The sequence below is a fragment of the Panicum virgatum genome, chromosome 3N, assembly GCF_016808335.1.
Source record: "Panicum virgatum strain AP13 chromosome 3N, P.virgatum_v5, whole genome shotgun sequence".
Taxonomy (NCBI): domain Eukaryota; kingdom Viridiplantae; phylum Streptophyta; class Magnoliopsida; order Poales; family Poaceae; genus Panicum; species Panicum virgatum.
The window spans coordinates 42,822,590-42,893,869 of NC_053147.1; the positions used below are offsets into that span (position 1 = coordinate 42,822,590).

At 46.7% G+C, this 71,280-nt stretch overlaps 3 protein-coding genes and 1 long non-coding RNA gene across 4 annotated transcripts; 2 read left to right on the plus strand and 2 right to left on the minus strand.

The window, feature by feature from the left end:
* Window positions 1-26,645: 26,645 nt before the first annotated feature.
* LOC120667811 lies at window positions 26,646-27,098 on the minus strand. The gene has a single exon (XM_039947805.1). The coding sequence runs from the start codon at window positions 27,096-27,098 to the stop codon at window positions 26,646-26,648; it is 453 nt and encodes a 150-aa protein (XP_039803739.1).
* A 7,291-nt stretch (window positions 27,099-34,389) lies between these two features.
* On the plus strand, window positions 34,390-44,560 carry LOC120665956 (E3 ubiquitin-protein ligase hel2-like). The gene is made up of 7 exons (XM_039945679.1): window positions 34,390-34,733; window positions 35,838-36,146; window positions 41,446-41,654; window positions 41,729-41,777; window positions 41,940-42,029; window positions 42,135-42,197; window positions 42,335-44,560. Exons 1-7 carry the CDS (start codon window positions 34,566-34,568, stop codon window positions 43,985-43,987), a joined length of 2,541 nt encoding a protein of 846 aa, XP_039801613.1. The 5' UTR covers window positions 34,390-34,565; the 3' UTR covers window positions 43,988-44,560.
* On the minus strand, window positions 37,156-38,615 carry LOC120665958. Its single transcript, XR_005671480.1, has 2 exons — window positions 37,881-38,615; window positions 37,156-37,510 (listed from the first exon to the last, which is right to left on the minus strand). It is a non-coding gene; the product is annotated as an uncharacterized LOC120665958 (long non-coding RNA).
* A 1,277-nt stretch (window positions 44,561-45,837) lies between the features above and the next one.
* Window positions 45,838-53,956, plus strand: LOC120665957 (E3 ubiquitin-protein ligase RNFT1-like). The gene is made up of 8 exons (XM_039945680.1): window positions 45,838-46,565; window positions 49,718-49,794; window positions 50,238-50,406; window positions 51,206-51,294; window positions 51,844-52,008; window positions 52,087-52,164; window positions 52,535-52,638; window positions 53,212-53,956. The coding sequence occupies exons 1-8, from the start codon at window positions 45,992-45,994 to the stop codon at window positions 53,315-53,317; spliced, it is 1,362 nt and encodes a 453-aa protein (XP_039801614.1). The 5' UTR covers window positions 45,838-45,991; the 3' UTR covers window positions 53,318-53,956.
* Window positions 53,957-71,280: the final 17,324 nt, after the last annotated feature.

Sequence of the window (71,280 nt, forward strand, 5' to 3'; positions counted from 1 at the left end):
GATACTGTAGGAAGTACACTGTGGGAAGGCGGCGAGCGTCGCAATCGTCCTGGATATCGTCCTCGGTCCTGTGAAGATTGCGCCGGTCGCCGTGCCAGCCCCTGCAGGCGGCGTGGTCGTCGCTGGTGCGTGGTCCTCTATATACGGCGCGATGGCGTTCGGTGGGCCCTGCGGACTAGGGTCCTGCATGCACCAGCGGTAGTGGTAGCGCGCAACGGCCCCGGACCCCCTGGTCGGAGTGCGGGTGTGCACACTAGGAGGTCCGGGGGACACGTGGAGGTCCCGGACTCCTAAAGGGGGGAGGTCCGGGACTCCGTCCTTGTGCCCTGAGCGCCCCTCTCGGAAGGACACGTGACGTCGCCGGACCCCTTCCCCAGTGGGAGGCGGATCCAGGCGGTTGGTGTAGGCAGAAAAGTAACGGGAGCAGTGCCGAGCCTGTCTTGTCTCGCGTCGCAGGTCCCACAGTGCTGCTACAGCATCCGAGATGGCGAAGCGGTGACCGGAGTCAGCAGATGGGACCCCGGTCACATCCACTGTGGGAATGGCGGCCCAACGCCGCCTGTCCTGGGTGCCGTGGCGGAGTGGCTGGCCTTTAATGTCTTCGTATGACGGGCGGGTGAGCAGCAGGGCCGTTTGTCCCTTATGCCGAGAGATGGCCTCGAGCGAGGCGGAGATGAGTTACTCCCTCGAGGGTAGGTTTGCTACCCTCGAGCGAGGCGGAGATGTTTTGCCCGCTCTAGGGTAGGTGCGCTACCCTCGAGCGAGTCGGAGATGTGGGGCACAGTCGAGGGGTCTCGACGGGGACCCTCGAGCGAGGCTGTGAACGTCCCGCGGGTTCGAGGGGGATGCGAATGGGCCGCACGCTGGGCTTCTTTGAGTCCTTTCCTTTCTTCCGGATGGGAAGCAGGCCGTGGGCCTTCGTGGGCTCAGTCGCTTAACATGTGTTTGCGTTTTTCAGAGTAATCTTAGTGCCCCGATTAGGGTGTCCCTAATCGTGGTACCCGACAGTAGCCCCCGAGGCTTTGGTCGAGTCAAAGGATTCGGCCAAAGGGTGATTCGGCGATTTCCCCCTTGACGTGATTAGTCAAAGCTGAGCACCTGCCAGACGCGCCTGAGCGCCAGCCCGGCGGATGTGACAACACGCCAGTCGGGGTAGTGCACCTGCGGGGGGAGAGCTTCGAGGCGCGCGCCTCTTTGTTTGTTTGTTCTGGGGACAAGACGTGTCCGCGTGCTGAGGGGGGCCAGGGTGACAACGGCGCCTGCTGCTCAGCAGTTGGTGCTTTCATCGCGCTGTCCCGCACTCAGGGCCTTGGCCCTGCCTTCCCTGGTTGCCTTGCGGCGCGCCGTTCAAGGGCGGTCGGCCTGAGCCGATGCTGTGCCGTCTAGCGTCTAGGGGCTCAGCTTCGCTTTATTTTGTTCAGTTGCATCTTGGCACGGTGACCGAGGGCATCCTTTGCTTGTGGATTGCCGCGCCGTCACGGGCGATCCAATCCTCCGCCTTTCGACAGGCTTGAAGCTTGGTGCCTGGCGCAGCTATAAATAGGGGTCGTGGGGTTCCCTTTCCTCTCCAACCTCCTAGCTCTTTCTTCCAGCATCGCCTAAATCTTGTAATGTTTCATTTGCCTTTTTGTGACCGGCCCCCAGATGGGGTGGCCTGGCTTTTTTAAGCTTTTGGTGCTAGAAGAATGCTTGCAAGCGGTAGGGGAAGACCGAAGCGGGCGTGCGCTCCATCCCTCAGCTTAAGTGGGATCAGCAGAAGAGCATTGGGCCCGTGGGGTCCTGCTCCTGCGATGTCCCCTAGCCTGAGGGGGGATGGAGACGCCTGACCGTGGCGCTGGCGCCAGATCTGGTGGCTGTTTTTTGCATCGTCCCCCCCCCCCCCCGGCGACAAGGTTGCTCTCGGGGAGACGGTGCGGAGGGCGCTGTCCGCCAGCTCGCCCCCCCGCGTTGTCTTCGGTGGAGGAGACGCTAGAAGAAGGCTTGCGAGGAGAGCATTCCGCTGGACCCGTGCGGCCTGGGGGCTACTCCTCGCATCCCTAGCAGCCTGGCCATCGCGTCAGCCAGGGGCTCGGTGCCTTTCTTCGTCACTCGTTCCTCCCCAAGACAGGGAAAATTGCCACGTAGGTGGCAATGTGTTTGTATCTTTCGACGGCCTCGCACTGGTAACCCTTTGTAATCTTTATTTGCATTGAGCAATAAAGTCCCCTTTCTTTCTTACGGGGAGTATGATCGAGGGTATAGGGGCATACAGAGGGTTACAGGCCTCGAATATGTGTGAAGTCTCCTTCGCGGGGGCGCGTCAGCGCACTCGCGGGTGTAGCCCCCGAGGTCTTGGATGAGAGTTTGTGCTCGTCCAAAGGCTATGAACGTTGTCCCACTGGGTTGCCTCACTGGGATGGTCGTCCAGCATCTTTTTCAGCCGGCAACGGCACTCTTTCAGCCGCCCTCGGCAGTCTCCGTGCTGGAACGACGACCCGGCGTTCAGCATAACCATCGGGACAGCGCACGTAAATAGTGGAGGATTTGGTTACACACGTGGAGCTTCGTAGTTGAGAGTCGTCGACTCATTCGAGGGTGCGATCGAAACCGTGGTGTGCGAGGAGCCCCCGATCCCAGGCCCATGTGAAGGCGTTCAGGGGAACCCTCGACTTTGACTACGACCCTCGTCGCCCTTCCACAGGGAGGAGGGGTGAAGTGCACCATGCTACCCATGCCCGGGCCACGAGCAATGGCTGCTTCGGTGAGCTATTAGCAGGTAGTTCAAGCGGACGTCCGTGCCCCGTTCGATAGGGGTCGGCTCGTGGTCCATGGACACGTCTCATAAAGCGCTCGCGAGGGTTCGCTAGGCGGGGCTCGGACCCATTCGATAGGGTCCGAGGGCTCGATGCTCTCCCTCTATGGGATCCCCCTTCTAGGCACCCTCGACTGGCCTTGAACACTGTGCAGGATGTCTCGAACTCCGCGTTCGAGGGTGGCTTGTACGGCACATCCCTGCAGTCCCTAACTCTAGTGATCTGGGGTGCCTGTCGAACCTCCGAAGGGCCAGGCTTCGAACCCCTGATTAGTAAGGCCTCGAAATGCGATTCCTTCGAGGGTAAAGGGACCCCTGAAGGAATATTCCATCTTAATTCTAAAACAACGCAGAGTTACAAGTCACGCGCGTGGGTCTTCCGCTGGTGGTGGGCGACGTAGCCCGATTCGTGCGGTGCGGTGCGGGCGCGCCTTTTCAGGCGGCAGCCTCGGGCAGACGAAGCGGCATGGGCGGCGGCTAACGGATGGGATAGTGCAACAGTCGCGCTGCGCCCGCCGGTTACCGTGCCGCAGTTATTGCTGCGTGCGCACATGGGAGACTCCATGGTCGTGGGGCCCAGCCGTCAGCGACAGCGAACTTCTACCGCATTCAATGCGGTAGATTTGGGTCACGGTGGAAAGTCCGCCCATCGTGGTGAATAAAAGCGGAAAGGAGGGTGGTGTCTGGGCTCACCTAGCTGTTTGCCTTCATCTCACTTTGCCTTCTCCGCCTCCCCTGCATCCTGAGCCCGCAACCAAGAGCGAAAGGGAGGAAGAAGAAGGCGAGGAAGAGAGAGAGAGAGAGAGAGAGAGAGAGAGAGAGCACCTTAGCCATCCCGGAGCGTTCATTCCCCCGTCCCCCCTTGACTCGGAGAGATGTCGGATATCCAGGAGCCATTGCAGTGGGGGAAGTCCTCCGCCACCGTGGCGGTTCTGGAGCAGTTGGTGGCCGACCGGCTGCTGCCGCGGATCACCGACTCGGGGGCGCCGGCGTGGATTTAACAAAAGTACGGTGGAAGAACAATGATGGTGACTAGGAAGCAACAAGATGGGTGCAAACAACACAAGATAATCAGTACCAACAAAAGGCTATAGGATTTTTTGTATGGCTTTTCAGTGGACTATAGGATATGGCAAAACAAATATATGTGATGGATGAAAACAGTAATAGATGGTAAACAAATGATTGATAAGTGGATGATAAACAAACCTACCGTGACAACAATAGCTCTGATACCACATGATAGGTGCCGATATGAACCAGCACAAGGACGGGTTGATCTTCACGACAGTAGGTTCAAGAACAAGGATAAGTTTGCTGTGAATAGCGGGTAAATAGCTTTATACCTGCCAAGGTTGGATGCGACCAAGCAACGGGGAGAGAGGCACCGAAACCTTGAGGACTTCGACTCGATCTCCGAACGATCGCAGAACCACAAATCGGGACTAATCCATACAAAACGGCACAGCCGAACTGGAAACATTGAGCATGAAGTAGGGGACCTCAGAGAGATCTTCCTCACAAGTCCGAGAAGAACTCGCAAGAACAAAGGTGTAAGACACTCATCAGCAAATCAGCTGGAATACCATATCGGTTTATCAAATGATCAAAAGTTCTTTTCTGAGTACACATAGGGGATATTTATACTAGGAACAACCCTCCTAGATAGGTATGAACTGAAGTCTCCACATTGGAAGGTGGAAGGCCAACAGGTGAAACATTCACGAGATGGTCTCCAATTCCCGCGCGTCTCCTGGGCTTCTGCGTAGTCTTCAATAAAATGACCATTTCTCCCTACTCAGAAGTGGAAACAATAAGATGTTTATTGGGTGTGAATCTAGACTTGATAAGCTTTCTAGGCATGTGTGGAATGCACCATGAAACATTGTAGAATGGCACAGTCTTGCATACGAAGTTTGAGCAAGATAAATCCTCGGGCACACCTTTGACTTTCTGAGCAGTCTTCAATGTTTCGACCATAAATCCTTATTGGGAAGTCAAATAATGTTCCGAACTGGCTGGTCCGATCTGGTTGTTCCGATTTGGTTGTCCGAACGGGTTCGAACTGGTCCGAACTAGTTAACATGAATTGGTTGCCTAATTGCTTGATGTTCCAATCTTCTTTATATACATGCCTAAGTAGAATCAACATAGAACATTTAGGCAGTATAACATCCACAAATATATTGAAGTTAGTTTCAGATAGGAGTGAGTTCACCTCTTTTTGTAGTTGTGCACGGCTTCGTGTAATTGGTCCATCATAAACATGTTTATGTGTAACTTGAGTAGCCTCTGGGGGCATGTCCTCATCACAACGGTGCCAGAAATGCTTGTTTATGTTTCTTATGCTCGATTAGAATAGATATTCTGCAAGCGCACAGAATCACCGTTGCAGCACTTCACCTTGGAGTATTCCAGGGTATCGTATTTTTCCTCAGGGAAGCACTATGGTAAAGAGTACCGTAAATCGAATGATAGCCATACTAGCTTGATTGACCGACTGACTAGATGGGGGTAAGCCAGATAGATGAGTGAGATAAATGGACAGGCAATGACCGAATGACACACGGAGATTCTAATCCATAGAGTAGTAGAGCTGGGAGGACAACGAGCGAGATAAGACATCCGATACACTTTTGAACTATCGAGCTGGCCTCTCTAGATCAGACTAAACACCTAACTAGTTCTCGAGAAAGTAGAGCTTACTTCAGCGGCTGGAAGAGGAAGGACTTCAGAAAGGGATGAGAGGGGAGTCCAATGGCAACCTGCACTACTGCTATGAAAACACCCGAACGTGGTGGACTACAAAGGACGGATAGGGCTGTCACCACCTACCGACTACCACAACAGTTCCGTGGAGTAGAACACACTTTCTAGCTAACACTAAGGTCAGACACCACATCTACACTCGGTGTTAGGATTTCTCTCGAGGCCTTCGAGAGAAATCCCCCTCAACCTAGAGCACTAACTTGAGATACTCTAGTCCAGGCGAGAAAACCCGTAGGATAAGTTCCCGATCACTAAGAAAGATAACTTAGCCTAAGCTAAAGGACAACTTTCATGCTCAAGCTGAACCTCAGACTTGAGTAAATGAAAGACTACGGAAAGTAAAGCTGACTCAGAAAAGTAAAGAAGATAACTTATATTAATAATGGCAAAAAAAGATACAAGAGCTATACCTGACTTCTGACGACTCCGGAATCCCGAGCAAGCTCGACTCGACTCTAACTCCCAAGCTAGTAACCTACTCTAGAAAGTACAAGTGAAGAGAGAAGAGCTCCAATGGTGTGTGTTGAAGTGATGGATGGTGCCCTCTATTTATAGCCCTCACAAGGTCGGTTCTGGCGGTTACTGCCGTTGGCGTCAGTTGTAAGCAGGTAAGACAGTTGTGCTTTGCTTCCACGCCAAGACCTAGCCCGAGGGGCTTCCAAGTGGGGCTGGCTGGCCTCCCCTAGGCCGGCTGGCCTGGGGGTGCTGCCACGTGGCCACCGCCTTTCGGACAATGGCTCTGATCCCCTCCTGGAGTCTGTTGGCAGTTGGTTTCGCTTCACGGTTGCAAGTGCTGGGTTGGCCGGCCTAGGGGAGGCCGGCCGGCCTCCCTCTGGCCCGTCTCGGCCTCCGGTTTTGCCGAGGGTTCGCTCTGACCTTGTGCATTCTGCAGGGAAGTGGGTTACTGAATTCTTCTTGATCTTGGGCTGCTTTGTGGGTCTTTGGACCAATGTTGATGCCTTTCAGTGTATCCAATTGAACCGGGGCCTAACCCTCGACTCAGAGCCTCATGAATGTGTCTTATTGCCACTGGATCGAAGCTGAGGCAGTGTTTTTGTAGGTGCCAGGCCGGCCGGCCTAGGAGAGGCCGCCCGGCCTGGGTTTTTGCCCATTTCTGGTCATTTTTGGTACACCTGCTCCTGCAATCAGAACTCATCCAAAACTTGTGGAACTCGTTAGAGATAAACAAAACATGAATGGAACATAGTGTAGAGCTCATGTTATTTCCAAGAAGTTGACGGCTTAGAATGTGAAATTATGGCCGTCAACAACGGCACGGGGTAGATAACCCCGGCGTGTAGGAGTTTCAGGACCTACTTCTTAACGACTTCCCTCATCGCATTGTTCAACCTCCGTTGAGGTTCCCTAGATGGTGTGAAAGCTGGATCCAAGGGGATGCAATGGGTGCAAATAGTTTGGCTAATTCCCTTCAGATCTTGGAGGGAATATCCCAGAACGGTTCGGTGTTTCTCTAGGATGGTGATTAGTCTCACTGATTCTTCTTCCGAAAGTTTCTCACTAATGATCACGAGAGACTGAGAATCACCATGGAGGAAGGCATAATGGAGGCTTGCGGGTAAAGGTTTTAACTCGATTGGAGGTCTAGGGGGAGACTCGAACTCGGATATGTCTATGTGGTTAGTGGGATCATCGACCTCCTCGATGAACATTTCAGCATCTTTTTCAAGGAGGGGTTCTGGTAAGTCAAAGGGGAGAATTCCCGTCACCTCCATGATCAGTTCAGAGTCAAGGGAAGGTTCGGCCAAAGAGTTTGCTGCTTTGGAGATTTGGACCGAAAAGGTTTCCTTCCCTAGACGGACATCGAGTTTACCTTGAGTCGGGGCATCCATAAGCAATTTCTCAATGGAGTGCCCGATCATGAGATCGAAGTCTTGGACATCGAAAACATGAAAATCAAGGATCACATCAATGTTTTTGTGCTTGACTGTCATATTTTGCAAAATACCAATTCCTTCTAGAATTTTTTTAGAGTAAGTCTGGAAGGTTTTGTCAATTTGTACCAACAGCTCATCTCCCAAGAGTTGGAACGCACATTCACTGGAGATGATGTTGGCTCCAACAGTGGGACTGTAGAGGATGTCTACCGGGGTTCCTCTTATGGTGCAAGGAATGGTTGATGGAGGGGAGCTGATCCGGAGAACTTCTGGTGACAGCTCCGTCTCCCTTGACCATTCGCCGGCCATGATGGCCATTACCTTCTTGACGTTTTCCCTAAGGAATGTGGCTTCTATAGGATCTGTGGATGGGATGGGAACCGGCGGTTTCCTTGTGCAGAGATAGTTCGAGGTGTATCGGCTTCCTTCTCAATAAGAGAAAAGGGAAACAACTTCCGCTTGAGGGTATCGTGTGACATGCCTGCGATGGCGCGACATGATCACACTTGCTCAAACTCCCACAGATGATGGTAAGGATTTTCGCTATCTAACCCGGAGAAGGATAGTTTCTGAACCATAGCAATAAGGTCGGGGCGGAGCTCATAGCTAGATGCAAGAATTGGGTGCTCGGATTGCGGAGGCTCTAGGAGCTCGCCCTTAGTAGCAGAGAAGCTAAGGATAGATGGCTACTCCATGATATCGGGGATGAGGATAGAAGAAAGAGATAATGAATAGTTCTTTTTAAAAGATAAGATACGAGGACCAACTAGGTTCGAAGAGAGATACAGCAACCATTCCCCGGCAACGGCGCCAGAAAGCGTGTTGGGTATTTTAACGACTGCGAATAAATCCGCAAGTGCACGGATACCGTTGTAGCTTTCACTCGTGAGTATTCAAGGGTTATCGTATCCACAGGGAACGTGTGTGCACTAACTTCTAACTGAGTTAGTCCAAGGATACGCCAAGATAAGTGGCAAGGATAGAGAGGATTCCTGAGGTAGTACTATATGAGTTAAGGTCGATCTCTCGGGCTAGATATTCGCTTCGGGCACCGACTTACCCCTGAAATGGTCACGAGACTCCGGCCAACGGCTCTATGCTATATCCGAACATGGAGGGCTACTAAGGACCAACAGGGCTGTCACCATCTGTGGACTACCTCACAGACTGTGGGATATAAGGCAAACGAAGGTAACCCTTAGCCTAGACACCACATCTATGCTACTAATTACTACCGTAGTCTAACTATGTTTGGTACCCCGTAGCAAACTACGGCACTCTGTATAAATATAGAGTGATGCAAGTAAGAGAACTGATCTCACTCAAAAGATAAATACTATGCAAGAATAGGAAATCACAAATACCAACTTTACTATGAAAGAAGCCGATATCCATAAAGGTACAGCTTGGAGAAGAACACCGACAGGCCCGGTGCTTCCCCGGACTACTCCTCACTCTCCTCCTTTATTCTAGAACTAAAGAACTAGCGCGTCGCCTTTGCAATGTGACACTACTCCTAATCTTGAATGGTGTGTATGAGAGGGGGTGAGGGAGGCCCTTTATATAGTGCTAATAGGTCGGTTCCCACCCTCAATAAATATGGAAACATAGTGCACCGCCTTGGAGTGGATCAGATTGAGTTTCCTGCCAACACTGAGTCTTAACCGCCTCAGTAGGGGTTCGCCGAACCCGGTTTGAGGCGGTTTGGGCCCATCTTTAGCCGGTGCACTCCTTGTGGGCCCCTTGTTCAAGATTCGTGGTGCCCGGCCTTGGTTGGTCTGTTTGCTCTATCCAATGGGCCTCTTTTGGATGTGTAATGTAGGCAGCAATGTTCTGTGTATTTCTATGCTGCCTTCTGCGTGTTTTCATGTTATTCTCGACTTGTGTCCTTGCAATCAACAATTCACCAAAGCTCGTGGAATTTGTTAGAGTTAAGCCCTACAACTAAGTTTGGTGATTAAATAATACGAAAAGATGCAGGAGTTGACAGTTCCGTTTTTTGACTAAAGGACCGTCAACACCGTCCAGGTGCGGCCAAACCCTAGGGTCGGCCGGCCCCACACGTTAGGCGTTCGTCCTTATCTTCTTCTGAGATGCTGACTTGTGGCCCCTGATCTTATCCACGGGGTGCATTCGCCTTGGCCCGCCCATTTCCTCTGATTTGTGGGCTCTCCTTGTAAGTGAGTGACGCCGATTGCGATCTTCTGTGTAGTTGCACGGCATCTTCGTCGTGTTTTCTTCTTATTTCGCTCTTGCTCATCTGAAATCGTACAAACTCCAAAAATAACTGTGGAACTATGTTCGTGAAACATAAATGTGAGTAAGGTGTATAGTTTTCATTTATTATTGAGTCTAGTTGATGGTCAAAAATGATACTTAACGACCATCAAAATGCGCCCAGGGGTGCATCCCATTCGAGATCTACTGCAGCTACTGAAATCAACAAAGAGCACTGAAAGACTTTGTTCAGGACGCCAAGGTTTGACTCGGCCCTCCAGCGCTCGGGGGCTGTACGTGGAAAGGATCTTCAGCAGATCAGGATGAAAGGCCCGGATATCTAGGGATCTTAACCGATCTTCTTCCTTGTAAACAACCCGAGCATATCTAACGTGTACTCCGCAACTCCTGACCTATATAAAGGAGGCGTGGGTAGACCAATAGGCAGGACTTCTTCTTTGCATCATTCCACAAACCCTAATACAACACCGAACACAGGACGTAGGGTATTACGCACATTGCGGCCCGAACCTGTCCAAGTCCTTGTGTCTTTGTGTTACCATCGAGCTCTTGGTCCTGAGATCCCGATCCTAAAACTCTACCGCCAGGTACCCCCCTGGTGGACTGGCCGGAATAGCAATCTGACAATTTCCTTAGCGAACTCAGTCATCTCGGGGCCGACGAGCAATCCTCAGTCTCCGGTATGGCTTTGTATTCCGACTATCGTTATGCTATTCATTCAGAGTTCATTCATGGTTATCTTGCTATGTTCTTAGCTTGTTTTGCCATGATCGGTCTATCATCAAGTTATATTAGTTGCTTGCTTAGACCAGATAATCTAGGTAAGGATATCGGTTCATTGTGCTTTCGGGCTTGCCTTAGTGTCTTACCTGTCCATTGTTGGCGCCTACCAATGTCACCTAGCGATGACGCCCGCAGACGCCAATTTGGGATGGCAGTATTTCATAAACCACGAATAGATCCGCAAGCGCACGGAATACCGCTGTAGCATTTTACCCGGGAGTATACCAGGGTGTCATTTATATTTCCGCAGGGAAGGCGATGAGTGAGAGAATATATACATCAGTTTGTGAGCTCTATCTAGATTGGATATTCTCATGCACAAATAGGGGTAAGATAATAACATGGTAGGAGGTAGTGTGACACACACACAAACTACTCTCTTGGATAAAAGAATAAAGGTTACTTTAGGCCGGGAGCAAGGTAAAAGTCAGAGCTCGAGTCAGCTGTGCTAGGCTAGCTATATCTACACTTTCTCATTAGTTAGCTTGTCAGAGATTAAACTACACAACAGGGAGATCGCTATCGAAGTAACGGGAGGAGCCCGTACACCCTGGCAACTTTATGTACCTCCTACCCCCCATACCGAATGTGGAGGATTACTAAAAGGCACAGACAGGGCTGTCACCACCTGCTGGCTACCTCTACAAACCGTGGGTATAGTTGACATCCAGCAACTCTTTGCTAATCTAGACACCGTGTCTACACTAGTAAGGGATACTCTAGTGTTCCGCACGGAGCCCCCACCCTCCGGATGGACAGACATCACACTAGAACAATCATACGAATACTAGAGCAGTTGATAGAGTTCTAAGAACAAAAGACTAACCATCTCCAGCACAGGGCAATCATGCAATGCAAGCATTGAATAATAATGCAACCATGACAAGAAGCATATACTCGATAACTTAGAATATACTTCAAGCAGATATCGGTAACCATAGTCTAATTCTATTACAAACGGCCAAATATTACAAGAGAGAGCTAGAGATGAACTCATACCAGACTCTCGAGCAACTCCACCGACTCGATGACTCCTAGACTTCTCCTAAACTCCACTAAAGCTAAAGACTATGAAAGGAATGCAAGAGAGGAAGAGGTGTGTGTGGGGGGTGTGTGTGTGTGTGTGTGTGTGTTCTATTCTCTACCCCCCTTCTATTTATAGCAGGGAGCCACCAGCCGCAGCACCCCAAACCGATGTTGTGAGCCAACAGGGAAGCGCCACGTGCCTTGGTTGAGGCGGTGGGGCCCACGGGCCTGGCCGGCCGACCAGGTAGGTCGGTCGTTCGGCCTGCCCGGGCCGCCAACCGCCCCCAACTTTCTGGAGTGGGCTTGTCTTGGTCTCCCCTTGTCCTAAAGTTGAGGCACGGCCTGCCCCAGCTAGGTTTGCTTCAGTTCTTGGGCTTCACTTGGTCCATTTGAGCCTGAATCGGTACTCTAATATTTTCTATGATTTTGTGTCGGGCCAAAGTGTGCTTGTAACCTGCATATTAGCTTGAAAGCACAACTTGTATATTCTAAAAGGTAAAGTGTGATTTAGGAACTTTATTGGATAAGGATGCATGTAAGAAATGCAAACTCTCATGATTTTCTGATCAAGTTGACGCTTGGAAATGGTCATTAGTGAGCGTCAACATCCATCCTAAGGGTGGGGGACTCGGGGGCGCTAGGGTAGTGACCTCATATGCGGGCATGGTGCCTGGGTATGCATGATCCCTCGGATATGACGGTGCTCCACGGCTTGACTGGGGTAGACCGCGAGTGGTGACAGCCCCGTCGGTCTGCCGGAAAGCTGTTTCTCGGTTAGTGTACTCCCAGACGTCCGGGTATCGTATAGGGGTTCATGGAAAGATGAAACGGGATTGGATGTTCTCCAGTGCGGGTCATTCTCCTCGATGTCCCTAATTTCTCGGCACCTGCAGCTTTAAGCATGTGATAACCTCTTTGCTACATGAATAGTATACTAGGATCTTGTTTGCCTATGCTCCCACTAACCTAAGGTGTATTCGTTTATCCTTTATTCATGAGAGTTGGCTGATCTGTGTGTGTCGCATTACACTCGATTATCATTTATTATCCTTTACACCGTATAATCAGTAGTCTGCACCTTATCTCATACTATTATGGTTATGTATCTAGTAAACACCTTTACACACCTTTACCTTCTCGCCCGTAGCAATGCTTAAATCTATTCGGATTATTCTAGCTATTGCTGCATATTTCGATTATGAAATATGGCAGATGGATGTCAAAACAGCTTTCCTTAATGGAAATCTAAACGAGGACGTGTATATGATGTAGCCCGAAGGTTTTGTCAATCTGACCAATGCTGGAAAGATAAGCAAGCTTCAAAAATCCATTTATGGATTAAAGCAAGTATCTCGGAGTTGGAATATTCGTTTTGATGAAGTAGTCAAAGGGTTTGGCTTCATTAAGAACGAAGAAGCTTGTGTTTACAAGAAGGAAAGTGGGAGCTCTATTACATTTCTAATTATATGTAGATGACATACTGCTGATTAGAAATAATATTCCTATGCTTGAGTCCATAAAGACTTCACTAAAAAATAGTTTTTCAATGAAGGATTTAGGAGAAGCAGCATACATACTAGGCATCGAGATCTATAGAGATAGATCAAAGAGTCTTATAGGATTAAGCCAAGATACTTACATTGACAAAGTGTTGAAGCGGTTCAACATGGAAGAGGAAAAGAAAGGGTTCTTGCCTATGTCACATGGCATACATCTTAGCGAGACTCAATGTCCTACGACGACTGATGAGCGAGAGTGCATGAGCAAAGTTCCATATGCCTCAGCAATTGGATCTATCGTGTATGCAATGATAAGTACACACCCAGATGTTTCTTATGCTCTAAGTGTTACGAGCAGGTACCAGTCAGATCCAGGTGAGAGTCACTGGATAGCAGTGAAAAACATCCTCAAGTACTTGAGAAGAACTAAGGATGTGTTCCTAGTCTATGAAAGTGAGGAGCAGCTCGTTGTAAGCGGTTACACTAATGCTAGCTTCCAAACCGACAAATACGATTCAAAGTCTCAGTCCAGTTTCATGTTCATTGTAAATGGTGGTGTGGTTAGCTGGAAGAGTTTCAATCAAGAGACGGTGGCTGATTCTACGACAGAAGCCGAGTACATCGCAGCTTCGGAAGCTGCGAAGGAAGGTGTTTGGATAAGGAAGTTCCTTATTGAGCTTGGTGTGTTCCCTAATGCCTCTAGCCAATTGGATCTCTACTATGACAACAGTGGAGTTATTGCGCAAGCTAAGGAGCTAAGGAATCACCAGAAGAGCAAACACGTTATGCGGCGATTTCATCTCATTTGAGAGTTCATCGATCGGGGTGAGATCAAGATATGCAAAATAAACACGGGCATGAACATTTCAGATCTATAGTCAAAACCCCTTCCACAACCCAAACATGAGAGGCACACAAGAGCAATGGGTATTAGACACATTCTAGATTGACTCTAGTGCAAGTGGGAGACTGTTGAAAATATGCCCTAGAGGCAATCATATTTCCTTGTATTCATGATTAATAAAGTGTTCCTTGAATATCCATGGATGACAACTTGTATTGATTAATGCTTATGTGAAGTATTTGTGAAACTCTTTACTTGTTAGGATATTCTAAAATATTCCTAGTCGGAGTTCCTGTGAGGACACACATGAATATTGGACTAGCACATGTTAGTTGATTGACTACGTTTCACAAGTCATGGACATGGGGATGTCAAACTAATAATGTGGGCTCATGTGAGACATGAGACTAAACTCACTTAACACGAGATGATGACTTCTCATTACACAATATGTACGCTGTGTCCTAAGACCTGAGATCGTCGTATGTACTCAAGATGTGAACCGACTTACTTAGGAGCCATCAAACGCTACACCGTAACTGGATAGTCATAAAGATGGCTTTCAGGTCTATCAAGAAGCATGCTGTGAGATATAGTCGGTCAAGATGGGATTTGCCCCTCTCTGCAAGAGAGAGAGATATTGTTGACACAGAATCGCGCCAACACACTTGAGTGCGCTAGAATGCGCGATCGATCATCAAAACGATCAACACCAGCAGATCCTTGGGCGAACCGGTCTGACCGGTCAGGTGCAAAGAACCACGACGAACCTAGAAACACGAACTCGGGAGGGACCCCATCGGAGCTCGTGCACTAGGGTTGCTCTGAGATCGGCAGGCCACTCAGAACGCCTTCAAACGCCATCGAGACGCAGGAAGAACAGCAATTAGGGTTGGAAAAGCTAGGGTTTGAGAGAGCAAAAAGTAGATATAAATTGTATTGATTCGATTGGGAATAACCTCAATCGTCCTTAGCCTTTATATTTATACGCTGGGGAAGACGTACCCCTTTCCAAGTCGGTTTACACAAAGATTTACAAAATAAAACGAAGCCTACTCGGACTAGAACTGGATAGACCAGTCTGACCGGTCGGCCTCTGGGCCTACCAATTTTGCCCGTCAACATATGCCCCCGTGCTTTTTGGTGAGTTTCACAAGCCAAAAAGTAAGAACAAGCCTGATATACATGTTTACACAAATTACATCGGCCTAAAAAAATAAACTAAAGGCGATATCAAATACCGGCCATCTTTGTCCTCATGCACTTTGCCACACGCTGGGGTAGTATTTCTTCAAGTATCTCCCATTGATAGCTCTTGGTAGATGCTCACCTTGCAACGTCTCCATCATATATGAATTCCCAGAGATAACCTTGGTGATCTTGTATGGGTCCTTCCAACTTGGCGACCATTTGCCAAACTTGTTGCTTTTCATCCCAAGAGGCAAAATTGTCTTCCAAACCAGATCTCCAACCTGAAAAGATTTAATTTTTACCTTCTTGTTGTAAGCTCTGGCCACCCGAAGCTTGTCTTTCTCAATTTCCTTTAAAGCCTTCAACCACTTATCGGTCACCTCATCAATGTTATCCATCATCAAGTCATGGTAATCAACAGCGGAGAGGTCATTTTGTTTTGCTAATCTATAAGCGTCCAGATTTACCTCAACTGGTAAAATGGCATCTTGACCATACACAAGCTCAAAAGGAGTAACCTTAGTAGGACCATATCGAGATATGTGATGAGTGCATAATGCTTCGGATAACACTTCATGCTACCTTCTAGGATTTTCTTCTATCTTCTTCTTGACAAGTTTAATCAAAATCTTATTACTAGACTCCGCTTGTCCATTGGCCTGAGCATAGTATGGAGATGAATTAAGAAACTTAATCTTGTAAGATTCAGCAAAGGAACGCACTTTCTTTGATATAAATGAAGAACCTTGATCCATCGTCAAAGTTTGTGGAATGCCGAATCTATGAATAATATGCTCAATAATAAACTCAATCACCTCCTTATGTGTCATATTTTTCATAGGAACTGCTTCGGTCCATTTAGTTAAATAATCCGTAGCAACTAACACGAAGAGATGCCCCTTTTAAGATTGAGGATTACTTTGTCCAATGAAATCCAACCCCCAACCTCGGAACGGTCATGGTTTAATAATAGGGTGCATCAATGCAGCAGGCACCAATTGCAAATCACCAAACCGCTAACATTCTTCACATCCTTTACAATACTTGAAACAATCAGACATCATGGTAGGCCAATAAAAACCGGCTCATCTAAGCAACCACTTCATCTTGGGAGCCGATTGATGAGTACCACAAATGCCTTCATGAAACTCACCCATAGCAACTTTGGCCTGATCCGAGTCCAAACACTTGAGATGCAAATCTTCGGCAGTTCGACGACAAAGTTCATCGTCAATCAAAACATATTTAAAAGCCAAACACCGAATAATTCGCTCTGCCCCATGACCAGGATCCCTCAAATAAGATATAAGAGGAACTCTCCAATCTTGACCTTCGGCTGTGACAATTAAATCATCTTTCAAGGACGAATTGGGATCAATAGTAGAATCACTGGTCAGACTGGTCTCTGGACCGGTAGAACCGGTCTGGGCGGTCAAACCAGTGTCACTGACCGGTCGGACCGGTGCATCCAGAACCAGAAACTCGGCTTTCATTTGCATCGGCTTGCGAATGTTAAAATATTTTTTTGTAACATTATAGCCAGATGCTTGCTGAGCCAGAGTATTTGTCTTTCCATTCTCCTCCCTCGGAATATGTTTTATAATAAATTCATCGAAGGAAGAAATAATATAAAGGCATTTATCAAGATATGCATTTAGAGTACTTTTATAATATTAGCATACCTTGGATACCTGCTGCACCACCAGAAGAGAATCTCAAAAGGCCTCAACATGTCTCACGCCCATGGATTGCAAGAATTCCAAGCCAAATAGAAGCGCCTCATACACAACTTGGTTATTTGTGCATTCTTCTTCCAAACGGTTTGAAAACTAAAAAACAGCACCATTCGGAGAAATAAGAACAGCACCAATTCCTTGACTATCATCACAAACCGATCCATCAAAGTACAACTTCCATGGTGTGCAAGTAATATAGCCGACGTCTAGATCATACTTGTCATTAATCCGAAGCTCAACAATAAAATCCGCTACAATTTGGCCTCTCATAGATTTCAAAGGTTCACAAGCCAAATCATATTCAACCATAGCATAAGCCCACTTACCGATAAGACCACTCAAAATCGGCTTTTGCAATATATGTTTGATCACATCAGTTTGACACACCACTATGCAAGTACTAGATAGTAGATAATGCATCAATTTGGTACAAGCATAATAGAGAGACAAACATAACTTTTCAATGAATGTATACCTTGTCTCCGTATCAATAAGTCGCCGGCTCAAGTATGTAATGATATACTCCTTTCCTTCGGTTTCTTGAGTCAAAATAGCACCAATAACCTTGTCTTCAGCAGCCACATAAAGTCTGAAAGGTACTCCTCTCCTAGGCACCTTGAGAATAGGGGGTGAAGACAAATAAACCTTGATCTTCCCAAATGCTTCTTGCTGTTTTGCCCCCCAAGTAAATTCGGTTTCATCTTTTAACCGAAGAATAGGAGTAAAAACATCGATCTTCCCAGACAAGTTGGATATGAACCTTCTCAAGAAATTTACCTTGCCCAAGAACTTCTACAAGTCCTTCTTGCAGGCAGGAGCTTCAACTTTCTTCATGGCTTCAATTCTCTTAGGATCAATCTCAATTCCCCTTTCATGAATAATGAAGCCAAGAAACTTCCCAGCCGATACATCAAAAGTATATTTGAGTGGATTCATTTTCAAACCATACCGACACATTGTTTCAGGAGCAAGTCTCAAATCAGCCAAATGATGATCCAAGCCAGCCGATTTAATGACAATATCATCAATGTGTACTTCCAAGATGACACCAAGCAAATCATGGAAGATTAAATTCATAGCTCTTTGATAAGTTGCACACGCATTCTTTAAACCAAAAGTCATGACAACCCACTCAAACAAGCCGACAAATCTAGGACATCTAAAGGCCGTTTTAGACGTATCTTCTTCGGCCATGAATATTTGATTGTAACCAGCGTTACCATCAAGAAAGCTAATGACACGATGTCTGAAAGTCTCATTAATCAACAGATCGGCTATGGGCATAGGATATTCATACTTGGGAGTAGCTTTATTAAGATCTCTAAAATCAATACACACTCTAATTTTCCCTGAATCCTTTTTCTCAATGGGCACAATATTAGAGATCCAATCAGCATAACGACAAGACCGAATAAATCCAGCATCAAGTAAATGATTAATTTTAGCTTTAACTCGGTCATACATAACGGGATTGAAACGCCTAGATGGCTGCTTATAAGGTCTAAAACCGGCTTTGATCGGTAAACAATGCTCAACAAGATTACGACTTAAACCAGGCATTTCATGATACTCCCAAGCAAAGCAATCAACATATTCTTTCAATAAATTAATCAAATCTGCTTTATATTCAGCCGATAAATTTTTGTTTGCAAAGGTCGGCCTAGGAATAGTTCCATCACCAATATCCACTTTTTCCAAAGGATCGGCCGATGTAAACCCTTGGCCCAGCTTATCCAGAACATCAAAATCTTCAATGGCTTCACACATATGGTTCGTATGCACCCGATACTGATCTAGCCTCTGCTGCAGCCATTCTGAGTTGGTCAGGTCTGACCGGTCAGGGTATTCGGTCTGACCAGTCGGCTCTGTGTGCCGGACTGGATTAGACCGGTCTGACCAGTCGCCTCTGGAGTTTCTGTTGAACTCATCTGATTTACATTAAATGATTTAGCCGATTGTCTGTCGACTTTAGTACAGCAAAAACAAAACCATCCTTAGCGCAACTGATCAAATCATAATTGGACAGATCCACGCCCGATAAACACTTGACGTTGTCATGTGCACAAATTGAATCGGAATCGAACAAAGCAACAAAAGATGAAGTATCTCCATGGACTACCTCAACCTCATCGCCGATCCACTAAACAAAAACTGATGCAAGGTAGAGGAACGCACTGATTTGCATAGATCCAATCCCTCCCAAGAATCAAATTGTAGTTACCTTGCACCTCCGAGACGAAGAAGGCCGTAGCAATCATCTTACTCCCAATGGTAAGCTCCATGGAAGCAACTTCTTTAGCGCTAATGGGCTCGCTCCCACCAACACCACTGACCATCATGTTCGTCTTGATCAAGTCTTCATCTTGGCCACCGAGCTTCTTGTACAATGAGTAGGGCATAAGATTTACAATGGCCCCACAATCCACTAGCATGCGAGTCACCGGCTTCCCGTTGATATGTCCCCTCGTGTAAAGAGCCTTTAGATGATTGTCTTTCTCGCTTGGCTTCAGGAACACAACTTCACGGGGCCCAAACTGAAGATGAGCCATATCCTCCTCTGGAACCAAAAGTAATCTGAAGACAAATGCACCACATTGATGTCCAAGTTGGTATATTCCAGAGACGCTTCATAGTCCACCAATTCCTCTTCTTCTGGTACTAGAGGAACTATTGGGGCTTCATCAATAGAAGAAATTGAAACAGGCACTGCTGATTCGGCTGTTGGCTCTGTACTGGGCTCAACCGATCTGGCTCACCGGTCTGACCGATCGGCGGCTGCGGTCCGACCGGTCCTGTTGGCTGACTAGCCATTTTGATCTGCTAAACCTTGACTTGAGGGATCATGGGTCTGTACTTGTTGAAGTGCTCATCCCTCATCTTCTCTACTTCATGTTCCATCTTCTCCTTGTTAAGATGGCGCTGCAGCTTCCTCTTTTGTGTATGAGTCAAGCCTGAAGGGCACCACCTATGTTGATGGTATTTGTCTGCCGTGCTCTTGCTGCTACAAGCTTCACGACCATTGGCCATAACCGCCTTTTGAACAGGAACATCAACCGATTTCTCAATGTCCATCGGCTCTTTGCCCGCATCCTTTATGGGCACTTCGATTTCGCCGATCTGAACAACAGCACCGGCTTTAAGCTTTTCTAGATCAGCAAAAGGTTTTTGCTCCTCCTCCTTCTCTTTAACGCGGTACTCGAACCTCGGAACAGGAGCCTTACCCGGCCTCTGATGAGACCGGTATGATTGGTCGGCATGGACCGGTCTGACCGGTGCAACTTGCTGCACCGGACCTGATTGGTGTGGCCCCAATCTAGGCCCCTGGTGTGTTTTGGTGGATTGACACCACGATTAAAGGACTAACCATCTTGTTGAGTATATGAGCAGGAATTGATTATCATATTCATTGTATATATATGATGAAACGTATCAATGTTCAAGACAAGGCTCATATGACAAGATGAATGCCATGACATGATCTAGTATGAGAATGATAACAAGCAATGAGTATTGTGTGAATTGGGATATGTGTTATTGATGAAGAATTTACTCTCATATCTAAATGAAGCTTGTTGAAGTATGTGGTACTCAAAATGACAAGTCAAGGTATTGTGAATGAGACAAGTACGCTTATGCATAGTCTCATATATTGGAAAGCTTGTCATAAGGAATGTATGAGATATTTGATGATCAAACAAATGTGAAAGGAATGGTTTTCATTATAATGGCAAAATCAATGTGAGTTCAAGAGGGCTCTTGAGAATAAATGGATGGGATCGAAAGGCGAGTTTCTAGAGGCTATGTAAGCGAAGGCTTGGCATGAGCAAGGAAACCAATAATGATCAAGTCCAAGAATTCTAAGGGACAAGGAGAATTTCACATCGAGAAGCATCATTCATTAGAGAAGAAAAATAGCTTGAGAATCAAAATGAATTTCATTGTGAGTTAAATGTGATACACGCCTACATGAAGCTATATGTGATGCAAGGATGAAGAGTTGGAATTCGGGAATGGGTTTTTAGGTACTAAGCTTGGAGACGGGAAATTGTGGTTGTGCCGAGGAACCTATGCTAGGGTGACGAAATGTTCTTTGGGTTCAACTTGAAGAATCTTGGTCATGTGTGGTGTTCATGTTGGCAAGTATCAATCTTTCTAGAATCTTATTATGAAGACAGTGACTTGAACTAAAAGTGAATTTCATTCAAGGATAAAGGTTCAAGGTCACTAGCTCAAGGAAGATGTGCTCAAAGTAAAGAAGCCAAGTTGGATGCAATCCTCAAATTGCGATTGATCAATGCACGACATAAGATGAAAATGAGAATCTCAAGAAGATGAAATGTAATTATCTTTGATCTTGAGTTTAGGTATGCCATACTATCAAGAGGGCTACATCACAATGGTCTTTAATTTAGTCTCAGTGCTCAAGTAACCTAAGTGAGTTGTGAGAGACACAAAAGGCCTCAAGTGCACATTTGACTATTCTGCCAGGCCAAATCTAGAAGTTCCGGGTTTACAATCCGGAAGTTCTGGATTTGTAATCCGAAAGTTTCGGATTTGGCACATGTGGCACTAACGGCTAGTTGGTTTGAAAACCCGGAGGTTCCGGGTTATAGAATCCAGAAGTTTCGGGTTCTAACTGTCACATAACGGCTAGTTTTATTGGGACTGACTATTTATACCCCTTAGCCCCCTCATTGGTGGGCTGCTATTCCAGGCTCTGTTCTATTGATTGTTGGTCGTCCCAAGAAGCTTGGTAGCCATAGTTGAGCTCTCCCCAACCTCTCTTTGTGAGATTGTGTGATTAGAGTATATCCTTGAGTTGGGTTGAGAGAGTGAAAGTTTGAGAGCACTAGAGAGCAGAGCAAACCTTGAGCACTTGAGCTTAGCCGAGATTTGTGTGACTCGCATTTGTTACTCTTGGAGGTGAAGCCTCCTAGACGGCTAGGCGTCACCGGCTAGCTCCCAAGTATTGTGGTGAGTAGCGGCAAGTTTGTTGCAGCACCGATCTTGTGCTACGAGGGCGCATGGTCATATAGTGGAAGGAGGAGATAGCCTAACCTTGGGGTCGATATAAGCTTTCTCAACGGAGACTAGGATTCACACGTGGGTGCACGGGGTGAATCTGAACTTTGGTAAAACAAATCCTTGTGTTCATTGCATTTACATTTGTTTTGTGGATTTGAGGAGCTCTCCATTAGACGCTTGTGTCTTGGAGAGATTTTTGTTTTGTGTGTGCACGATCTGTGTGAAACTGCTCAAGGAACTTCACTGAGCAGAATCTACAATTGGGGTTTGAATTTATATTCATTTACAAGCACTACTTTTATTGTATTCACTTAGTTCTGAGTGAACTCGGAAGTTCCAGATTGACAAACCCGGAAGTTCCGAGTTCACCTACTGTCTAGCCCAAATCCGAAAGTTCCAGATTTGAATCCCGAAAGTTCCGGGTTTGGCAGACAGTGAATTTTATCCGCTGCGTTTGAGTGAAAATTTGTAGGTGCGCCTATTCACCCCCTCTAGGCGACATCAAGGTCCTCTCAGGTGGAGGACCAGCGCGAGGCCCTGGAAGATGGCATGCTCACCGTCTTCCGTGTGGTGGAACCGCGGGCGCCCATGCGGGTGGATCAGCTCCACGCCCTCCCCGCGATCATCCGCTCGTCGGTGAGGCTAGGGATCCGTCGCGGTGGTGCCGCCGCATTGGCCTCCGTCCGGCTGCGCACCGGGATGCACCTCGGGGGGATTAACCCTGGCTTCCCGGAGACCTCTAGCGCGGCGATCCATCGGAGGGCCATGCTAGACTTCGCCGGGTTTGGGCGGTTCATCGCGGCGGAGATGGACATCGACGACCTCCTGCAACATGGCGCAGACCCAGACCTGGACGGCCCGTAGTGGCCCGGCGGGACGAAGGCAGAGCGCGGGGCCGGCCGGCGGCCATCTTTTTTATTTTGTTTAATTATGAAAAGTTTGTAAGTGCTGGGCCTCAAGCCGTTCATGTGGCTTGGGTGAACATCTGGGGTGTCTGTCATGTGTGCGGCACCGTGATTATGTTGATTATGTTTAATGTCTTGTTTGCTTCTTATGCTCTTGCCCGGTTTTTCGTCTTGCACGAGTTCATTTTTTTTTAAGTTTCACCATTTGCTTTTCGATTTGCTTGTGGAAGTTTCTATGTGTTGTGTGGCAAGAGAAATTGGTGTGAGTGTGCCGCACAGTCCGTCCTAGTGAGGCCCCCGAGCGCCTTGGCCTGGCAGTGCTTAGGTCAAGGGGCTGTAGAGGCGAAAAAAGCAACAGAAAGTAGGATGGTCGAAGACCATGGTCTGGCCCTCGAGCACTCCGAGCCAAATGTGGTTGCGTTGGGGCGCTGGAAACCAGAGAGCGTGTGTGCTGCGAAAAGATAAAATGTAGTTGTCTGGCCCCCGAGCGATTCCAAGCCGAGGGTGGCTGGGTTGGGACGCCGGGTGAGTGCACTGTGTTGTGCGGAGAGAGAAAAAATCGATACATGTCGGGCCCCTGAGTGCTCCAAGCCGGAAGTGGCCGGGTTGGGGCACTCGACTGAGCCGCTTGTGCTCTTACGGGAAGAAACGTCGTAACTGTTCTATGTTCCAGGAGTTGATCAGAATGTTACCGTCGGAGTCTTTTAGCTTGTAGGTGCCTGGCCGTATGACCTCTGCAATGATGTAGGGTCCTTCCCATGGCGGCGAGAGCTTATGCTTGTCCTTCGTCGACATGACTCGTCGCAAAACCAGATCTCCGACCTGCAGCGTCCTCTCCCGTATGCGCCTCTCATGGTACCTGCGTAAAGTTTGTTGGTAACGGGCTGATCGGTGTAATGTTGCTAACCTTGCTTCCTCTAAGACTTCCATAGCGTCCCTCTGGGCTTCGGCCGCTATTTCTGGGTCCAATGCTTTGACTCTCGGGGCACCGTAGTCCAGGTCAGAAGGGAGCACGACCCCGAAACCGTATGTTAGGAAGAAAGGTGTTAACACCGTTGACCGGTTGGGTGTGGTTCGCAAGCTCCAGAGCACTACCGGCAGTTCTTCCACCCAACGACCCGCGAATTTTTTGAGCATGTCAAAAATTCGCGGTTTGAGCCCTTGGAGGATTAGGCCGTTGGCTCTCTCGACTTGCCCATTTCTGCGTGGGTGTCCGACCGATGCCCAATCGATCTAGATCCCATAGCCTTCCGCAAATTCTTGGAAGTAGTGGCCCGTGAAGTTGGTTCCGTTGTCGGTAATGATGTAATTGGGCACGCCGAACCTATAAACGATGTCCAAAAAGAACTTGACGGCCTCCTTGGAGTCAATTGTGGTGATCGGCTTTGCCTCTATCCATTTGGTGAACTTGTCGATTGCGACAAGTAAGTGGGGGAATCCTCCTGGTGCCTTCTTCAGTGGCCCGACCATGTCTAAACCCCATACGGTGAATGGAAATGTTATGGGAATGGTCTGTAGGGCCTGAGCTGGCAGGTGGGTTTGTTTCATGTAGAACTGGCAACCTTTGCATGCGCGGACGATTTCCTCCGCGTTGCGCAGTGCTGTTGGCCAGTAGAATCCTTGTCGGAAAGCTTTTCGGACCAGGGAGCGTGGTGCAGTATGGTGTCCACAAATCCCGGCGTGTATCTCAAGAAGAAGTTCCTTGCCCTGGGCAATGAGAATGCACTTCATGAGAATGCCAGTTTCAGACAGGCTGTGTTTGTAGAGCTCGCTGTCGGTAACGGCGAATGTTTTGGCTCGTCGGGCTATGCGACGAGCTGCGTTGCGTTCCTCAGGGAGGACTTCATGGAGGAGATAAGTCAGTAGGTCAGCTCTCCAGTCTGTGTTGTCTGCCGGGCTTGGGTCGGATTGGCCTGTGGCTAAGTAGAGTGGGTCCCCGGGTGTCTGGCCGGGGGCTGGGTCGGAGGGAGCGTGCTCTGTTTTCTCCGCATGCTCTGTTTCCTCTGCCCGTGCCTTGTTTGTGGTCGACGGCTTTTCTTGCGCTGACGGTGTGATCAAGTCGTTGACGAAAATGCCACTGGGCGCTGGCTTGCGCTCGGCGGCCATCTTTGCGAGAGCATCTGCATCGGGGTTTTGCTTCTGTGGAATGTGGTGGAGCTCCAGACCTCGGAATTTTCCTTCTAGCTTGCGGACTTCCTGGCAGTATGCGTCCATGAGAGGGCTCTCGCAGTTGGAGTTCTTCATGACCTGGTCAATTACCAGCTTGGAGTCACCGTAGAGGTACAGGCGGGTTGCCCCGATGTCGATGGCTATGCGGAGGTCGCTGATGAGCGCCTCATATTCTGCGACATTGTTGGACGCGGGGAAGTGGAGGCGGACCACGTACTGGAACTTGCCTCCCTCTGGGGAGACCAGGACGACCCCGGCCCCCGCACCGGGTCCCATGATTGACCCATCGAAGTAGAGGGTCCAGTACTCGTGAGAGATTTCTAGGGTCGGAGCCTGAATTTCTGTCCACTCGGTGATGAAGTCGGCCAGGGCCTGAGATTTTATCGCCGTACGTGGTATGAACTTGACGTCATAGCCCATTAGCTCGACCGCCAATTTGGAAATCCGCCCCACAGCGTCGCGGTTGCGAACCACTTCACCGAGTGGAAATGAGGTGACGACTGAGACCTCATGCTCGGTGAAGTAGTGTTGTAGCTTCTTGGCCGCCATGATGATGGCGTAAAGAAGTTTCTGTGTCTGCGGGTATAGTGACTCGGTGTCGGTCAGTACTTCGCTGACAAAGTACACAGGGCGTTGGATTTTTAGGGCGTGACCCGGCTCCTCCCTTTCTACTACCAGAGCGGCGCTGACCACATGGTTGGTGGCTGCTAGGTAAAGCAGAAGGGGTTCGCACGGATCTGGTGCGACGAGCACCGGGGGAGAGGACAAGAAGGTCTTGAGGCGGTCGAGGGACACCTGAGCCTCCTCTATCCAAATAAAGGTGTCGGACTTCTTGAGGAGTTTGTATAGCGGCAGGCCTCGCTCTCCCAGTCGGGCAATGAACCGACTGAGCGCCGCTAAGCACCCGGTTAGCCTCTGGACACCCTTAATGCCACGGATGGGGGCCCATGTTGGTGATGGCCGCGATTTTTTTGCGGTTGGCCTCGATGCCACGCTCGGACACCATGTACCCGAGGAGTTTGCCCTTAGGCACAACGAATGTGCATTTCTCATGGTATAATTTGAGGTTGAACCTCTTGAGGTTTGCAAACGTGGCGCTCAGGGTGGCGACTAGGTCGTCCACGCGCGGCGTCTTGACGACGATGTCATCAACGTAGACTGCGACCGTCGCCCGAGGCGGATCCGGCCGGTCGGGGTCGGCCAGCGGATCAATCTGGTCGGAGAAGCAGGCTTGCATGCATCGCTGGTATGTTGATCCTGCGTTCTTGAGTCCGAACGGCATCGACACGTAGCAGTACGAGCCGAACGGCGTGATGAAGGATGTCGCGAGCTGGTCGGATTCCTTCATCGCTATCTGGTGATAGCCCGAGTAAGCGTCCATAAAAGATAAGATCTCACATCCAGAGGTGGAGTCGATTATCTTATCTATTCTAGACAAAGGAAAAGGGTCCTTGGGGCAAGCCTTGTTCAGGCTAGTGTAATCAACACACATCCTCCATTGACTAGTTTTCTTCTTTACAAGGACTGGGTTAGAGAGCCAGTCGGAGTGATAGACTTCTTTTATGAAGCCAGCATCTAACAGTTTAGCTATTTCTTCTCCTATGGCCCTACGCCTCTTGTCGTCAAAGCGGCGTAGGCGTTGCTAGACGGGCTTGGATCCCGGCAAAATGCGGAGCTCGTGCTCGGCGACCTCCCTTGGGATGCCCGGCATGTCGGACGGCTTCCAGGCAAAAGTGTCCTTATTGGCGCCGAGGAAGTCGACGAGCATGATTTCCTATTTGACCGACAGCTGGGAGCTGACCCGCACCGTCTTGGTTGAATCGGCCTCATTGACCACGACCGATTTGGTCTCATCGGTGGAGATGAAGGCCGGTGCCTGGCTAGGCTTGCCAGGGTCAAGGCGGCACTCGGGGGTGACGGCGCGAAGTTGGTCAAGCTCTGTCGAGTTCGCCGCTGTGGTGGCGAGGTTGAAGCACTCGCGGCTGCTGACGTAGGCCTGCTCGAAGGAGCCGCTCACTGTGATGGCTCCGTTTGGGCCCGGCAGCTTGAGCTTGAGGTAGGTGTAGTTGGGCATCGCCATGAACTTAGCGTAGGCGGGGCGCTCGAGAATGGCGTGGTACGCCCCCTTCCAATCTACCACCTTGAACGTGAGGATCTCGGTGCAGTAGTTGGCTCTATTGCCGAACGTGACCGGCAAGTCGATGTTGCCGGCCGGGTACGCCTTCATGCCCGGCAAGATGCCGTAGAAGGAGAAGAGAGAGGCCCGCAAGCAGGCTCACGGAATCCCCATGGCTTCCAAGGTGTCGATGTATAGGATGTTGAGGATGCTGCCCCCGTCCATCAGCACCTTGGACAGGCGCATGTTGCTGACGACGGGGTCGACGACGAGTGGGTAGTTCTCGGGTCGAGGGATGCTGGCCGGGTGGTCATCCTGATCGAAAATGATGGGCGTGGATGCCCGCTTCATCTTTCTAGGAATAGAGCTCGCGGCGGCACATACCTCACGAAGCCGCACCTTCTGCTGTCGCCTGGAGCATTCGTCCTCCAGGCCGCCGATGATGACCAGGCACCGGTTGATCTCCGGGAACGACCCTTCCGCCGGCTTCTCCTTGTCCTGTTCGGCGTCGGGTTGCTTGTCGCGGCCATCTTCATCAGACTTGGCTGTCCTATGAAGGAGGTGCTTCATCATGTCACAATCCTTGAACTTGTGATTCACCGGATAGCCATGGTTGGTGCATGGCTTCTCCAGGAGCTGGTTGAAGTGATTGTTTCTGGGAGGGCGCTTATCTTGGCGGTCGGTCGCCGCGACCTCGCCGGCAGCGGGAGGGCGGCGATTCTTCTTGCTCTTCCTATCGTCGCAACTCGAGGAAGGCCTGTTGGGGTTGTGTCGTTTCTCCTTCGACGTATGCTGGTCCCGCTCGAAGATGGCTCCGACCGCCTCCTCGTCGGAGGCGTGGTTGATGGTGATGTCCAAGAGCTCGTGCGTGGTGCGCGGCTTCTGGCACCCCAGTTTGTGGACCAGGGTTTTGTAGTGCGTCCCGCTAAGGAATGAGCTGATGAGGTCGGCATCGATGATGCCAGGGAGCGAGTTGCATTGCTTGGAGAAGCGCCGGATGTAGTCGTGAAGGGACTCGACGGGCTCCTCCTGGCAGTTCTTGAGGTCCCAAGAATTGCCAGGGCGCACATATGGGCCCTGAAAGTTGCCGACGAACACCTTCTGGAGGTCTGCCCAGTCGCCGATGGAGTTGGCGGGCAAGAACTCCAGCCAGGCGCGGACGTTCTCTCCCAGGCAGATTGGGAGATACAGGATGATGAAGCGGTCATCGTTCGCTCCTCCGGCCCGGCATACGAGCCGGTAATCTTCCAGCGACACGGTGGGGTTCGTGTCCCCGGTATACTTCACGACATTCGCTGGCGGCCGGAAACGCAAGGGGAAAGGTGCCCCACGGATCGCCTTGGAGAAGGCGCTCGGTCCGGCGGGATCTGGGCTCGGACTCCGGTCGCGATCCATGTCGGGGTCGCAGGGGCATCCCCCACGCTGGAGCGGTGAGTGCTATGGATTGGGAGCGTATGCCCGCGCGTCTTCTGTTCGAGCGGCCGCACGGTCGACGTTGGCGTGGTGCCTCGCCTACTGCCGACATTGGATCACGTTGCAGGCGTCATAGTTGGGGCCAACGCGGTCGTGGATTGGAGGCCTCGGCGGGAGAGGAGCGGATGCCGCCGCTGGGGGTGGCGCACCGCCCGCATTAGCCTGCTATGCCGGTGGGGGGAGCTGTACTTTGGACAGTCCCCGCCTGCGGTGACTCACGCCGTCGGCAGGGCACGAGGCGGCGGCCTGTCAGCGGTGCAGTGAGGAGCTCTCCGCCAGCTGAACAGCGGTGAGTTCCACCAGGTTTCTTACTTGGTGGTGAAGATCCCTCTAGGCCGGATCCTTCGGCTCAGGCAGTGTTTGCAGGAGGATTGCGGCCACGGCGATGTTCTGGCCCGCGCGAAACTCTTGTGGGAGTTGCATGCGGGCGTCATTTATGATGTCGCGGTTGACCCCGCGCGCGCTGACATGCGGAGCCTGCGGGATTCACCCCTTTTGACCCAGAGGGAGCCTACGGAAGCAGGTCCACGGGTGGAGGCGTGTGCTGCCACCGAAGACGAAGATCCTCGCCGTGTGCCTGCGCGTTGGCGAGTGCTCATTCGCGGTGGTCCGAGGGAGTGCGCGTCTGCTGGGACGACGCCACCTCCGGCGATGGGTCGACGACGGGGGTGTTGGCCATGGCGCACAGGCGAGGCAGCGCGGATGTCCCCTCCAGGTTGTTGTCTCCCATGCTGGAGGAATCGCTCAGATGATTCTCGTAGCACAAGAGGTCGCGGACGGAGACAGGGTAGCTTCCCATCATGCCCACGAACTGGGTCATGGGCCGGCGCCCTTGGGCATCTCCTGAGTTGCACAAGCCGAACGGGAGCCGCTCCAAGAATGAGCGGGGTGTCGGGAGCGGAGGCCCGCCCGCGAGCTGCCGAGAGACGTTGACCAGGGAGAAAAGGACCAAGTTGACGTCCTCGACAGCGGGGGTGGAGGCCATCATGAGCGCGATGTACCGGAGCACAGCACGGGTTGGCTGTGATGGCTTGCGCTTCCTGATGCGCCAGCGAATTGATCGCCGGTGCTTCAGTTTGTGAAGCTTAGGAGGAGGAGCGGACTCCTCTGCGGTCGCCGCGGTGACTTCCTCCTCGTAGAGGCGTAGCGCACCGAGCTAGTCGGTGACGAACTTCAGACTCCCGAAGCGGAAGGTCTGGGAAGGTGGGAATGGTGGAGGCACCCATGATCCGTCACGGGGGATCGCGGGAAACTCCAGGGAGCCGAAGTAGATCGTCTCGCTGCGGCTCGCCACTGGGGCGGCAAATGGAGTGATCGAAACCATCCGATCGCCGAAGCAGTGAACGCACAAAGCGCTCCCCACGGACGGCGCCAAACTGTCGCTGCGGGAAATGGGCGACTACTAAACTACTCAATTGCTCGTTTGTTGTCCACTTGATCGGATATGGTCTAGCACGCAAAGACTCGAGGATGTAGACTGGTTCGGGCCGAAAGTGCCCTACGTCCAGTATGGGAGGTGGTGTTCTTCCTCTATTTCTCTCGAGTCCGGGTGCTCAAAGTTCAGAGGGGAGCTTACAAGCTGAATCTAGCAGTCTCGAACCTCTAGGAGTCCAACCCTTTCCTACGTGGGGGGCTTTCTCTTTTATAGTCCAAGGTGGGCCCCCTATTTACATATATCTAGCGATGTGTCTTGGCCCTGTCTGGGAGTCCTTCGTCCTCGTCAGTCGTCGAGGCCTACTTGGTCAGTTGGGAGTGGGAGGCTTGAGTCTGGCTGGTTTTCTTGGGTAATGGGTTGTCCAAGCGCTGTCCCATTCTCGACTAGTTGGGATAGCCTGGTCACTCAGATGGTCGCTTGGGGATCATCTCCGGTCTTATCCGCCTGGGTCTATGTCCCTTATCTGCAAGGCTACCTCACCTCCTCCTTGCGTAGCCCCTGCCCGTAGGGTAGCGCGCCCGGTGTGGGGTGCCTTACCGAGGTCCGGCGGGGGACGTCCGGTCACGCTCGCTGGCATAATGAAGTGGTGCGTAGGGGCAACCATCATTACGGCGCGGGAGGGGACGTCCGTTGACGCCATTTCCCGTAGTGTCGCGGGGCCCGCACTTGCGGCGCTGTCCCTCTATCAGAGATCCCTATAGCCTATGTCTACACCGCAAGATAAGGGGAGCAGGCGTCGTGGATCCTGCACGGGGGCCTGTCTTGACCGGCACGCCTGTCAGGCGGGGCGGCAATCTTGGAGCGCACCGCCTGGGTCGTCCAGTACGGCTCTGACCCGGGGCACTAGGTCGAGGAGCCTCCACGTGTCCCGGGAGGTCGGGGTCCCGGCCGTGTTGGCTTATGAGCGAAGGCAACTGCTTACGCTGGTTGGTGGGCCGCGCCGCGTCCAGCCCAGGTGACTGGTTGGGCTGTCCAAGCACGAGTCAGGCCCGTCAGGGGTCCCGGGTTTACACCCCCGTCAAGGGGGGTGCCCCATCTAACTAGCAAACCCTAATTTAGGCGCCACCCCACCTTTTCCTCCCTGCTGCCCCTCCTAGTGCATCAGCCTAGTTCGTTCTTGCGGATCTAGCAATCCAGAGTGCGAAGCTTCTTCCCGTACGTGTGGACTTCGTGGAGGTGTTGCGCTTGCTGCACAAGGACGAGCCGTTCGTGAGGTGGTTCATACAACTGCACTTCATGCTTCCATCTGCACTACACCGACGCGCTACAGAAGTTCCGCAACCGCGTGTCTAGTGGTAATTCCGTGATCTATGACAGCAGTGTTCCTTGGTTTATGTGGTAGAAAAATTTTATTTTGCTACCTCATATCCCTACAGAATCTACCTTGGAGGGGATGGGCTTTTCATCGGCCATTGTAACCCGATGGATGCAGATCTGTTCCTAGCGGAGTCGCCAAAAAGTATGTTGACGCAGAGTTGACCAACACACAAGCGCTAGAACGCGCAGGATTGCAACGATCTGAAAACCAGCGAAGAACCCTAGGGACCGGTTAGACCGGTCGCACCAATCGGTCAGATCAGTCGGGCGCAAAGAGCTTCGCCAAGACCTAAAACCTCATGCTCGGGAGGGACCCCGTCGGAGCTTGAAGATCTAGGATTGTCTTGGAGTCGGCAGGCCACCCAAGATGCCCTTGAACACCGTAGAGACGAGCAAAGAATAGCACGAGATTGGAAAAGCTAGGGTTTAATGAAAAAAAGTAGATTTATTGATTCGATTGGGTAAAATGACCTCAATCGGCTGTGACTTTTATATTTATAGGCCGGGGAGGACGTACCCCTTCCAAACTGGGTTACAAAACGGACTCAAAATTACAAATCTACCCGAATCCGGATTACACAGAACCAGACACCAAATTGGGTTACAAAACAGACTCAAAATTACAAATCTACCCTAATCCGAATTACACAGGACCAGACCGGTCGACCCGACCGGTCTGACCGGTAGGCCTCAGCAGTTTGCCAATTTTGGCTGCCAACACCTAAAGGGGAGTGGCAGTGGATGAACTCCAAGGCTGGCACCCCTGCGTCGCGATGGTGGAGGGGGTGCCGAGTGCGTGGGCCCATGGCTCGGGCCCGGTGGCGCGGCGGAGGCGGCCATGTGTCATGGCAGAGTACTGGAGGTCGTTGATCAAGGCTGAGGCGGCAAGGCAGAGGAGGTGTGTGCCGCGGTGAAGGAGTCAAAGGGCGGCGGGCAGCAGGACTGCGCAAGGAGGATGTCATGGGGAACTAAGATGAAGCTGACGGTGCTTGATGCTTTGCGGAAGGCCAAAAATGTCCTGTGGCGAGATGATGACGAATTCTAGGGTTAACCCTCAATGGATGGCTCAAATCAAATACTGACAGCGATGTAAATGGACTAGCAGCTGCGATCGGCGGAGCGCGAGATGAAAGACCCGCTGGTCACACATAAGTTTTGTCCCTCAATTAGTCTTTTTTTGAAGTAGAAATAGAGAAGAGATATAGAGAGATTTTTGCATGCTAAAAACCAAGCCGAGGCAATCGGCTCGGCGAGTCCCCCCGCGATGTCTATTCGTCGTGCGAGCAAAAGGGTGCTGGCATCTCAAAGAAATGTGCGGCCCTGCGGCTGCTGCAGCTGGCATGGCTCGAGTTAGGTGCAACTCGTGTATTAAAACACAAAAAACTGTATAGCTCACAAATTAGATATCTAAATAGATTTTTTATTAGATTATTGAGTTATTTATGACGAAATCTTCGAAATTAGATCAAACATGACTATATTGGAATGATATTTTCGAAGAGATTTTTTAGTTCTAGAACATTCCTTGAGAATATTTTTTGGGAACATTTAAATTTATTTATAGACCATTTTTATTTGAAAGATTTTGTCTTCGTCATAACATCCTGAACATCCTGAATTGTTTTCTACTTTTGGAATTATCTCAAAACCTTTTACAACAATTACAAATGTTTCCGGATTAATAGGAATTTCTAAAATTTGGAACATTTGGAATTGTTTTCAACATTTCAAAATGATTCAGAACATTTCAGAAAAATTTCAAATATTTCCAAACATCAATAAATGTTTAAAATCAATTCAAAATAGTTTAGATGGTTGAGATATTGTCTGAGTGCCTGAGTACATGTTCGGTTTCTGCGCTCCAGCTTCTGCGCTCTAATAGGCCTTCAGTTATGGCCCACTGTGTTTTCACGCGTGCCTGCCCACTTTGAAAAACCTTATGCCATACTTCCATTGTAATTTGCATGCCGCAATGAATAGATACCCCCCAGTCCCCCTGGCCCCTCTGGAGGTGTCTATTCCTTGCTCTGTGCAAGATTAGACGAAGTCATCGAAGAAGGCTTTCTCCCACCTCCCGTCCTTCGGCCAGCCGTTCTCTGCCCCGCCCTTCGTCCTCCGCTCCGGCCAGCAGCTCTTGTCGCCGTCCCGCTTGCCCAAAACCCGCCGCCGCTATCCAAATCTTCTGCTCACTCTTGCCGCTGACCTCCATCGGCACTCCGACCTTATCCTTGTCACCGCTGCCGACCACCGCCCATCAGATGTCCAGCCCCACCCAGCCGCCGACGCTCCCGCGCCGCCTCACCCTCCGCTGCCCAACCAACTACCGCCGTCGTACTGCCGCCGCCGCCACTAACCTCCTCTTCTAGATCTGGTGGCTATTAGAGTTCTAGAACCCAAACTCTAATATCCGCCGCCACCGTCCACCACCCCGATCACCGGCGGCTGATCCCCACACCATCCACCCCCGGGCCCCAACGACCCCCAACGCTAACCCCGGCGCCCCACCGCCGCTCGAGGTTAAAGAAACACAGTTCGCACTCTTCTGCGACTCACGCTGGGCACAAAAATACCGAGACCCGAATACCGAACTGAAATTACCGAAAACCGAACCAAAATTATCAAAACCAAAGTATTCAGTTTCATGTTCGGTTCTGAGTTTTTAGGAACCGAATTACTGAGGTAAATACCGAAACCGAACCAAGTTTACCGAATTTACCGAACTTACCGAATTTACATGAAATGTGATAAGTTTGAGTGTTGTTATATAATTGATTGTACAATTATAGACAATATATTATGTATTTTTGGCACTCACACTTGTAGTCATGTGGATTTTTATATGTATTTGTATTTTGCACTATTAATATCTATGAAATTATGTGAAAATTAGTTTTTGAACTGGCTATTACATATTTTCTGTGATTAATTCGGCACTGTTCGGTAAATACTGAAATTGAACCGAATTTATCGATACCGAATTTCCTTGGTACTATTTTTTTAGGAACTGATCGGTACCGGTTTATGAGAAACCGAATTTATCCAGGTACGGAAGAACCGAAGCGAGGTATTTACCGAATGCGGAATGCCCAGGCTCGACTGCGACAGCTCCCCTCTAAGGCTCCAGCACCGCGCGCCGAATAGATTTCCCCGCCCCTCTCCTGCGTCCTGCCCCGTGCGCAAAGCCGGAACTCGAAAAGTCATGAGCGAGGTAAAAAAAAAAGGGAAAAGAAACCAAATTAAACCGCCGGCCCTTGCCCTCTGGAACCTTCTCGCCTGTCTCCTCCCTCCGCGCCCTAACCCTCCCTTCCTCTCCCCCGCCGCCGTTGGGACCGATCTCCGCCGCCTCGCTGACCATGGACGACTCCTGCGCGGTGTGCGCGGAAACGCTGGAGTGGGTGGCCTACGGGCCGTGCGGGCACCGCGATGTGTGCTCCACCTGCGTGATCCGCCTCCGTTTCGTCATGGACGACAAGAAGTGCTGCATCTGCAAGACCGTCTGCCCCTCCGTCTTCGTCACCAAGGTTCGTCCCTCTAGGATTTTCTCTCGCCTGTCTGGACCAGTTCCAGAGTTCCTGATCCGCTTTGTGGTTGCACCGTTGGATCTTGGGGTCGTCTAGGGTTTCGGTTGGGCTGCCAGATTGGTCCTTGTTAGTGGAATTAGATGTGTAATTGGTCTTGTTCCATTGTTCGCATCATGGTTTAGTTTATGTAATAGCGCTAAACCTACGAGGATTTTGGTTTCCTGTAGCCCGATGTGGTCAGCTAAAATTTTCTTATGATGTAGTGCTTGGATGTTCGTGGCTTGGAGCGGGTCCTAGTGTGACTGCTCACTGGGAAGTATGCAAGCATCAGTTTAGCACTGTATTTTTTGCTCTATCAGATGATTGGTGACCTAAGTAATTGAATTGTTAAAGATTTTGCTTACAGGTATTTGGTTTTGAGGGTGCCAATGCTGAAATTCTTTAGTGTTTTCTGTTACACTTGTGTGAGCAGATTGACTTGCTAGCCTGCTAGGGTTTATAATACTACTTATGCAAAGAAAACTTTTTCCATGGTAAATTTCTCCAATGATTGTATTTTCTTAGTTAACTACAGTTATTCCTGATTCAGAATATGAGGAGATGAAATATCTTTTTTTTGTTATTTTTGTACTTCTAATTTGATGAATTTGTTTATCCTGTAAGGATATTGATAGTGAATTGTTAGTTGCCTTTCCTAGTTTCACATTGTAAATTTGATTAGAATCATAGTGGACCGTGCTGCTATGGTGAAGTTAATTTTGTACTTTCATGTGTTCTGCGTTGTTAAGGCTACTGTTTTTCTGAAATTAGTATGGCTGACAGACATTATTTTTACTTATGAATTTGAGTGAAACTAATCCTGTAATGCACCTTGTAATATATGGGTATGAAATGTGACAACAATAAACTGTTGTGAGTTGTGAGCTTCTATCTGTATATCCAGCGTTTTGCACAATGTGATTCACAGGAAACTGTATGTTACCAACAATCACTTAGAAATGTCCGAATACTGTTTGAAACTAATATTTTCCTTTTAAGAAACAAAAAGATTAAATATTAGTAGTATCCATGCGAATATAATTATTTTTTATCTTCATTTCACAGGCCTTGGGTGAATACACGAGAGTGGTCAATGATTTCTCTCTGTTTCCCACTGGGGTAAACGAGGGCAAGGCAGGGGATTTCTGGTACCACGAGGATACACAGGCATACTTTGATGACGCAGACCACTACAAGATGATACGAGCAATGTGTCGGCTTTCTTGTAGTGTTTGTGACAATGCAGAGGATCAGGTTGCTCTTGCTGCTCAAGCAAAGCGCAGAAGTAAGTTCAGGAGCATTGATCAACTGAAGGGGCATTTGTTCCATGTGCATAGGTTGCACATGTGCAATCTTTGCTTGGAGGGGAGGAAGGTGAAATACTTGACGAACTATACTTCTCTTATTGTTGTGTGTTAGGAATGGGCACTAAATTGTGTCCTTGTGTCATCAACTCTTACTGAGTTGATTTCATGGGTTATGCCGACAAATTTAACATGAAACTATAGGTCATATTTTGGAATGGTCTAGCTGATTTTCCTTTGTCCCATGTTTCACACATACACTCTGTTCGCTGTTTGGTTCCTCCAGCCAGCCAACAATATTTTTCTCTCACACAGCTCCAGCACCAGCCTCCAGCCACCAGCCAGCCAACAGTATTTTTCTCTCACACCACTCCAGCACCAGCCACCAGCACCAGCACAGCGAACAGAGTGATAAAGGTTTTCTTTGCTAGGTCCCTTCATTTTGTATGTGCAGTGCAGTATTGTTTATCTTCACTATCAACATATGATGATGGTACATATGCTATAACTTACCTGTTGAACTGTTATGTCTTGGTGAAATCTACAGAAATGTATGTTGAATCGGAAAATATTATTCCTTATGTAGTGTTATTGCTTGGTGTAATGAGCTAGACTTTTTGTTTATATTAATGATGTGCAGTTACTTTGTGCATTGATCTGAGGTTGTTGTTTTCAGACATCTCAACCTGCTGGAGACTGTCTAAATGAATAGCCTATTTTTTTAATCAGATTTCAAATGTCATTAAAACTTTTTATTCTTCACAATTAACATGGTTGAGGTCAATAAACTATACAATGCTGTATTTATTACTATATATACTGTTGCTCAATCTTTAATCTTTTATTATCTTTGTTTATATACCTCCCTTGTGCAGATGCAACTATATCATTAAGCGTTCACTAGTAAGGTGCCCGTGCTAACGCCACGGGTAAAACAATACATGATCCCTAGTCCAAAATGAGAAATATATATTTCACACAAAGATGTAATAGAGTTTACACAACCACGTCCATAGAACAAAATCAAATTTAAAATCACAAGAATACAACCGTCTTTAGCTAGAAAGTGCAGCTCTTCAAAATTTAAAATCTGGTAGTCTCTTCAAACCGTGATGGGTTTGCAATGGATTTAAAGTGCAAACTTGTTCTCAGGTAAATCAATTGGGAGATACTTCTCTAATATGCTACAAACAAACATTCCTTTTTATGCTGCAATATTGATGTCGAGTATACAGACAGGTAAAAGTTCTAAGAAAGACAAACGGAATTCTGATATTACATACCCACCAGCTCTGCCACACTTCCCAGGGCGGGAAGAAATGCACGCCACCAGCTCTTCAATGTGGGGGTCAAGTGTGCGTCCCTGCTGATGCTTCTCAAGCTTCCTCTGGACGTGGTTGCTCTTCTTTGCTTCCTCAGCTGCAGCCTCGCCCTCTAGAGTAAAGGAAAAGGAATTTAACTAAAATTATCACACTTAGTTTTCTGGGAAAGACTACCAAAATACATTCATTCAAAATAATCAACTCTAATATCTTTTATATAGAAACCAAAACATGCAAAGAAATGGAGAAACAAGCTATTCACATACAGCAGAAGGATAAAGGAAGAGGCTTATAAAAAATATGTAAGACAGGTGAAGTGTCTGCTTAGGAATAAGCAGTATCTACATGAACTACATTTAGAACCCTCAAAACCGAACAGGATGAGCTGCTATTTGTAATCTACAAAATATAGTGTGTGAACAGTGATCCCAATTCCTTGCACATGACAAAGTCAGTAAACTTTCAGTTGCAAGGAAACATACCTAAGGAGCATCCTTCTTGGCGGCAGGTGCCTTCTTCTTCCTACCGATGTCCACTCCATAGTGTGTTAGGTACCACTGCTTGAATGGGGCAGTATCAACTTGTACAATGGCGCTCTTCACAATGGTCTGAGTCCTCACGAGCTCATTGTTTGACGCATTGTAGACAAATAAGAAACTGAATAAGTCTATGCACAATATTTAACTGGAACTAACATCACATGCATGGAAAAAATATGCAGAAACCAAAAAAACAATGTAATAGCCACATGTATAGATCCTGTCATCTCACATTATAGAGTTCAGAATTTCTCTTCGATAAGAAAGTTTCAAAAAAAAAGATCAAATTTATTTCTTCCTCACTTCCTTGTTTTATTCATTGAAATGATTCTTATAGATAATAATAGATAGTATATCTGCCTTGTAGGGATATTATTGGGAACACCTATGCAGAACGTAAAGCTAAATGTTAGTACTCTTAGATATTAAATAATAAGCTTGGCAACTACACAGTACATATGCTCCAGCAAGTGCTACATCAGAAAACCTTTGCAACGGGTGTAGTGGCAATCAGAATGTGCCAGTTTGGATCTTCAACTGATTAGGTACTGCCACAAATAACCTATAAGAGAAAAAAAACATTTTAATAAGTACTAATTATGAATGAATCCTAATTGTAATATAATCGAACTACTATAAAGGCAGAATGCTAAAACAGAGAAATGTGCGCATCATGGTTCTAACTCAAGCCATCGCGTGACCTGTAGAGGATGTAATGCATTGTAAATTTGTAATCACCACCGGCCACCCGCGTCCGCTTCGACTGTTAGCTGCCTCCCTCGTCGTCGTCCGCTTCGACTGTTAGCTGCCTCCCTCGTCGTCGTCGTTGCTCAATTGTGAATTTTGGGTGTCACAACCTTGACAGTTTAGGAAACCTATCAAGACATACAAGGTTACAAGGAGCAAAAACAATATAAAATTTTATATTCCAAAGCTATTTTTATTCAGAATAAAGAATAAAAAATATCCAAAATTCAGTGCCGTGGCAATACATAGGCATTGCTGGCAACCTAGGAACTCCATGTTGTAGCTGTAAAAAATCCAAAAAAAAAGGAGCTAGCTACCTTGTATAGCAGGAATCAAATTTCCTTCTCAGCTCTTCCTGTTCTGATGGAGAAGCTCATTTCTGCTATCTTCTCTCTCAAGCAATGCACACAGCAAGAAGCAACCTGGCTCTTTGCTTGGCTCTGTTTTTATCCAGTAGCACACTGCTTATTGCTAGCATCTTCTATCTCGATCAAGCAGAAACCAGGAAAAAAACTTCACCTGAAGCTTTTTCTTATCCAAAACATGATCCACTCAGAAGTGTACCCTCAACCTTAGGCTTCTTTCAAATCAGCAGCACATCAGATAGCTCTTGTTCATAGCCTGAAAAAATAAACTGACAAGGAGTAGCAGAGGGGCAAGAAGAATTAGTTCAGAGCATGCATCTGTTAGGTTAGGACAACTCTAGGTTTTGCATTTTTCTTGTCATATAATTTCCATTTTCAGTATCAATAATTAGACTCTTGAGTAATTGTAGCTGACAGTGGTGGTAGTAGTTTTCCTGCAGAGCAACAGAGTGCTTTAGGGTGTCGGTTCATTCCCAGGTCAATTAGCTATAACCTGCTGCTCTGTCCTACTTTGAGGTGCATACATGTTGCTCGGTATACACTATTTAGTACACAATTGAACGGTCGTACAGAGCAATAGAGACCTGAAATCAGAGTACTTTGGCTCAGTCTGGAGTCACCCTTAACCATAGCTACTAACTAAATTCTTTCAGACTTGTCATAGGAACATCTTTCACACAAGCTATTCCTGTGCGTTCTCTGAACAACAGATCACAACCCTACGGGCCTATGCAATACATGTGATTGCCCACCAAAATCAAACCTAAGAACCATGGTATTAGTGGATAATTTGTGATCTTACCTAATTACGGAAGTCACCATGGACGAAGCGGCTCCTATGCTGCAGCACAGCGGCCGGCTCGATGATGCAGCAGCAGTACACGGCAATGACCTAGCAGCAGTTTTGAACACAAATTAAAATAGAATCTGAGAGGGAGAGAAGGGGATTAGAGAGAGGAAGTAGGCCAGGACCACCTCATGGCGATGCTGGCTTGCTGCTAGCACCAATTGGAATTCAGAAGCTCGCTGGCTGTAGGAGCATCGATGGAGGAGGGGTTGGTGTGGTGGGAGCGGATGGCTGAGTGCTCGAATGGGGTGCGGCGGCGGGGCAAGGAGCGAGGACATGGGCGGAGAGTGGCCTGACGGCGACCTCCCGCCCTCGGATTTCGAGGTAGAGGTCGACCTGCCCCCTCCCCCGGAGGAGGGCGGCGACGGGGAGCCCTACGGCGGAGCCGAGGCGGAGGTCGTCTCCAGGGAAGAGGAAGCAGACAACGCGGAGGGCGTGGACGTGGTCGTCGCAGGCGATGAAAACAGGGACCACGACAAACCGGAAGAACGATGCGTCGATGCAGATCCATCCAAGGGAGGCGTAGATCCGGTGAGGGAGAGGGCGGATCCGGAGCCGAGGTGGAGAAGACGACCTAGGTTTCGGGGCTGAGGGAGAGAGCAATGCAGGCCCAGCGGGAGGCCGCAGGGCGTGCGCGTCCCGGCGGCGGCCGGAGGCTGGAGACGGCGCACGTCCAGGCAGCGGCGGCGGCCGGATCCAGCAGGCGGCGGAGCGCGGTCGGAGCCCGAAGGCGGCGCGCGTCCCGGCTGCGGCCGGAGCCCGCAGGCGGCACGCGGGTGCGCTCGGTCGTGGCTCACGGTCGTGGCTCACGGTAAAGGCGGCGGTTGCCAACAACGTGGGGGGCGACGTGTGGTGGGGGAGCTGTGACTGGCGCGGGAGCGGGAGCTGGTGCGGGAGCTGGCGCTGGCAGCCTCCTCGTGCCGGATCCGTGCCATGGTGGTCGAATCCCGGCCGGCGAGGAACGGCGAGCCGCTGTGCTGTGGGCGAGGTACGGTGGAGCACGGGAGTGGTAAGGCGTCGGCGAGCGCGAGGAGCGGTTCAGATCCGAGGCGAGGGACGGCGAGGGGCGGCGCCGCGGGCGAGGGGCGAGGCGGCGGCGCGGCACAGCGAGGGACGGCGAGGGGCGGCGTGGCGGGCGAGGGGCGGCGTGGCGGGCGAGGCGGCGGCGCGAGGGAGAGCGAGAAGCGGGGGGCGACAGCCGAGGAGGCGAGCGACCGGCTGTGTGGGCCGGGAGTGGGCTGCGTTCGGCCCACGCGGCGGGGTGCGGGGAGGAGGCGACGCACGAACTACTGCTGCATTATAGGAGTAGAGATATGCTTGCAACTGCAAACATGTTGTGTTAATTTTTTCACTGTCATATGAGTGTTTACTAAAAATATTCGTTAGGCATTATTGTCCAATGGTCTAAAATTTAAACCTTTGGATTTATAACCGTACTCTAAATTTAACTTTCTGTGCTCGCTGCAATAGATTTTCAAATATGAATAAAATGACAATTTTTGTAGACTTGATTATTTGTTGAATTACGTTGTATTTGCTTTTTTTGTAGGTGTTCATTTGTGAGCAAAAGCTTTATTCAAGGTCCCAGTTAACTCAGCATATGAAAACTGGTAACTCTGAAGTGGATGGCTCTGAGGTAGAGCGTAGTGGTTTTGCTGGGCATCCGATGTGTGAGTTCTGCAAAAGTTCATTTTATGGAGATAATGAGCTTTACACACATATGTCCAGAGAACACTATTCTTGCCACATATGCCAACGGTATACTGCAACCTTTGTCCTTAGCTAAGCTTAGTCAACATTTTACTTGATGTGTTGAATTTTGATGTTTACAGGCAGCATCCTGGGCAGTATGACTATTTTCGGAACTATGATGATCTTGAGGTATGTTGTATTAGAGTTTATCTATTTAGGTGTGTATCTGTTATCCTTTGTCTATGTAGCAAATTTACTTCTAATTGTGCCCTTACTGAGGCGCATTGCATTACAGCCCTTCGGAAAGTGATTATAACTGCATTCTCATAATGCTCTTTCAATTTAATTTAGTTGCATTTTCGGAAAGATCATTTCCTCTGTGAAGATGAAGCATGTTTGGCAAAGAAGTTTGTTGTCTTCCCGAATGAAGCGGAGCTCAAGGCAAGTTGTATGAGTTTGATTTGCTAATATTTATCAGCACATTAAACACATGTGCCAAATGTTCTTTTTTTCCGGTTCTGGCTGATGAGCAGTGTCTTTCAACAGAGACATAATGCAATGGAGCACGGTGGGCGGATGTCTCGTGCTCAGAGAAACGCTGCACTTCAGGTATGAATTTGGTTATAGCATTTTGTTTCCTTTTGTGGTTTCCCTATCATGTATCTGTCTTATTTTTAGTAAAAGACTCAGTACATCATTGTTACTTTATTTGGTTTGGGCTAAATTTTCTAATTTCTCTCTTTCAGATACCTACCAGTTTTATATATCGCAGAAATGAGCAAGACCAACGGCGTGGCACAGTTAGGGGGCGTACTGCTCACCATGATGGAACTGAGAGTTATATCTTATCATCGGGGCAGAATGGCCGTGCAACCACTGACAATGGCCATGTGGGCCGTGTTGAGAATGTTTCAGGGTCTTTACAGTCATTAAGTGTTGGTTCTAGCTCTGGAGGCGCAGAAGTTGGTTCAAGGACCGGACGAGTACTTGAACAGTTGTCCTTTCCACCTCTTTCAAACCCAGATATTCCTGACACTAGAGTTGACTCTGTTCCTGATGAAACCTCATTTCCTTCATTGTCAGAGCAGCAATCCAGATATGCTCTTGCTCTCAATCAGAGTGCAAGAGGCGCTGCGAGGTTGGGGGATGAGTCATTATTCCCTCCTTTGCCTGGGTCTAGTAACAACAGAGGTCCTGCTTCAGCACAACAGGGGCTACAAAGTCTAGCCAAGAGCACACTCGCAGCAAGGCTTCAACAACGTAGCAAGGGCCCCGTGAAAGTACTTAATACTGCTCGGTCTCGGCCCTCTGAGAATCCTGAATTGCTCCCTAGTTCCACCCAGACATGGCCTACACCTGATCAGGGGCTACTCCTGCCTGGATCTTCCCAGCTTCGAATTGGAACTCAAGCAACAAGAGAAAATGGGTTCATGCCAGCTGCCTCCAGTAACTCGGCTTGGAATCCTGCTGCTCCAAACAAGATAAAGCATTCTGTTTCCACTCCTAATCTTGTGTCTGGTGGCTCCTCTGGCCAAGCATCGTTAAGTACAGCTTATGGTAGCAACAGAAGTCAAGAACCACCTCAAGGTAGCCAAGCTTTGCCTGTTGCCGAGGATGTTCGTGCTGCAAACAAATCTCTTGTTGAAAGAATGCGTTCTGCTTTGGGAATGGATGAGGACAGGTACTCTGCATTCAAAGAGATTGCTGGTGAATACCGTCAAGGTATCATAGATACTTTAGAGTATCTTTCGTATGTCGAGCAGTTTGGACTGTCGCACCTTGTTCCTGAAATGGCTAGGCTCTTACCGGATCCTCAAAAGCAGAGGGAACTTGCTGATGCATATTATACAAACATACGGTTTAGAAGCCTTCAAGAAAATGGTGGTGGAACCAGCTCACAAGAGGCCAGCCGTAAAAAAAAGGGGAAGGGAAAAGTTCCTGTTACGGAAAGCAGTGCTGCTAAGCCTGTGAAAGATGCACTAGCAGATAACTTTCTGGACACTGTAAGAAGGCTTCAATCAAACCACCAAGCTCAGGAAGGAGAGGCTGAGGTGTTGTCAAAGGATGGGTATCGACCTTCCAAGGGGGTCCAACTATCAGCTGGATCTTCATCTAGTCTTGACAGTGATACTGGTTACCATTCAAAAGCTTCTGGTGCCAAAGATAATGCTGGCAAAGGAGGCAATAGCAGCAGTAATAAGCAACCAAAGAAGACATCAAAGTTTCTCAGAGCTCGTTTAGGTGACAACTCATTAGCCACACTTGATTTAAGTCGTCCTAGTGTGAGTCCGGAACAACCTGAAAGAGAATCACAAGGCCCACAGATGGGGTTGCCTGTTCGAGGGGCTTGGAAGAATGGTGGAGGGCAGAAACTCTTTTCGAGCAACGGAAGGAAGTAGAAGTCATTTTACAGCTGCACTGACGTGACCATATACCTGTTCAACAGTAGAGGGAAGCCCATTGCCAAATATGAGCATTTTGGGATTGGTGGTTTGCTGGTTCAGGCAGCCATCTTCAATGGAGAAGACCACTGCGTTTTAAGGTTCGTGTTCTTCCATGTTTGTCAGGTGAAACTCAAGGGTGGAAACTGAAGATGTAATGGTGTAATATCATTTTGCTCGCTGGAAACCTTGGTAGAATCCATATGTAGTCAGTTGTTACATAAAGTCTGCTGAAGATTCTGGCTTGCGTGGCTGGCTCTTTTGTCATTTTGGTTTCAGGCAGCGGGTGGCTTTCGACGGCACAGGCACTTTATATGCTGCCTGTTTGTCAGATGTTCATTACTATACAAGCTCGTAAACCAAAAAGTTCTTTTTAGCGGTTGCGTGCCTACCTGTTCTCTCTTTCTTTCAAGAACTTCGTGCATTTCCATATTTTTGTATTAGGCCATTCTCAGTGGAAGCATGATACTCCTCTCACATTCTATGATATTCTCTATATTTTCTTCATAAAAATTGTGTCGTGTTAGCAAATTTAATGCTCATGACATTACTATGACATTTCCACCAAGACTGTTAGTTTTCTTGTAGCTTCTGCTTTCTTGTAGCTTCTGCGGCTGAAGTTGAAACCTACAGACAAGTTGGAATGACCCTGCAACAAGAATAATATTAATTCTTTTAGATGTCCAATGTCTCCAACACCCTATCGTATTGCGTGGGTACAAAGGCCCCAAGGGTCAACATCATTTCGCCCGGCATACACGCTTAGGCATTGTTCGTTTTGGTCCGGTATGACATTGAACAAACCCGGAATGACATGGAACGAGACCTGTTTGGCTGTTCCACATGGATCGGTTTTTTTTCCCGTCTCATCCGGGGAATCGACGCGACGTCTTGCGGTGTCCAAGATTCGTGAGCAGTAGAATCAGTGGACCGGATGCAAGCGAAGATAAAATAAGGCAGCAGTATTGAAGCATTCAGACCTGAGAGGACCATAGACAGTAGACACAGCAGAAGGACAGATGGCATGTTATCTTTCAAGATTTCAAACTTATTTTTCTCTCCAATGGTGCATCCGATTTCAATTCCAATTGCAACATAGTGTTATTTAGAATTAATTACAAAATGAGATCCAATTTGTCTATGTTTTTTCTATTTTTCAAATACCAACATTTCAAATTGACAGATTCAACATTTCAAATATCCAATTTTTACATTTTAGACAAACTGATCCAACATTACCTTTAAAAATGTTTAGCTTGTTTATTTCAAATGTTGAACTAGATATGAGAAATGTTGAATCTATTATTAGAAAATATTGAATACACTGGTTTAACATCTGCTTTTTTTAAAAAAAAAGAAGAGAAAAGGTTTACTTGCTCTAGGTCATGTCATGTGCCGTTGCTTGTTCTACTCAGAGGGGCTGGGAATTGATAGCCAGCCACATCGATGCATATCCTTTGGTTATTTTATTCAACGCGGTGAAAAAAAAAACAGGGGAAGATGGCAGACTCATTTTCTAAAGCATGATTTTCATCCGATTTCCAACACTTTCCTAACCCCCTCGACCTGCCAAGTTTTAATTGAGAGCAAGCTAATAAGAAGAACATAAATACAATTTTTATTTAGAACCATCAATATAATATGATATGATATATTAATCCCACTCCTTCACAGAATAATTTATGAGAATCAATTAAGAATTTCTTAAATTTGGCCATCAGTAAATTGAAAATACTTCAGCCATCTTGTTGCACAAAGAACTACACTAGACGGCTACACCGTCGTCACGGCGATGGTGAACAAACAGACGCGGAACCAAAACCGAAAAGACAAAGCAGACCAACCCAAGCAAAGGCGAAGGGGATCTCCCAAAAATCTTCCATTCCAGAGGTGTCCGCGTCGGGCCCGCCTCCGCGTGCGCCGCCGGCAAATAGGGTTTCGCCGTCGCCGCTCTCGCCGGCGATGGACCCATCGGCGGGGGCCTCCCCCGATCGCAGGGGCAACGGACCGGGCGCTGGCGCCGCACCCTCCGGGCTTCGCCGCTACGGCCTCAACTTCTCGCCTTCCAGCCTCCTCCAGGCCTCCCTCGCGGCGCTCCTCGAGTACTCCGGCGTCGTCCCCTCCGGCTCCACCCCGCAGGCGCCGCACCACCCGTCCGCGGCGCCCTCTTCGCCGTCGTCGGCGTCCGAAGTCGACGGTCTCCTCTCCGCCGCGGCCGCCGTGGACGGGGAGGTCTCGATCCGGATCCAGGGCGGCCCGGGTGATTCGGAGGCCGCGGGCGGGGCGGCCGCGGGAACCTCGTCCGAGGACTCGATCGAGGCGACAACCGGCTCGGAGGTTGACCAGGCGTCCGCCGCCGGGAGGGGAGCAGACGCTGCGGACGCGGAGACTAACGGCGGTGGGGGCGCATCGGGGAACGGGGGCGGGGACCGCGCGTACCAGCGGTACAACGTGCACCACGTGGCGCGGTGGATCGAGCAGATATTGCCGTTCTCGCTGCTCCTTCTCGTCGTCTTCATTCGGCAGCATCTCCAAGGTTTGCTTCACATTGTCTCGTTTCCTAAAGATATTTCATGTAAGCCTACTGGAATACTGTACACTTGTGTGACCTTAATGTTGTGGCGATTCTAGTTTGTTGTTAACAAGTGATAAGACTGTTGTTAAACAATCCAGGAATTTATTTGTTAGTCAACAAGAACTTTGTTATTAGGCTCTACTACCTTCTGCTGTGGAAGTGGAAGTAAGGATATGGTTTGGGGCTTACAACTGCTTAGTTCACCTGTGTTAATGTTTGAAGTTAGCCTGTCCTACGCTTTTTCTGTACTATGGTATGGCGTGTCTTCTATTTTGTATGACGCTGTTTCAATTTTCTATGGTTGTGGATTTTGTCTCTGTTATGTTCAGAGCTTCAGATGTTGTATTTGGGCTCCTAATGCCAGTTAGATTTTGTAGTTTGTTATGGTGGTCTTTGACCTTATTTAATTAATGATGAATCCAATTTGGAAAAGCACTACAGCTTAATGTTGAAACGAGAACCGAGCTGAGGCAGTGGCCAATCAGCTGGTGCGGGTTCAAATCCTGGAATCAAACTCGTGTCTCTCACCGGTACTTGCTCCCATTAATAATTTGGCAAAATAGGCACTTTGGTCCTTCAACTTTGCTTCAAGGGTCAAGTTGGTCCCTCAACTTTTGTTTTTAGGTCATATTTGTCCCTATACTGATGTAATGCTCCATAATACCATGAGACTAATGCTTTCGCAGCTATCTCATGGTATTATGGAGCATCACAACAGTATAGGGACAAATTTGGCCTAAAAACAAAAGTTGAGGGATCAAATTGGTCTTTTTGAAAGTTGAGGGACCAACTTGACCCTTGGAGCAAAGTTGAAGGACCAAAGTGGCTATTTTGCCTAATAATTTCATGGCTTCTCGCATTAGGTGACACAATGGGACTACGACGTACCCGTCTTCTACGAAGCCTGGGTTGGTTTCATCTATCCCACTAGGGGCGATCTTCGTTGCTTTGTGTAGTTGTAAGTCTGGATGTGTGCGTGCTGTGTGAGTGTGTAGAGTCAGTGTGTGCATTGCACATGATTAGATGCTACAACTGTACTAAGTAGAGGTGTAAAAAACAAGCTTGGTATTCAAAGTTAACTGTGCTAGGCTTAATTGCACTTTCTGGAATCACGCTCCTGTAAGTTAGCAATACAAATATCTACAGTGATTACACTAATCTAACTCTAGTTAAAACAGAACAAATAGTAGCACCAAGCCAGCAACAAATGGTTCATAACTGGCAACATCCAGACAGTTCAGATCCCCATCAGTGTGTGGGGAGCCCAGGACGGCTGCTGATGCTACATGGGAATGCCTAATGCACATGTCAGAATGGCAAAATTATGGGCATAAAGTGTTATTAACTTTATGTGTTGCTTCATTTGAGTGTGAATTGAGCATTATAGCAGTCATATCTATCATGTTATTGGCCAACATTTCTTTTCCTTTCAGTAGCCTAGAAATTTGGGTTCATGCCTGGAAGGTCAACCATGGAGGCGATTTTCTTAATACGACAATTGATGGAGAGATATAGGGAGCAGAAGAAGGACTTGCACATGGTCTTCATTGACCTTGAGAAGGCATATGACAAGGTACCGAGAAATGTCATGTGGTGGGCTTTGGAGAAGCACAAAGTCCCAACTAAGTACATTACCCTCATTAAGGATATGTACAAGGATGCGACGACGTTTGTCCGAACATGTGATGGCAACACCACTGACTTTCCTATTAACATAGGCCTACACCAGGGGTCAGCATTGAGCCCTTATTTATTTGCTTTAGTGATGGATGAGGTCACAAGGGATATACAAGGTGAGATCCCTTGGTGTATGCTCTTTGCTGATGATGTGGTGCTAGTTGACGAGAGTAGGGCAGGGGTTAGTAGGAAGTTAGAGCTGTGGAGACGCACGTTAGAGTCGAAAGGATTCAGACTTAGTAGGACCAAGACCGAGTACATGATGTGCGATTTCAGCGCGACTAGGCATGAGGGGGGAGACGTTAGTCTAGATGGGCAAGTGGTGGTCCAGAAGGATACTTTTCGGTATTTAGGATCGGTGCTACAAAAGAATGGCGACATTGATGAAGATGTTAGGCATAGAATTTCAGCTGGTTGGTTGAAATGGCGGCAAGCTTCTGGCATCCTTTGTGACAAGAGGGTGCCACAAAAGCTAAAAGGCAAATTCTATAGGACAGCAATTCGTCCGGCGATGTTATACGGTGCTGAATGTTGGCCTACAAAAAGGCGACATGTGCAACAACTGAGTGTAGCAGAGATGCGGATGTTGCGGTGGTTTTGCGGGCACACAAGGAGAGATAGAGTCCGGAACGAAGTTATTCGGGATAGGGTCGGGGTGGCACCAATTGAGGAGAAACTTACTCAGCATCGGCTGAGATGGTTTGGACATGTCCAACGAAGGCCTCCTGAGGCGCCGGTGCGTAATGGGGTTCTTGAGCGGGTCGATAATGTAAAGAGGGGTAGAGGTAGACCTAAACTGACGTGGGATGAGTTGGTTAAAAGAGACCTTAAGGATTGGAATATCTCTAAAGAGATAGCTTTGGATAGGAGCGCTTGGAGACTAGCTATCAATGTGTCTGAACCTTGAACTTATTTCTTTCGGGTTTCATCTCTAGCCTACCCCAACTTGCTTGGGAAAAAAGGCTATGTTGTTGTTGTTGTTGTCAGTAGCCTAGAAATGCCCTGTTTTATTTAGCTTTTTGAATTATTTTAGTCTCTTATTTGGGGAGTATTCTTTTGTATAGTTTCTGTCAGTGTTATCCTAAACGTTAAACGGTAAACAGTCGGTCACCTTCCGTTTAGCTCATTATTCGGGCAAAACGGGTGTTTAAACGGGCAAAACGGCCGTTTAAACGGTCAAAATAGCGGATTAAATGGAAACGGTGTGCCACTGTTTAGCGTTTAAACTGTGTGTAAACGGGCTAAACGACCGTTTAGGCGAACAGTGGTTTCTGTGACTATAATGCACGGATATGAAACAGTAATTCTATTTTGATTCTCCTTTACATCACTTAGGGTCTGAGTGTCTACTAATGGAAGGATTGATTGTGTGGCTTCAAAGGCCGAAACAATTCCCTTTTCTAAAAAAACTAATGGGAGGATTGGTTTGCGTGCAGGTTTCTTTGTCACAATTTGGATTGCTGCTGTAATGTTCAAGTCAAATGATATACTGAGGAAGCAAACTGCTTTGAAGGTTCACTGATGCATTATATTTAAAATTGCTGGCCTAGTTTAGTTGAATTGTTAGTAAATGGGATGTGTTACTTACCTGGCCTTTTCCTTTTTGTTACATCATCATTTGAAATGGCAATGAAATGTTATATCTGCATTGAAGATGTTTCATGAATCATTTGTATAAAGATAAAATCAGAGTCAAATGCTAAATTTTTCATGACATCATTGTACCAGCTTTAACAAGCTCTCATAGTAATCAAACTTCTTTGCTGTCCATTTTGGAAAGTAGGACTGCAAGTACATAATTCGATCTATATCAGCTGGTCTTGATTTGTATGCGATTACACCTAGTTCCCTGTTGCTCTGCCTACCCGCTGTGCTTTTGTTAAACTGATTTATTTGATAATGTTACCTTTCTATTACCAGTATCTTAATATTTCCAACTCTTGCTTTATTTTACAGGGCGAGAGAAAGATATCTGTACTCATTGGGATTACAGTAATCTTCACTATTCATGTGTTTGGTGTCTATTGGTGGTACAGGAATGATGATATTCTCAGACCTTTGTTCATGCTTCCTCCAAAAGATATACCACCATTCTGGCATGCAATTTTCATCATCCTGGTCAATGGTATATTTGAATTGGCTCATATAGTTTCTCAATTGTACTGCAGCTAAATATTTCTTCAGCTACATAGAGTTAGCTTTCTCGAGTTTACCGTAGATTAGATATTGATCTACTATATATTTGGTTACATTTAGTGCTTTTAATGCAAATGAACTTTTTACTTACTGCCTGAGTTCTTACATGCCCTAATGTAATTGAATTTTCGTTCTTCATTGGTATATTTGAATTGGCTCATATATTTTCTCAATTGTACTGCACCTAAATATTTCTTCAGCTACATAGAGTTAGCTTTCTCGAGTTTACCATATATTAGATATTGATCTACTATATATTTGGTTACATTTAGTGCTTTTAATGCAAATGAACTTTGCCTGAGTTCTTACATGCCCTAATGTAATTGAATTTTCGTTCTTCATTCATTAACCAGATTATTAGATTCTTTAAGGTACATCAGAAAGATTACTATTTGATCTCTTCCACTGAAGCCCTTTTTTACATCATCAACTTTCTTTCTGTTTGATATTCACCTCCTGAGACATTGTAAAATCTTGCGATCCTTTAAAGTTTTATTCAATGAAATCACAGCAGTTGATCATGAGCATATATTTCCAACCCAGAGTCATACTAGAAAACTGGGAATGCTTCAATGGCATAAAACTGATTGAGAGATTGTCTTTAATTCAGTCGGTTACACTAGAATATCTGCTGTTTTGTTAGAGATCCTTTATGTTTGCTGCACATCAGGTTACCATACTTTATATAACAATATGCGCACTAATTCATAACTGTAATTTACCTCCAGATACAATGGTTCGCCAAGCCGCAATGGCTGTCAAGTGCATGCTACTTATGTACTACAAGAACTGCAGAGGTCGGAACTACCGTAGGCAGGTGGCCATCTTTCTCAAATTCTTATGTTTTTTTTATAATATCTTTTTTTATATTCTCGTGGTCATGTTTATAGATCATTATCTTTTGTGTTGGTTAATATATAACTGAACTTCCACAAATAATGTGTTAAAATGGTCAGTGCTATTTGAATAATGACTCTTCATAACTAAGTGATTGTTATACTTTGTAAAGGCAATACCAACCAGTGAACAATGTGTTGAGTATCTACACATATATCAATACCTTTGTGGACCGTATGACTATCTTTAGCCCCTACAATTGACATACAGCTAGGTGTTTGGAGAGGATGGGTTGCCATGACATGCTTTACCATCATAGGAGCATTGTTGTACAGTATGTGTAGGGTAGAAATATTCCACAACTGATTAGCTTCGCAGAATGATAATGATCATTGCGGTTAATATCTTCAACATTAACTATTATTCTAAGATCATATTGGACATTCTCTTGATTCTTTTGTACAGAAACATTGTTCGGTCCTTTTGTCAATTGTTTCCAATGATTCTCCAATTCTTCCTGTTTTGTTAGGGCCAAATGCTAACCCTTGTGGAGTACCTTCTGCTTCTTTATCGTGCCTTGTTGCCAACTCCTGTTTGGTACCGGTTCTTTCTGAACAAGGAATATGGGAGTCTCTTCTCTTCTTTAACCACCGGCCTGTACCTGACTTTCAAGTTGACTTCAGTAGTTGAGAAGGTAATATAATTTGTTGTACCTGTATATGATTTTCTCAGTTGAAAGCATATTTCTGATTCTTTGCATTGTGGCTTCCAGGTCCAGTCATTCTTGGCTGCAGTGAAAGCACTGTCACGTAAAGATGTGCATTATGGGTCTTATGCGACTGCAGAACAGGTAAAAAAAAGATCTCCTTTCTAGGTCATGTCACTAGTCTATTTTTAGTGAAATAGAGCCTTATATTGTCGTTGTAATGTCTATATTGGTTAATTATCCTCAGTATTTAGAAAAATGTGATGTGACACTTGCACCACCGAGAACTTGCACAATGGTGCAAATGGAAATGGTATTGTGCTACCTCTTTTATCCTTGAGGAACATTGCTAGATTATTGTTATTTATTCTTGGAGGAAGGGCTTTTGTAATAGTTCCCAAAATATTAGATATCCATGATTTGGTTTGGAATCTTGAAGATTTTGAATATGGTCTGTTATTTAGTTTTTTTTCATAAATGCTAATGGGTCTGCTTATTTCTGGGCTTGATGCAGGTACTTGCTGCTGGTGATATGTGTGCCATCTGCCAGGAGAAGATGCATGTGCCTGTTCTCCTTCGCTGTAAACATATTTTCTGTGAAGACTGTGTTTCAGAATGGTAACCTACTTTGCTTGCTGTATCATATGCACTGTCTTCATTCTTAGTCAACCATCTAGTTGAATATATTTACTGAGTTATTGTGTGTCCTTTAGAGTCTTGGGAAGGGTATTATTTAAAATATAATGGCAATAATCTAACTTTAAACAAGACTAGGCATTTCTCACTAAAGGAAAATAGTATGACTATTGACCACTGCATTAGAGTTTTGTATCTGGAATACCTTCCTTGCAAGTGGGTCATTGCTATGTTGATGCAACAGAATATACAACAGTTTTGCAAAGCTGTTTTTGGTACACCTAATCAAGATACTTAGGGCATGTTTAGTCTCCTTACCCCACTTGCATAGCCATGTCCTTTTTTGTGGCTCACAAGGAAGGAAATTATTATATGTGCCTCCTTGCCTGCAAACAAGGCTAGATGAAGCATGGGTGTTTAAGGGTAATAAACATGCCCTTAAATTTATCTTAGTTCCAGCAGTTAATTTTCAATGCTTATTTTGTCATTAATTATACCTGTAATTCTCCTAACTGGTTATCCACGAGTGACAGCGTGTTCTTATGCTGCTTTTAGGTTTGAGCGAGAACGGACCTGCCCCTTGTGTAGAGCACTGGTAAAACCTGCTGATATTCGGTCATTTGGTGATGGTTCTACAAGTCTATTCTTCCAGTTGTTTTAGACTTCAAATGGCAAATTTCTAACATAACAATGAAGAAACAATGGCATATGGAATATTCAAATGGTCATTTTTCTTTACCCATGAGAGACAATCTTCCTCAGTGTAGAGATTGATGTGAGAAGGTTCAGCGTGGTCACATGACAGCACGATGGTGATTTTTGTCTATATGGTAAAGCAATAGTTTAGAGCTGTTCAGTTGCAACATGCGGCAAAATATTTCGAGCAAACTGCTTCTAGAGCCTGTATGATTCTGCTGGACGTTCCTAATGTGGGGGCCTATTGGGGCCGACTGCTGGTGGCTTGCTCGATGTAAAAAGCTGGTAAATTTTGCACGTGGATTTATCTGGGTGTAACTGAAGCCTGCAAGTTCGTATTGCAGGATTGACTTGCACAGGCAGCAAGAATTACCTGTCGCTGGAAAGTGGTAGAAAAAAGTGTAACTTGTAAAGCATTTGTTACGTGGAAAATGTTGAGAACTGTATACAAAAAAGTAGCACCCTTTGCGAAAATAGTAAATACTACTAGGTACGATTTATCTGCAAATTTTGTAAATCCGTTGCGTGGTTTGCTGTATACTCGGTGATTGTATGTATGTGCTGATCTAGCCTGCTGGTTAATATTGTCGGAGAATTTTCAGAACCCTTGGCTTTGAGAGGCTATAAAGTCTCTTGCTCACCAAATGCTAATCTTATAAATACTTCTACCTCAAATTTGGAGTTGGACGCTCGAGGCATGCTAATCAATGTTTGGCTAAATTTAATTCGAATATGGTTTGGTGGCAAATACTTAATTCTCTTTTGATAGTTCCGTTCTCAAAATTAAATTATTCTCTTTTGATAGTTTTATTTAGGTTGACATCTTAGAAATAGTACGATGGCACTTCGTGCAGAGTAACTCTTTTAGAAAAAAGATGGATGCTTGTAATAAAAAATGAGTTATAATTAATGAGATGATAAGCAAGTTACTTCTTGGTCATTGTACTAAGGTGAAACCATAAAAAGAGAATGGAGAGAGTTTGTTTTTGATAGTTCCGTTCTCAAAATTAAATTATTCTCTTTTGATAGTTTTATTTAGGTTGACATCTTAGAAATAGTACGATGGCACTTCGTGCAGAGTAACTCTTTTAGAAAAAAAGATGGATGCTTGTAATAAAAAATGAGTTATAATTAATGAGATGATAAGCAAGTTACTTCTTGGTCATTGTACTAAGGTGAAACCATTAAAAGAGAATGGAGAGTTTGTTTGAAATATACACTCAGATTGTTGTTTTGACAATAATGCTTTGCTCGGAGTGATACCGTAACCCAAGGATGATCTGCCCCATAATCGGTGCCCTTCTCTGCCACATCAAGTGTGCGCGAGGATGAAGGTAATGCTGCAAGAGCTGAGTATTGGATTGTTTCTTTTTTAGCATCTATGGCTCTCTTGAAGTAAACTAAGACTCTGCAGGAGGTGTTTGCAATGACTCGACGGTTGCATGTAGTGTAGCTTGTCTTCTCGCTAATTCTCTAGCCCACCATCTGCTGCACGCAGTCAAAGCCGACCAGGTGGCGTCGGCCGCTAACATGGGGTGTCCAAGCCTCAACTTGCTGATAGCCGTTAGCTAGGGCAACCACTGGCAATGGGGTAGATCAGGGGCGCATCCACATGGGGGCCTAGGGGGCTCCAGTCTTGCGTGCGACGCTTCCTCCATGCATGTGTGGATACGTTGGAGGTGCTGCATCTGTAGAACTTGGACGAGCCGCACGAGAAACCAGGAGATGTTCGTGGGATGAGGTGGCGAGGAAGAGATCTGATCGACTACACTGCCCCAACGCGCTACAAGGAGTTCCACACCCGCACATCCAGTGGTAATCCCATGATATATACCAGCAGTGATCCTGGTTTATGCGGTATAAAATTTTGTTTTTCGCTAGCGTAGCATACCCATAACTCTACAGTGGTATCAGAGCCATTGCTGTCAAGTTATAGGTTCGGGATGTGTGCATATGGAGATATGCACAGATTGACCTATGATGTGGTTTCGTGATCTTGCTGCGAGGATCATGTAATGCCATACTCCTACTAGTCGGTTTAGTTTTCGCCATCGGAGTTAATGATACATGTAAACACCATCACCGTAGGTGACGATCAATGTGACTGGTTGAATCAAAGTCTAGGAGTATAAGCCAGACGCATAAGGTAGTAGGTCCGTAGTTGATTGGATCTACTACCAGATCGGTTTTGTTGCAAAAGCATGTTTTACAGTAAAACGACCATAACTTCTGCACACGAACTCGGATTAAGGCGAATTTCTGCACATGAACTCAGATTAAGGTGAATTTTATATCAATTTGTATCTATAGCAAAAGCTACACATGAAATTATACGGCTTTGCTATTTTCGTTGAAATAAGATTTTCAATATTCAATCTTGAAGATGGAGTATTAGGCGATCTAAGTTTGGACGTTAGAAACGCATAACTCTATGTTGAAGGATTTTGTGATCGGTATGGCCCCTATGTGTATGTGATGCATGTTTGCAATTATATCATGACCTGCATGTCATGAGTATGATAATTTGGCAGGAGCTATATGAATTGTTACATTTGATGTAATAGCCTGCGTGGCAACATGTGATGATCCAAGTCCTATATGTAATCTTCTTTACTAGCTATTAGCTGTAATGAATTGTATTGTTTTCTGAAGTTGGAGGTTGGCACACATGGACCATGGAGATGAAGATCATCATGGTGGACAGGCTTTATGGCAATGGAGATCACCATGTGATAATGGGCAATACTGTCACAACTTTGTGAATGCCATTCCTACTATTTTACTACTACATGCGATAATAGTAGAACTAGAATGATCCCTCCCAAATTTTGAGTTATCATGCCCTCCCAACCAAACATTGCACTATCCCATGTCATGTACAATTGGTGGTGGGTCTATGACATTAGGGTACCACCGGTTTTCCTTAGCTAGATAAGCTTGTATCGGATACTTACACACATAAGGGTTGGTTAGCTTAACAAGGTCATCTTAACGGTTAAGGATCTTGGGGCAGAAAGGTTGGGCGCCAAGACATAGAGATGTCACCCAATAACAAGACTCATATGTGATATGATTAGAAAATAGTTGCTTACCGATCTACCTCGTCTACTAGTGGTGATGCTAAAGCTCACTAGAAGACTTGTTAGTTGTGGGTCTTGAATCACTAAGTATCAATAGAGGGATGTTGATTTTAGTGGGAGTAAATCATGTTATTTACTTCATCATGGATATTTATCTCAGTATTTTGCATTATTATTATTTTTTGTAGATCGAGGGCATGTAACACCCAATCACCTTTTGCTTTGTGTTCAATACTTGAGAAGGATAAGTTGAATGGGACAAAATATGCGGATTAGATCCGCAACTTGAGAATTGTTCTCAGGGCTGAGAAAAAGGAAGATGTTCTGGACACCCCATTGCCTGAAGAACCTACTGAAGATGCAAGTGCTGCTGTCAAGAATGCTTACAGGAAAGCATGTGATAACAATCTTGACGTTAGCTACCTTATGCTTGCTTGCATGGAACCCAAACCGCATACGCAATTTGAAACAAAACATGAGGCGTACGATATGATCATAGTGCTGAAAGATATGTTCCAAATGCAGGCTAAGACCGAAAGGTTCAGTGTCTCTAAGGGCTTTGAGACCAAGCTAGCTGAGGGTGTGATAGTAGGGCCACATGTGATCAATATGGTTGGTTACTCACAATGGTTGGAAAAGCTAGACTTCCCACTAGGCCAAGAGTTGGCCACTGCTTTCATTTTGGCATCTCTTTCGCCTAGCTATGGGAGCTTCATCTCGAACTACCATATGCATGGGGCAGAGAAGGGCCTGAATGAACTATGTGGCATGCTGAAAACATCAGAGAGTGACATCAAGAAAAGTACTAGTGGTGGCCATGTGATGGCAATTCGAAACAAGCCTAGTTTTAAGAACGATAATTCTTGGAAGAAGAAGGGGAAGGCTAAAGATGAGATCTCCAAGCCAATCCCAACACCCAAGACTAAAGCTGGTTATACCAGAAGAGTGCTTTCATTGTAAAGAACTTGGTCACTGGAAAAGAAACTGCAAGCTGTACCTGCTTCCTTGAAGTATGGCGAATATAACAATACTTCCATATCAGGTATGTGTGACACCTCAGGTGTCAGTACTTTTAAATACAATCAATGTACCTTAGTTAAAGTTAAAATAAAAATTTGAGAAACTAATTCAAAGAGAAAGGACCAAATAAAATACAAATCATACAAAAGAAATTAAAGGAAAAAGAGAAAGGAGTGAAAAGCTACTCAAAACTTAATTCAAAAATGTGCACAAAATTTTTGTTGGCTCATGAGAGGTGTTTCAATTGACATGTGCTCAATTGAACTTCAGCCAAAATCAAGTCAAAAACTGAATAAAACTAAAGTCCTTTTGTGCAAATATGCAAATGTACCAATAGTTCAAAATGTGAGTTTCAAATGAAAAATTGCATAACACAAAAGTTGTAGATCTTGAAAAGTTATGCAAAAGTGGTATTCAACACTTTTCCATTTGAGCCCTCCAATTAGGAGATAATTTTAGTTTACCGAGAGGTCCCTGGAATTTCAGAAATCACAAATATGCCCTTATCTCCATCTCTCTCTTTCCCGGCCTGCTCTGTTCGCGCCGCCCGCCGTACGCCGCCGGTGGACTTCGTCCACCGCGCGCCCGCGGCCAAATGGACCCGGGGAAACCTCTCCACGCCACCTGGCCCGCCCCTTGGCGCCCTCCCACGCCCACACGCGTCCCAGGCCGCTCCCCGAGCCGCCACGACACCCCCAGCCATGCGCCGCGCCGCTGCCTCCTCCGCCCGCTCGCCGTCGACTCGCCCAGGCCAAATCGACCGCCCCCAGTCACTCCATTCCTCACCCAGGAGCTCTTTGGCCTATAAAGACCCCCAGAACCCCCACAGTCGCGCCCCTTCTTCCCCTTCTTCCTCCTCCCGCCGCTCCGCCATGGCCGCCGAGATCCAGCTCTCGCGGACCGGCTAGCCCAGCCCCACATTGCCCCCTCCGACCACCGCAGCAGCTTCGCCACCTCCCAGTTAAGCTCCACGCGCGCGGAATCGAATCCAAACCCCCTCCCAAAGCCGTTCCCCTTTTGCGCCGCCGCCGGCGAGCTCAGGCTCACCGCGGACCGGCCAGCTCCGGGGAAGACCGAGCCCGACAGCTACCCCAGAAGCATCCTCGAGCTCACGCGGTGCTCGTGCGCGCCTTGTTCCCCTACCTCGAGCCCTCCTTCGCCTCCAGCGCCGGCGAACCGAACAACCGACCCGCCATCAACGCCGACGAGCTTGAACCTGTGCTCCAAACGCTCGAACGTCGACCAGGGTAGGTGTTCCTCGATCCTTTCTCCCCCACGCGCCTCCCCGTGGCAGCCCCGGTAAGCCCTGCACCGCAGAACACCACCGGCAAGATGCCACGGCGGAGAAGGCCGGCGAAGGACCCGGTTGTAATTTCTTTTTTTCGTTCAAGGGTGTCTCTGCAAGTTTTACAGTGTATACCAGTGAACTTCTAAAATGCGAAACAAATCACAGAAAAATCAGAAAAATGCAAACTCAACTGATCTGGAATCCTTGTAACAAAATTTACAAATTTTGTAACATTCACATTTGCAGAAACTCAACGAATTTAATCTAGGGAAAAGATTAAGAAAATCACCTTATGCATGTTCATGAAGTTCTGCTCATCAAATGACCTTGATTTTTGGATATGTTATAACTAATGGGATGCTAAGATCACAGAAAAAAAGATGACACCAAACCAAAACAGTTATCATGTTAGAACAATCAAGATTCTCTAATCTGTTGTTAGCTTTCTCGATTTAATTCTGGAAAATATGCACATGAACTTGCTCTAAAAATTTTACTACAGACTTGTGCCACTGAATCCCTGCAAATATCTAAATTTCAAATTTATTAGAGTTCATTTGCTATATACCATGATTTATGCTTGTTTAATCAACTTAATTCCTCGTATATAGTTGTTAGGCTCAGAAAAATCCATATTTATTTCTGAAGTCTCTTTTTAGCTCTGTGTTCCTGTCTAAAAATTTTGAGCTACAGTTACTGAGTTTGGCTTTGTCGAATAATCATGCTTAGCATCTTAGGGCTAGATTTACTATTTTTGTTCTGAGTAATCTACAACGTTTTTGGTCATGATTTTTGGGCATGATCTTGTTTAGAGTATGTTCTACCTGTGATAAAAAGTTCAGATGCAATACTAGTCAAATGCATCTTGAGAAATTTATTCAAACTCATGTTAAGTTAACTGAATAACTAATTTATCATAGTAAGTTAAATCTTGAAAAATTTTCTGGAGTATGTTTAACTCAGGACTAGTCTCTGGTAAAAATTTGAGAACCAAATCCTTAGTAAAACTTTCTGTAGAATTAATCTTTTTTAATAGATTGCTGTTTTTAATCTTTTTATCACCTCTGCTATATAAGTGTATAAAATCTGGAAAAATTTCAGTACTGAGTTTATGCTTTGAAGTTGCTTGCATAAAATTTGTAGCACCAGAACCCATGTTGAACATTCTGTACAAAAAGATGAAGCAACTAGAGTAATCCATTTGCATGAATAGTTATAGTTTTTGCTCTATGGTAGATGCTGAAATTTATACCATGAATGTTCAAGTTTGGATCTGAGTTACCTTAGTGTTTCATCACTAGCTCTTTAGTAGTTGTGTTGATAAGAAATAAGGGAAGCATGCTATGTGTTGAAATTAAATTTGAAAACCCAAAACCCCACTCATTCATGAATAACCGTAGTTATGTTTGCTACTCTATAAACGATTGCCCATGCAATGAAATGTGAAATCGTCACTAAATTAACTTTCGTGGACTACAACTTTATCGTGAAGGAAAGAAATTGTATCCATGAATAACTCAAAATCTTGCATTGCATATAGAAACGGTTAACCTCGCGGACGGAGACTACGAACTGGTGCCCGCGGACTCTCGTGCGGAGCAGGAGGTTAATCTGAACTGTACTAACTTGTCTCAAGACCTGGGCCAAGCCCCAGAAGCTTTTCTGCCTGACAGTGCCCAAGAAGGCAAGCCCCGGAGCATAATCCCACTATTTTTCTGAATTATCATTCTGCTATCTATTTATTAATGTATGGTAATAGTTGGTTTTCTGCATTTAAGTTCTCTAGGCGTTGATCGAAAACCCTAGATGCATGATCCATAGGAACCTATGTTTGATACCGGATCTTTTTATCGACTAGTTGCCATGCTAAATAGGCACGGTAGAAGTCGAGTGGTTCCCTGCCTCTCGCGAGCAAATAGGAATTGTACTGACTTTAATTCCTGTTGAAATGTAAGGACAATAGGCGGGGTTGTGTAGTTGTGATACCCCGCTGGTGTAGTCAAAAATGGCTAAGGTCGCGGTGTGTGGCTCATTTCGTTAAGCGTTTGAAAGTACTAGCCACATACCGAGAAATATGGTAATCGGTAAGCTTAAGTACCTGATTGGACCGGCGAGTGGAACGATCTCGCACCCTCCTGGTAGAAGTAGGGTTTATTTTTATGTCGCGACGTACGGGTGCAGAGTGGTCGGACTCTGTAGTCGGGGAGGGTGTTCCAGATCCACGGACTGGAAAGAAAGGGGAAAAGTAGCGTGGGCGGGAGCGAAGTCGATCCCCATGCGTGTGGTCTAGGTTCCCCTGGCCAGGTTGAAATTCGATTCGGAATCGTCCGCCTCTCACGGCATGAGATTGCTTAATGATTTCGGTCACATAGAGTAACAAGTGGAATACGATGATGAAAATACTGCTGGTTGATTAAATGGTTGCTCTACCATGTTTGAGTAGAGTTAGTTGCAAATTTAGAATGGTTAATTCCACTGGAATTCTGGCTAAGTAAAACCTGAAAGTAAGGATCAACACTTAGCGGCTTTTTTTGGCAAACAAACCCTACCAACCAAAAAGCCTTGCATGTCTAGTTATCGGACTATGTTATAACCGGAGACGGGTCAGTCTTACTGAGTATTAGTATACTCAGCCTTGCTTGTGGCACTGTTTTTCAGGTACTAACTTTGAAGATCTGTTTGCGAGTCTTACTTGGCCTTGTACTCTGCCTCCGGGTTGGTCTGTTGAGTGGGATGGCCCTTCAGCTGGTGCTAATCACCCTCCCGCTGAGTGACGCATTCGTACGGGCTTTACCGATGCGTCACGTTATTTCGTTAGTTATCTTTTAATGCTTCCGCTGAACTTTGAGACTTGAATAATTTGAGAAGTTGGAACTCCGTAGTACTTCGCTAGTCTGAACATGGTTTGTAATAAATTTTCTTTCCGCTGCAATCACTCTGAGATGTATGAAATGGTTTGTGTTGTAATCTCTGGGCTCACCTTCGTGTGAGTGTTGTCTGCTGATCCTGGAATAGCGTGGCTTTTATCGAGGCTTCACTCGAGGAACTACCGGTGAGTGCCAAATTGGGTCAGAGTTGCTTAGCAACGAAGATCAGTGCACCCGGGTCCAGTAGTTGTGGGTGGTTCCGCCACAGTATGCTTGTTGTTTATATCACAGATATTTTCCTCGCCGATTCTTGTATTATAAATTCTTGGGTATTTGATACCGAATCGGTTGCTCATATTTGCAATTCAATGCAGGAGCTGATAAGAAGTAGAAGTGTTGGAAGAGGAGAAGTTGATTTCGTGTGGGCAATAATGCGTCGCTACCTTGACCGTCGGGATGATGCAACTTCACGTCCCATCAGGATTTGCCATGGAATTAAATAATTGGTTTTTTGTTCCTAGTTTGAGTCGAAACAATATATCTCATTCATGTTTGATGAAGGATGGTTGTTGATGGTCGTTAAGTGCTAAATTTGACCGTCAACTAGACTCAATAATAAAGGAAAATTACACACCTTACTCACATATTTTGTATCACTAACCTAGTTCCACAGTTATATTAGAGTTTTGCCATTTCAGATGAGCAAGAGTGGAATGAGACGAAAACATGCAACAGAAGCCACACAACTATGCAGAACATCGCATCCGGCGTCACACACTTACAAGGAGGGCCCACCTGGCAGAGCAAACGGGGGTGCCACGAAAGATGCACGAGAGGATACGGTTCAGGGCCCATGTGTCAGCATGCCAGAAGAGGATAAGGAGAGGGGCTGCCAGGTGGGGTCGGTCGAACCTGGCCAGCATCCCGTCCAAGTGCACTTCGAGGAGGAGCCGCCGCCATGTCTCCTGATAACCTTCCATATTATCTGCATTTGGTGGGAACAGACCTCCAATAATACAAATTGGGCCTCTCCACCCTCCTCTCAACACACACACACATACACACACACTCTCTCTCTCTCTCAAGGCTCTCTTGCTCTTAGTTTAGGCAAGTGGAGCTAGGCTAGTTTTTCTTTAGCGAATCAAGTCATCCTCAGAGTTGTTGAGCAATCCTCGGTTCCTGGTATGACTTTCTATTCTTTTTGTTATTACTCTATTCATAATATAGAGCTTGATCATGGTTGTAATGCTATCTCGATAGTTTATCAATCCATGCTTCTGTTTATCATGAGTTGTGTGAAGAATATGGTAAGGCCAGATGATCTGGGTACAGATACCGATTTGTTGTGCCTTCGGGCTTGCTCTAGTGTTATGCTTGTCCATCCGGAGGGTGGGAGTCCTAGGGATGCTAGAGTAGTGACCTCATACATGAGCGTGGTGCTCGGGTATGCGGGATCCTTCATATATGACCGTGCTCCATAGTTGACTGGGTTAGGCGGCAGGTGGTGACAGCCCTGTCCGTCTGCCGTAACGGCTTCGTTGCTGTTAGCGTATTCCCCAACGTTCGGGTTCGGTGTAGGATTTCATGCAAAGATGTAACATCCCTAACAGCACCTGGGATGGGACCTTCTCCTCATTATCCCATTTTCTTGGCACCTGCAACCCTAACAATGGTTCTAACATAAGCTTCACTTTGAATAGATACACTAGGACCCCCTAACCTAGCCTAAGCTCCAGCTAACTTAACATAGGATAGTTTAGTTCTTTCTTTCTTTTATTCTTTTCTTGAGTGCGGCTGTGTGCTGTGTCACATTACCCTGTTATTCTTTTCATCATGACTTACCCCTATCAGAGTTACGTCTATTGCTTAAGGAATGTTGTCATGACTATTCCTAAGAACAGTACCTTTGCCACTGCCATCCTTTTGGGAAAAATATTAATAACAATACCTGAATACTCATGGGTGAAATTACCTTTGCCACTGCCATCCTTTGGGAAAAATATAAATAATAATACCCAAACACTCACGGGTGAAATGCTACAATGGTGTATCCATGCGCTTGCGAATCCTTTTCTGTAATCGTCAAGTTATACCCGAATGGCATTTCTGGCGCCGTTGCCGGGAACTAACCAATTCTCGTGGTGACGCTAAGAAATATTAATAAGCATTTCTAGCACCGTTGCCGGGGATGGCATGTGAATAAAGATACTGTACTAGTTTTAATCTAGGCCTCGACTTAAGATGTAGGTACTGCTCTTTCAGGCTAATGTCACTTTTTGTTTTCTTCTATTTTTTTTGTTTCGAAGAAAACAGAGGTAGTGTATGACCGGTTTCTTCCTAACGGAAAACTACACAGAAAATCTAGAGAAGCTAGTGAGAAGGTCACAACCTCGCATTGTCCCTCCTCTTGCTACTCTCCTGGTAAAGAAATCTAGTCCAGAAGCACCCAGTGTTCCTGAGGCTATGGTTAAGAAGACTCTCCGCGAGTTCTCCGTCCCCTCCACCTCCAATGTGGCTAATGGACTGTAAGTGCATTTGGCCTCCTAAGTGGGTTTTGATGATAAGGACATGCACAATTAAGGAGCTAACAAGTGTATGAAGCTATGAGCATGGTCAAAAATCATTGAAATTAAAAAGAGCAATTAACGACGTCATATTTGCTAAAGAGATGGTGTATGAGCTTCAACGAGGATCTTTTATAATTTTCTATTTCGAATTTGAGTATAGGATCATCGTACTATTAAGAGGGATGCGGAAAGATAGTGTGGAGATGCTAAAGTGCTTAGAAGAACTAACAAAAAAACCACCACACAAACTCCACAGCCTTCTCCTTGCAAAATCTGTAGGGTTCGGAAGTTCCGACCACCCTCAGAAATTCCCTATTACTTCCGTCAAAATACTCTCGGCCGACAGATGTTCACTATGTCGAAAGTTCCGATGAGGGGTCAGAAGTTCCGACCCTCCCCCCTAGGAATTTATGTGCTATTTCCAATAAAGGGCTATCTGGCAATTTCATGACTAATTGGTTGGAAGTTCCAACATAGTGTCGGAAGTTCCGATAAATGCATAAAACTCCCAATAACGGCTAGTTTTTGGGGCTCGGGTATTTATACCCTTTCAACCCCCTATTCGTTCGCTGCTGACCTCCGTGACTTCGAACACATTTCAAGCCTCCACGACTTCTCCCCAACCCCTCCAAGAGCCAATCCACTTGATTTGATCTAGGGTTTGGGTGTGAGCTAGAATTGAGTGAGAGCTTGAGCCCTTGACTTGTGTGAGCAACGACCTTTGTCTAAAGGCACTTGAAGCATCTCCATTCTCTCGATTTGCGTTTGTTACTCTTGTGCTTGCTCCTAGACGGTTCGGTGTCGCCTGTGGAGTGCCCTCTCGTGTGTGAGCGCCCCGGGAAGTTTGTATCACCCTATCCTTTGAGGACAAGAGCTAGTAAGTACTCAATCCTTCCAAGTGGCTGATTGTGTGAGGAAAAGGGTTATAGGGCAACCCAGCTCTTTGTGAGCTCCTCAACAGAGACATAGCTTCCTTTGTGGGAGTGAACTTCAGGAAAAAATTGTGTGTCACTTGTTCTTCATATTCATATCTTGTTCTATTGACCTTTGTGCTTGTTTTGTCCTAATCTACGTTTGTGTAAAGTTTCTTTGTACAAGATCTCTTGCAGGTTGCTCTAGGATACTTTTGTGAACTTTTCAAACACAATCCCAGGTTTCTCTGAAAACTTTTGAATTCGTTCAAATTTTTATCCTTGCCGGAACTTCCTTCATAAGGTCAGAAGTTCCGATAGACTAATCGGCTGCGAAGAATTTTAAGGTTTTTCAGGTTTGCATATTCACTCCCCTCTATGCATCACCAAGATCCTTTCAATTGGTATCAGAGTCTAATCTCTTGATTAAGGCTTACCGCTAAGGGATTTCAATGTCTCAAAGCGGGGACGGCGCCGATGCCGCCGAAATCGCTGCGCAAGAAGTGGCGACCATTCCACCGGTCGTCAATGTTGGAGCTGCGGGTAGCTCCTACAACCCCTTCTCTGGGAGCCGACCTCCCTGCATCCAAAATGCGGAATCAAGTGATGATTCTAGCTCAAGTGATGAAGATGAAGGTGAGATGTTGGAAGCAAGGAGAAGAAGAAAAGAAAAGATGAACGCCAAGATTGAGAAGAAGACGAGGAAGTTGATGAAGAAAAGAATCAAGGAAGAGAAGGAGAAGCATCCTTTCTTCGGGCATGCATCAAGTTCCTCTTAACTATGAACAACCACATTATTCTTCTTCTCAATTTCAATCCATCCACTTGGGACGTGCTCTGTACATTGATGGTACGGACAATCCCAAGTGGTCCTTTGATATGAAAACACACCTCTACGGGCTTCACCCTTCAGTATGGGAGGTTGTGTGTATAGGTATGACTCCACCTGTCAACGGTGTGCCTACGGCCGAACAAGCACAAGACTACATTTGCAATGCGCAAGCCGTAAGAGTCATCACCGGCTCACTTTGTATCCAATAATTCAACAAAGTCCGCAATGTCAAGATTGCGAAGAAGGTTTGGGATACCTTGAAAGAAGCTCATGAGGGAACATATCAAGTTCGGGAAGGAAAGATGGATTTGTTACAAGGAGCACTTGAGCATATCGTCATGAATGATGACAAAACCGTGACCCAAATGTATGAGAGGCTAATGGTTCTTGTTTCGGATATTGCCGCTCTTGGAAGCACCAAATGGGATGATCACAAGGTCACAAAGAAGTTACTTAGAACATTCACTCCAAGAAATCCAACCCTTGCAACAATAATTAGAAGAAACCCAAAATTCAAGATGAAGACACCAAATCAACTTGTTGAAATTCTCCATCAAGAACTAGTTTAGAGGGATATGGCAAAATCACTTAGCCGCAAAAAGTGACCAAGAGTGTTGCACTCAATGCAACTCCAAGCATTCCAGATGAATCAAGCTACAAGGCCCTCAAGTCAACCAAAGAAGATTCAAGTGATGAGGGATCAATCGATGAAGAGATGCCACTTGTCATGAAAAATTTCAAGAAGTTCATGAAGAGAAAATTTCACAAGAAGGATGGCTATGACAAGAAGAAGCCAAACCATAGAAGATGCTATGAATTCAAGGAGTTGGGCCACTACATTGCCGGATTGCCCAAAACTCAAGAATAAGGAGAAGGAAGAGAAGAAGTACAAGGGGTAGAGCAAGGACTTCAAGAAGAAATACCAAGGTCATGCTCATGTTGGTGAAGAGTGGGAGTCAAGTCATGAGGGCTCCGACAAGGAAGGAATGGCATCCCTTGCCATTCCCAAATCCACAAGACGGCTCTTCAGCAACATCTCCAACGATGAGGATGATACTCACTTTTGCCTCATGGCAAGAGACGACAAGGTACAAGCCACATCCTCCACCTCTTCTTGTCCTTCCTCTACATCTAGTAGTCTAGAAAATGATTTTGAGAATGAAGAAAAACAACATGAAGCTTACATGATTAAAGAATTTGGAAAGAAAGGTTTTAAAGAAATTGAAAAGCTTATGGAGAAATTGGAGAAAAAGAAAGAGACACTCGATAAGCAAGAAGACTTTCTCATCCAAGAAAAGGAAAGAAACCTTGCCTTAGAGAAGTCCCTTGCCGAGGAAAAAGCTAAAGTAGAGAAGTTATCCATAGACTTGTCTCTGGCTAATGACTCTAACAAGAGGTTGATGAAGGATAACACCATGGCTAGTGATTCTCTAGCTTCCCTAAAGGCCACTATTGGTATTTGTTAACGCAAACAGATAAATCCGCAAGTGCACGGATACCGTTGTAGCTTTCACCCGGAGTATTCCAAGGTATCGATTTCCATGGGGAACGAGAAGTGAACTAGAAAGGGGCCAAGGTCAACCAAAGAGAAGGTAGAAAGAATGTTTTTGTAGGAAGAGAGGGTCTCCTAAGGTACTTCTAAGATTACCAGATGCTAAAGGGTCAGGCTCACTAAACTTCACTTACTTCGTAGCAGCGGTACCTTTCCGATCCTCAAAAAGACTGGAAAAAGGTGATCGGGGTCAGGCCGCCAACAGCCCTACAAAAACACCAACCCGAATGTGGTGGAATACAAAGGCCTGGTCAGAGCTATCACCTCCGGGGCTACCACAACTATCCGTGGGTTGGGCGCAAACTCAGGTAAACACTAGCCTAGACACCACATCTATACTAGTGATTACTACTCTAACCCTGTACCTAGACTAGAGCACTCGGTCGAGCGGAGTTCCCGTAAGTGAAATAAAGCAATAACTGAATTTAGACAAATAATAATTTCAGAAATATCGAAAGATAACCTGGATGCAACTCGAGTTGAAGCAGATCCGTAGAGGTACAAAAGCTGAGGAGATTCCGACAAGCCCGGCTCCTCCTCCTCCTCTCTTCTACTCTCACTCTCCTCCTCTTTTCTAATATACAACTAGGTGGAGAACACCTAGAGGGACACTACTACAAGAATATGATGGAGAAATGAGGCTCAAGTGTGTAGGTGTGTCTTGGAATGGAAGTGTGGGTGTCCTTTTATAGCTCTTCCAAGGCGGTGCTGAAGCTAGCGCATGCACTTTACGTAAGTAGGTCGGCTGCTTTGCTTCGACATGAAAGATGGGCTCGAGGAGTGACAAAGAGAGGCCTTCCGGCCTCCCCTAGGCCGGCCAGCCTGGGATCTCCGTCAAATCTGTACCACCTTTTCGTGGACGTTCTTGATCCCTCCTAGAGGTCGGTAGTGGTTGCGTCGGGTTGAAGCATGACAGTTAGCAGGCCGGCCGGCCTGGGTTTGTCTCATCTCGGCCACTCGTTTCACCGACATCTTGATCCAAGGGTGCATGAAGTCCATAGTGGTGCTCCGGGCCAAAAGATCTCGGTAAGTGCTGTAGGTGGGTGTTTCAATCCATGTGCTAGGCCTTTCGGTCCATTTAGTCAAACCAACTTGCAACCCATGGTTTAGAGGCAATGTAAGCATGTCACTTCACTCTTGGATCGAAGACGTGGCACAGTTAGTGGAGGTGCCAGGCCGGCCGGCCTGGGTTTTTCCCAGTTTTGGCTCATTTTTGGTATATTATCTCCTGAAAGCACAACTCATCCAAAACTTTTGGAACATGTTAGAAATAACATTGTCGTTATGATGTGACATGGAATGTTGTCATTTTAGTTCACTTTGGCGGTCAAATTTTATGCGATAACGACCGTCAACAAGTTCCCCCACACTTGGATCTTTGCTCGTCTCGAGTAAAAGTAAACATAAACATAGCAATTCAAGTTATGGCACTGTCATAAAGATTATCCCATACCTCATACATGCGGGATATGTGGAGTGGCTAACATATCTTCTTGAGTGGTTGAGAAATGGAACAGCTCTGAAACATAGCCATCTCATTCCATTTTCACATCTCAGTAACATGGAGATTTTTTTTTGAAATAAAGCATAGTTCACATGCACTCCTCAAATGGTACTCTCAAATCACTCAAGTGTTTGTTTCCTCATCAAGGCATTTTTAGTATTGCCTTCTTTTCCTTCCTACTTCTAGAAAGCTTATGTGGAGCTCAGGTAGGGAAAGCTTCAAGGCATACTTGCATTGCATATGTTTGCTAAGTCAAACAATGGATCCATGGAGAAAAATATCATACAATCAAACCAAAATGTGCAAGTGTGTGGATATATAGAGGCTATCCTAATTCTATTATGCTCTTTGAAACACATCTCTCTCTTTATTTAGACATCGAAGAAACCTTTTTGTGAGAACATGAGCTACCTTTTATTCCTTTCTTTTTTTCATGTCACTCTTTTTCTTTCATCAATTTTTTTATAGCCTTATGTCTCTTTTCACTACAAAACTTTTGAGAGAGAGATCATACATATTTGGAGCATTTATTTTAGTAGAGCCTAACCGAGATATTTTTGTCCACTCCCAATGTAGGAGTAGAACATTTTTTTTGGTGGATCCTAAGTGGAATGTATGTCTTGCGCTTGCTCCCAGTGTAGGAGTAGTTGTTGACGCTCACTAACCACCATTTCCAGGCGTCAACTTGATCAGAAAATCATGAGAGTTTGCATTTCTTACACGCATCCTTATCCAATAAAGTTCCTAAATCACACTTTACCTTTTAGAATATACAAGTTGTGTTTTCAAGTTAATATGCAGGTTACAAGCACACTTTGGCCCGACATAAAATCATAGAAAATATCAGAGTACCGATTCAGGCTCAAATGGATCAAGTGAAGCCCAAGAACTGAAGCAAACCCAGCTGGGGCAGGCCGTGCCTCAACTTTAGGACAAGGGGAGACCAAGACAAGCCCACTCCAGGAAGTTGGGGGCGGTTGGCGGCCCGGGCAGGCCGACCGACCTACCTGGTCGGCCGGCCAAGCCCGTGGGCCCCACCGCCTCAACCAAGGCACGTGCCGCTTCTCTATTGGCTCACAACGTCGGTTTGGGGTGCTGCGGCTGGTGGCTCCCTGCTATAAATAGAAGGGGGGGGGGTTAGAGAATTAAACACACACACACACACACACACCACACACCTCTTCGTCTCTTGCATCCCTTGCATAGTCTTTACGCTTAGTGGAGTTGAGAAGTCTAGGAGTCATCGAGTCGCCGGAGTTGCTCGAGAGTCTGGTATGGGTTCATCTCTAGCTCTCTCTTGTAATATTCGGTCGTTTGTAATAGAATTAGACTATGGTTACCGATATCTGCTTGAAGTATATTCTGAGTTATCGAGTACATGCTTCTTGTCATGGTTACGTTATTATTCAATGCTTGCATTGCATGATCGCCCTGTGCTGGAGATGGTTAGTCTTTTGTTCTTAGAACTCTATCAACTGCTCCAATATTCGTATGATTGCTCTAGTGTGATGTCTGTCCATCCGGAGAGTAGTTTGTGTGTGTGTCACACTACCTCCTACCAAATTATTATCTTACCCCTGTTTATGCATGAGAATATCCAATCTAGATAGAGCTCACCAACTGATCTATATATTCTCTCACTCATCGCCTTCCCTGCGGAAATATAAATGACACCCCAGTATACTCCCGGGTAAAATGCTACAGCGGTATTCCGTGCGCTTGCGGATCTATTCGTGGTTCATGAAATACTGCCGTCCCAAATTGGCGTTTGCGGGCATCATCGCTAGGTGACATTGGTAGGCGCCAACAAGCATTTTTGGCGCCGTTGCCGGGGAAGGCACAGAGTGAAATATATAGATAGAGTTGTGAACAAAATCGAAATTGGTATTCGCTTGCTAAACAGGCTAACTTGGCTTTGTTTTCTTGTCTTCGTTGATATGAAAACAAGGTAGTGTATGACCGGTTTCGACTTGCCGCAAAACTTTCATTCCGATCCAGAGTCACTTCTGAGGAGGACGCGAGCTCGTCTCGTATCACCTCGGAGATCACTCTCGGCAGTTGATCCAGTCATCGCATCGTCGTCAGCTCCTAGAGCTATGGCCCAGAAGACACTTCGTGATTACTCTGCTTCGTCTGCTAGCCAGGTCCCGACCGAACCCAAGGTTAACACCGGAGGAGAAAATTTCGAGATCAAGACGGGTCTCATTACGATGGTGTAGGCCAGCCCATTTTGTGGCAGGGCCAATGAGGATGCCAGCGCTCATCTCCAGCAGTTCCTGGAGCTCTGCAGTACTTTTTTTATCAAGG

Excerpts from the sequence above, each read along its gene's own strand:
- LOC120667811 (XM_039947805.1), bottom strand. The coding sequence starts at position 27,098 with ATGAAGGCGTACCCGGCCGGCAACATCGACTTGCCGGTCACGTTCGGC.
- LOC120665956 (XM_039945679.1), top strand. The coding sequence starts at position 34,566 with ATGGACGACTCCTGCGCGGTGTGCGCGGAAACGCTGGAGTGGGTGGCC. Across the intron at positions 34,734-35,837 it reads CCTCCGTCTTCGTCACCAAG|GCCTTGGGTGAATACACGAG; the intron begins GTTCGTCCCTCT and ends TTCATTTCACAG. Across the intron at positions 42,198-42,334 it reads AGAGAAACGCTGCACTTCAG|ATACCTACCAGTTTTATATA; the intron begins GTATGAATTTGG and ends TCTCTCTTTCAG.
- LOC120665957 (XM_039945680.1), top strand. The coding sequence starts at position 45,992 with ATGGACCCATCGGCGGGGGCCTCCCCCGATCGCAGGGGCAACGGACCG. Across the intron at positions 52,009-52,086 it reads TGACTTCAGTAGTTGAGAAG|GTCCAGTCATTCTTGGCTGC; the intron begins GTAATATAATTT and ends TGTGGCTTCCAG. Across the intron at positions 52,639-53,211 it reads GAAGACTGTGTTTCAGAATG|GTTTGAGCGAGAACGGACCT; the intron begins GTAACCTACTTT and ends TGCTGCTTTTAG.